Below are 72,089 nucleotides of genomic sequence, written 5' to 3'. Positions count from 1 at the left end.
GCTTCATTGTTTGAAGCATGAAAATTAAATCGAAGTGCATTCTGAATTACAAATCCGAACGGACTTTGTAAAATCACCCCTGCTCCTGATCCCTGAGAATGACTTGACCCATCAACATGCAGAGTCCAATTAGAAGACATTTCACAGGAATCTTTTTCCTCCTCCGGTAGCGAAATACTTTCAGCAACAAAATCAGCCAACACCTGTGCTTTTATCGCAGTTCTGGGTTTATAATCTATATCATGTTCTATTAATTCTACTGCCCATGATACCATTCTCCCCGCCAGATCAGGCTTATGTAATATTTTCTTTAAAGGCCAGTTAGTAAGAACAATAATTGGATGAGCCTGAAAATAAGGTCTAAGCTTCCTAGCTGCCATTATCAAAGCTAAAGCCTGTTTTTCAAATTCCGGATATCTAGATTCTGCATCTAACAATGTATGGCTTACAAAGTAGATAGGATCTTGGACAGTACCTTCTTCTCGAATTAACACCGCGCTTACCGCCGCTTTTGAAGAAGATAAATATATCTGCAAGATCTCTCCTGGCTTTGGTCGAGATAGAACTGGTGGACTGGTCAGTCTCCTCTTTAATTCTTCGAATGACTTTTGACAATCCTCTGTCCAGTTGAATTCATTGAGTGCATTTAGATTTTTCAACGCCTTGAAGAATGGTGCACATTTATCTCCTGATCTCAATATGAACTTGCTTAGTGCCGCTACTCTTCCTGTTAGACTTTGGATCTCCTTTATACTGTTGGGCGCCATCATATTCAAGATAGCCCTGCTTTTTTCTGGATTCGCCTCAATACCCCTCTGCGTAACCATGTAACCAAGAAATTTACCAAATGAAACCCCGAACGCACACTTCTCAGGATTGAGTCTCATTCTATTTCTCCTCAGTACATTAAAGCATTCCCCTAGATCAGCGAGATGATCAGATTTGAATTGACTTTTTACAAGAAGATCATCTACGTAAACCTCCATATTTCTTCCAATCTGATCAGCAAATAGGTTATTCATTGCCCTTTGATATGTTGCACTAGCATTTTTTAACCCGAAAGGCATAACCTTATAACAATAGCTTTCCCAATTCGTCATGAATGCCGTGTGGGGTTGATCCTCCTTTTTCATAAGAATTTGATTATAACCAGAATAAGCATCCATAAAACTCAACATTTGCTGACTTGATGTGGCATTAATTAACTGATCAATCCGCGGCAGAGGATAGCAATCCTTAGGACATGCCTTGTTCAAATCAGTATAGTCTACACACATTCGCCACTTGCCATTATGTTTATTCACCATTACCACATTTGCCAGCCATTTAGGACATTCAATTTGCTCGATAAACTGAGATTCCCTAAGCTTTTGCACCTCAATCTTAATCGCATCATGCTTTTCTGACGAGAAATTCCTCCGCCTTTGTTTTACTGGTTTGATAGAAGAATCTATTCAGAGACAATGTTCTGCTACCTCTCTGCTTAAACTTGGCATATCCTGCGCTGACCAAGCAAAAGCATCTGCATTTCCCTGAAGAAATTCTTTTAACCGGTCCTTGTCCTGATTGTTCTGATCAGCTCCAATCATGGTTCCTTTATCTGGATTTTCAAGACCAAAACAAATTTTCTCTAGCTTTTCTACTGGTTCACCTCTTTGAATTTTTTCTTCATCTCTGTTGTCCATGACCTCCACAGTGAGAGCAAGAGCTTTACCTTGTGCCTTTGAGTCCTTTAAAAAAGTTGTATAGCTTTGCCTTGAAGTTCTCCGGATCGACTTGCACTCTCCAATGCCTCCTTCAGTTGGGAATTTGACCTTTAAATGTCTTGTCGAAACTCAACTCCAATAGCGTTCAACGTTGGTCTTCCCAAAATTATATTGTATGCTGACAAACTCTTTATCAACAAAAATTTAGTAACCGTAGTTACCGTTTGTGGATGTGTTCCCAGTGTTATTGTTAACTCCACAGTTCCTTCTACCGAGGTAGATTCTCCAGAAAATATGAATAGTCTCGTGCCGCAAGGCTTTATCTTGACTGTATCTAGTTTCAATCGCTGAAAAGCTTCATAAGACATTATGTCTACAGAAGACCCCGTATCAACTAGAACCCTGTGAATATCCCTATTTGCCACCTCAATGACTACCACAATGGCATCATCATGTGGTTCTTGAATTCCTTCCATCTCCTCATCTGTGAAGACTATCTCCTTCATCATTTTGATTCTTCTAGGAATAACATGAGATTCGACAGCACTTACATACTTGGCATGTGCCTTAGATTTTGAAATTGAATTCAAATCTAAACTTCCCAAGATGGTCATGACAGGAGACTGCTTTTGTTGAACTTGCTGGTTTTCCTAGTGCTTAGCATTTTCGTCTGGAGAATTATATTGAAAATCTCCCTTCGGTTGATCTTCCCTTGCCGGGGGCTGGTTATTCCATCTTCTTGGCTGATCAAGAACATTTCTCCGGTTATCTCCATTTCTCTTTTGAACAAAGTGATCCAATCTTCCCTGACTGATTAATCGCTCAATCTCATTTTTCAAAATTCTGCAATCATCAGTATCATGACCATGATCCCTATGATATCTACAAAATCTATTCGGATTCCTCTCATCTGCCTTCGCTATCATTGGTAATGGCCACTTCATAATTCCCTGATGTTGTATTCGCATCAGAATTTCCGACCTTCTAGTATTGAGAGGAGTATAATTTTCCTGGAATGGTCTTGGAATATCCCTTCTGAATTGACGATCAGGACCATTTCTCGAAAAATTCATGCTATTCCTCCGATCTCTCTGATCCCTCAGATCAGATCTCATGACTCCGTCCTCCTTCCTTTTGCTTCCACCGCCATCAGTTTCTTTTCTCACCTGAAGGATGTCTTTCATATTAGCATATTGATTACAACGAGTCGTCGGCTCTACAATATTTGCCGGCTTGTTCATGATCAGGAATTCCAATAGATGATCATCCGTCAGACCTCTGAACATAGCATCATATGCTACTGCCTCATTCAAAATTTTAATCTGAATTGATTCTTGATTGAATCTCTTCATGTAACTTCGAACTGATTCTCCTGATTTTTGACGAATTGCTGCCAAATTATCAACAGTTTTGCTACTCTTCATACTACTTTGGAACCTCGACAAGAATATTTTCATCAAATCTTTGAAATCCTTAATAGAATCTGGCAATAAACTGAAGAACCAAGTTGTTGCAGAACCTTTCAAAGAGGATGGAAAGGATCGACATTTTAAAATGTCAGAATTACCTGCCAACATCATCACAAAATTGAACTGAGCCAGATGCTCCATCGGATCTGTGCTTCCATCATACATCGTGAATACCGGGAGTTTAAAATTGCGTGGCAATGGTGCTAACATAATCTCCTTAGCGAATGGATTTTGATTCATCACTTTCTCCACTTTTTCTCCATAATCTTTGTTCGCCAACCGCTGAATTTGATCATCTAGGATACGAAATCTTTTGCTGATTTCCGATCTGTGAACCTCAAATCTGGTAGCTTCTGACCTTCCTGTTTCTCTCTTATCTCTCCGATCTCCAACACTTCTACTCTTTTTGCTCCAAATGTGACTCAATTGATCATCTTTGGATGATCCTCGATCTTCAGTCTCAAGTGGAATATAGTTCGGATCTGCACTCTCTCCTCATCCTTCCTTCATAATTGATCTCCTTTGGCCCTCTCCAGACCTTTGAATCTGACTCGGGACAGAAATTGCCTCAGCTCGAGAAAGAGTTCGTGATCTTCTAGCTGGTGAAGCCAGGACTCTTCCCTCTGGATGAATTCCAATCTGCTTGATGAATGTCCTCATCAGATTTTGTGTCTCCAAGATTTGATGCTGCATGTTCTCAAATCGTTCGGTAATTTGATTTGGATCTAGTTCCGGACGAGATGCCGCCAATTGTTTTTCTTGTCTTTCGAACTAATCAGTAGGATGAGGTGAATGATCTTCTACCATTCTCTGCCTCTGCCGAGTTTGCATCATCAGAATTTGTGGCTTTTAACCATGTGGTCGTGGGTTCGATTCCCACAGACAGCGCCAAAATGTTGGTGCTAATTCTGCCGATCGCCTTGAATCGTGCTTTCACACTGAACTCCCCAGATCTGGCTTGATCTGGCTTGCTCTTCGATCAATCAACCTCTCACTCCTAAAAGAGACAGAATACTAGTAAGAAACAGAGGCGTCTCGTCTCCGACGATCTAGTCAGTGTTATGAACATGATGCTTCAGAGCTCACTGGAGCTTCTAAAGTGTTCTAATGGAGTTTCAATCAAAGTGAGTCTAGAGTTTGGTTGATTTTTAGAGACTTACCTCTTTACGAATCCTCCTTTCCCTTTTATACAAACTTTCCCGCTTATAACACTTTTTCCATCATGACCGTCGGATCGTCGCTTCTCTTTGGACGTCGCTGATCATCTCTTCTTTATTCTGTTAAACGAACCCGGCTAAGATTGGTTAGACCGGTATAAACTGGAAATGGATACTTTAGTCACAACAGATTGCATGAACCAACATTTAATGGGGTTAAGAGACATCAATTGAGGTAGAAAGGAGCATTCAATACTACCCAACATCAACAACCACCACAACATAGCATTCATTGTTTATAGATACCCTAAAAATTGAGAGAAAAAGAAGGGTTTCATGAATGCCTTACCTCTACATGCGTTTATTGCAATGATTCTCGCTTTGATGCTTCACCACATGCAAGGAATCCACCAAACTCCAAGTTTTTCTCCACTCCCAAGATCTTAGCCCCATTCTGACATAAAGAAATGCGTTAATGAGGTTGGAGAGTCATAAAATAAAGTTTTAAACCTGAAATCCCTCAACTGCCCCCAAAATTGCATAGGGGCAGTCAATCAAGGCATGCAACCTCCCCCAATCAACTGGCTATGTTTCTCTTTCGTGTGAAGGCCGATTTCGACAGGCTTTGGAGGGTAGAAGGTCTTTTCAAGGCCTGATCAATGGTATAGTTTACCTTGACATTTGAGTTCTCTAGCATCGGTTTTTGGGCATGTGAAAACCTCATTTTTATGCCTTTTGGACTGACTTTCTTTCTCCTCTTGAACTCCATCAGAGTGATTGGGTCTTCATCGTGGTCATCCACTTCCATAGGTTTGATTTTCAAACGTCTGAGCTCAACTCGTATGGTCCAGAGTTATCGTCTACTTGCACTCTAGGTTCGCGGTTACTTGAAACCAATGGGTTAATGGGTTAGGATTCTAGGGGATTTCACAGGCCCATCGTCCTTGACTCTCAATTTTGTTCCCCTAGTTAGCCCCTCTGCAGATTATCTCCCACATGCAGTTGTGGGACCTCCGGTGCTCCCTACATTGTAACCTTGAGTGATCGAGACTCGATCTTTACTGCTTTCCCTCGTAACAAGTATGATCCCAACTCATTCCTAAATTTTTCTTGGCTTTGTTCTCCCTTCTCTACATTGTGCCAGTGATCCAAGTTTTGAATCAAGGGCAAATGGTTTCAATGGTTGCCTCTGAAGTTCCTTCACCACGATTTCTAAGTCCTTAACCTTGGACTCCATTCAACTCCTGACCCCTAGGATTAATGTCCTCTGATGTCAAGATGATAGAACCTTCTTTCTTCACGTAGATGAATCTTTCAAGCACCAACACAAACACAAACATCCACTGACTCATTCATTCATCAATTCGCTCATTCAAAGAAAAACACTACAGTGACAACTCTAATTAGTTCATTAGATCCAAAACTCAATGCATCAACTCAACTAAAAAAAACCAAAAATCACCTACCTTCCTACACTTAGTCAAGAGTAGAACTCTTCCAAGCAAACACACCTTGCTCTTCCATACTGAATTCTTCGTTCCCTCCTATCCTGCTTCTCCCCTCCAAATATCCCCGTAGTTCTTGTAACTAACTCCCTTTCCACATTGGCCACATTCTCTGAAAAGTACCAGCTCTGTTGTACTTTGCATGGTTAAGGTTGCTCGTCAATGCTTGCTTGCTTGCTACTTGTCCTCTCACTTGCTCTTGTCTCAGTGGGCTCGGCTGGATTTGATCCCTTGTTGCCTCCACTGGTTATAGGTATATACCTTAGTTACTAGTGACTTATCACTTAACCTCGACCATGGTGAAGCATGACATAGTTTCATATTGTTTGCTTACTTTTACCAGTAATAACCGATAGGCTGGTGGCTGGGTTTAATTCGGTTGGCCTAGGTTAAACACTGATGCGTCCAAAATCTGCTCAGCCCTTGGATCTCCACGTGATGTCCTGCAAAACGAAAGCGTCAGATGTGGCCCGACCGCTGGGGTCGAGAGTCCACCTCCGAAGGCTAAGTCAGTTGATGAACTTAATCACAAACGGCTCTGCTAGAAGCACAGAGCTAATGAATGAAGAAACAGGAAAGGTGATCTAGATAGCAGGACGCTGATAGTTTGGATCTATCAGTATGTATCTGAACCTGAGTCTCAGATAGTATTCTTTTTGATCGATTGATCCGTCCCTCACCTTGTATGGTAGTGAGGTTTATATAGAGTGTACCTTCGAATCTCCTTCGTTGGATGCACTCGAGCCTTCTTCGGGTAGTCGTTGGATCTTATCAATGAGATCCGTTGAGCGATAGACTTCTACTAGTTTGGGCTAGTAGAGGACTCCTGAGATAACCATTAGGTTATGCGATAGTTATCCCTTTGATGATGATTATCCGCAGCCGTCAGTTTGAGTCTGCTGTCATCAGGGTGATTACCCTAATCCATAAGTAAGATTAGGGCACGCTTGCAGCCGAATAAGCTTTCTTCTTCAGCAAGCCATCTTCCGGATCCGGTTCGCTCGGGAGCGATTCGGTTTTCTCCGTCTCGACCGGGGTCGAGGGTCGGACCAGGTATGAACCCGGTCAGATCATAAACTCTCCATATCACGAGCCCCCCAGACCAAGCGTTCGGTCGATCCCGAGGGCTTGGTTTTTAATCGGGTTCGTCGTCGGGTGATGATCTCTGCGTGCTTCATTAAATGTCATATCACATTTAATGCGGTGGTCACTTTTCCTCGAGCGTTGTGAGTGTAAGGCCACGTATCTTCGTTGCAGTTGATCTGTCGTGGCTCACGTCATCCAAGCGACGGTTTCCAAACGCCTATTTCGGATTCGTGAGTTCAAACTTTCAAAACGTCTTTCAATCTTGATCGTTGATTTTGAATCAATCTCGATCGTTCGGATTCCCGAACACTCGTGCAGGGAGTTTTAAAAGCGGTTCGTTGTCTTCGTAGGTTTCATTCTTCCTGTCTGGAATTTGAACCTTTGTTGTACGCTTCGCGCCTTCCCGCTCTCAAGCTTCCGTCTCCATTGAATCGGTAAGTTTACCGGTCTTTTCTTTTTGTAGTATCTTGAAACGAGTAATGGAGGACGATAGGGCTTCTTTAGTACCCCATGTTGGTGATAGCAAGTGATGCTTTTGCTTCTCCTGCTCCCGAACAGTCGGATAGTGATAACAAAACCCTAACCGTCCTCTCGGGGGGAGTTCGCTGAAGTTTCTCAAAAGGTTTTGAAAGAAAAACCGAAACTTCTCCTGTCCTTCTCGAGTCTGGATCTTCCAAGATTGTCGAGTCTTCTAGGCAGCCTCAAACCTCCGGGTCCAATGGTGGGCCTAGCTCTGTTCCTTCCATTTATAATGGAGAAACCCTTCTTTCAGCTGTCCAAGATTTTGACCTTCCTTCCTCATATCAGGTTAGGGCTCCCCACCCTGATGAGAGGGTTGATTCATCCCTTTCAGGTGAATTTTCTCTATACATAGATACACTGGAAAGCGGGGTTTGCTTTCCCTTTTTTAATCCTTTATTCTCCGTAGTTTTGAATCACTGGAACATTTGTCCCGGAATGCTCCTCCCCAATAGCTGGCGTCTCATCGTCGGCTTCTTGGGTTTGTGTTTTGAGCTTGGCATTACGCCATCTCTTTCTCTTTTTGTACATTTTCATGTTCTTTCTATCTCCCATCCTCCCGGATGGGTCTTTCTTTCCAAACACAATAAGGCTGAACTTGATTGGAGGGGCAGCATCCTTGTCAAAGGAACTTGCTCTTCTAATCACAAAAGATGGCGCGAACGATACTTTTTCTGTCGAGCGCCTCCATCAGATCTTAACTTCCCGACCACCTGGAGGAGGTTTACTTCTTCGTCTGAAAGTAACCGGGGCCTTCCCTTATCCAAAGAAGACAAGGCGGCCATCAGGAAGATCAAATCCATTCCGTGGTATCAAGAGATACATGGATATGAAATGGAGTATAACTCCATCCTTCAAGATCTTGGGGCTTGGCTCATTGTGAGCTTCTAACCATCATCCTTTGATTTGACTGAAGTGATATGTCTTGAATTCCGATTCTTGTCCTTCTTCTTTGCAGTGCCTCCCGTAACGAACCCTGAAAGCCTGCGGGTGAAGGCCGCTAGAGCCGTTGTGACAGCCGAGCAACGATCGCCCGGGGTCTTGACTGCAGATCAAGAAGCTTCTCTTCCCTCTCCCGACCCCTCTTACGGGGGTATCGGGAATATCGGGCCCGTAGGCGATGCTTCGGGTAAAGGGAAGAAACCAATGGTGGAGAGGGCTAACGTCTCTTCCTCCGTCCGAACCAAGAGGAGGCATGACACAATTGATGCTCCCTTCAATAAAAAATCCAAAGCTTCGACGGATGGTGAGGAGGTCTTCATTCCCCAGTGGACCCCGAAGATGACCGACGGGGTCACTTGGGATCCCGAGAAAGCTGCAGAGTGGAGCTCCCTCGGTCTTGCTCCTTCGATCGCCGGGAGTTTGAAGCCCTGGATGACACCTCCCTTGTTAGTCAATCTACAAGGTATCGGTCTTCTTGCTTACTTATGTTTTCATAATTTCTTATGACTTCTTCGATATCTTCCGTCTTCCCGGGGAATGCTTGTGTTGAGCTTTTATCAACACATGGAAGCATTGAGCCGGGTTGGTCGCACTAGCTCCTTCTTTGCAAACTTGTGAAGAGAAATTGGCCAAGGCCAATTCCGAAATAGACCAGCCTGACCGCAGCCTCTTGTGGAGCTGCAGAAAAAGCATGAGGAAGAAGTGATCTCCCTCAAGGAAGCTCTTGAAGCTTCGAGAATTCGTGTCTCTCGCTGCCGAGCGCGAGGCCGGGAAGCAAAAGGCAGCTGCCACGTTGTTTGGTGACAGCCTTGAAATCAAAAGTAGGGAGCTCGAAGAACATCTGAAGTTGGCAATCCCTAGCAAGCCCGAGCATATAAAGCCGGACCTTCGGAAGGAGTGCATTCGGAAATACCCGAACAGCGTACCTTTCTCCGAATTGCTAGGTTTCTACAACATTCGGGCTTATCGCATGGGGCGGAACGACGTTTGGGAGCAGATCCTTGGAACGATCCCCGACTTCGACACTGCTCCTTTTCGCGAGGTATGCCACCCAGAGGTCTTTGGGAAAGTTGGTATGGATCTCCCAGACTGGGCTCAGGGAGAAGATGATCCTTTTCCAGCTGACCCTCAATATGAGGCATATCTAGATGACGAGCCGGCACTTCCAGAGGAGAAATCACAAGCCGAGTCTCAAGTTGTTGCTGTAGAGGATTCAGCCGATGCCACTCTTGAGGAAGGCTCTTCGCATGGTCCTGAGAAAAGTCATCCCGACCAGGGTCCCTCGGGCAACAATGAAGAAAAGGCTTAGGGAGTTGTTCTTTTGTAAAGATGTACCCTCAATTTAATGAATAGACATTTCTTTTCTCATGTTGGCCTCAAAATTTCCCCGTCTCCTGCCGAAGTCTTGCCTTGAATATCAAAGTATTAATGATAAAACTTATCACTTAACTTTTCATTCCTCGCCGAATAATGATCTTATAGAAATATTGTGAAGATGCGTTTCGGGAAGATGCGTTAATCTTCCCCACTACTTCATTTATTGCAAAGTCCGCACGTTTCCCTTCTGCGAAGTTCAAACGTTTTCTGCTTTTTGTGTACCATTCATTGTTTCCAATGAATCGGAAATACATCCATTATTTTAATGGCAGTGCGACGATTGGAGGTTTCTCTACATCAGGTGCTCGCTTCCACATGTTTCCATGTGGCATCCCTTCGACCGTTGATCTTGCTTTTTGCGGATTTCGAAGCGTCGTTTCGATCTGGGTCGTCGGTTGTCCTTAGCCTTCAACCGTCGTCTTATACCTTGGGCTATTTAAAGCCTTCGTGGGTACTCTCCATCTATCCCGACTTCGCAAGATAGATTTGCTAAAGTGCCAAAGCAACCTTTCGTCCTTCGGCTCGCTTCCGTATTCCTCGTACTCCAACGACGGCTCTATCCATTTCTGAACAAGTGAGTTTTTTGATTTCTCATCTCTTTCCCCACTTCCCCCGAAGTAAACTGCACAGTAGTTATACTTGGGGTTTAGTTTGTTGGTCCGTCGAAGCTTTAGAAAACTAGGGTTTCCCCATTGTTGTTTGTCGTTTATTTCTGTATCGATACGGTTGGTTTTTTTGTTGTTTTGCATAGTGGCTCCCAAGATCAACCCGAACTTTATCAGAGCAAAATCTTGCAAGAAAAGGGTTGTGTCGGTGGTGGTTGGGGCCAGTGCAGTGGTTTCAGCTAGTGAATCCTCCAAGCGTAAGGCGGCTGCTGGCGGTGAATCTTCAAGTCGATTCCCGCAGCTTCGTTGATGCCGTCCCTACGCCTCCTTTGCCCGAAGTGATCGCTCGTCTTTCCCGGGAAGATCTTGATCACTCCGTTGCCGATGGTGCTGCCGGAACTCCCGCTGGTGAGCTTGTTGGTGCACCCCCGAAGAAGACTCTTCGGGCATCCGAGGCAACTATGTTGGCGTCCGATGAAGGTGTGGTCCCAGCAGGTGCTGCTCCTATTTCTAACTCCAGTGCTTGTTTGGCATCCTCCTCCTCTCCTTCCGAGTTGGAGGATTTTGCCACTAGGAAGCGCCGTCGGGTGACAAGTGATGAAGCTCAGCCTTTGCTTGGTGTAGTTCATCCTTCTCATCCTTCGCTGAATTAGTGTCAAACGAGTTTGACAAAGCGTTGGAATGGTGTACCGCTGCTCGAATGACTTCGAGAGAGAGCAGTTCTTTCCAAACTTCCAGATGAAGTCTTTACGAAGTCACTGGTGATGTAAGTCTTTCTTCATTATCCCTCGATTTTGAAAAATTACTTTTCTGCTCCTCGCTAACTCGAAAGTTGTTTGCGGGAGTCTTCTTCGGTAACTTCCACAACCAAGTGGAAGTAGTTACTAGACTCAGAGGTTGAGCAATGAAGTTTCTAGGCTTCGGGAAATCTCTGAAGCTAAAGATGTTGAGATTGCTCGCCTTCGGAATCTAGCTTGGGAGGTGGTAGGAGAAAAGAATTCGATGATTGGTCATCTTCGGTCGGACTTGGATGATGCCGGGGAGAAGATCCGGCGATCTGGAGCGGACAGTTGGAAAGTCGGGAGCTAAAGGATCCGAAACATTACCCGAAAGGCAAGCTGTCGTTCCTTTGCCCGAATCCCTTCCAACCGATGTTCGCAGAGCCTGCGTCTTCAAGTATTTACACAAGTAAGCCTTTTGTTGATATGGTGAATGCTTATAACTTGCAGGCGTACCGGGATGGTGAGAACGAAGTATGGGAATCAATATTAAGGAAAGATCCTCATTTTGATACGACTCCCTACAAGGTCTTGTTTGCCATCCTGAAGTATTTACCGACACGGGTATTCCTCCTCCCGATTGGACCAAGGATAAGATTGATCCTCCACCTTCCGATCCAGATATTATGCAATATCTGGAAGATTCTCCTGTTTATTCTCCGCTGGAAGAAGTCAATTATGACGAGCTTGTACCGAATGCGAGTTTGGTCGAAGACCATTCTTCTCCTGGACAAGCTGGACAAAGAGTATGAAATTGCGGAGGATTTTCTGAATATCGAAATATTTTTGTAATCCTCATTTCTTCTCTTCTTTTCCTTGACTCCCCACCAATGGTTGACTCATATGTTTGTTCTAGCAAAGTCGCGTCGATCTTGTATAACTTGTTAACAATACTGTAATGACTTTCTTCTTTGATCAAAGATTGTATCCAGCTCTTGTAATTGTTTTGATACTGGCCTCTTTGGATCTTCTGAAGAAATAAGAAATTACTTTATCTCGAACTTTGCTAGCCACTTGAATCGTCGTTGCATTAGGTCTTAGTTGTCTGAAACAATGCCTTTACTTAAGGATTTCTGGAGAAATACAATAAGTCTGAGAAGGAACTCACTCGGGTTTTAAACCGATGCCTTATACTTAAGGATAATTCAAAAATTCAATAAGTCTCGAAGGAACTCACTCGGGTATCAAACCGACGCCTTGCAAAAGGAACTCACTCGGATTTTCATCCGATGCCCCGACTTAAGAAAGTTCGAAAAATTTTCCAGAAGCGTTGAAGTGTTGAAGGACCCACACAAATTTTCATCCGATGCCTTATAGTTGGATCTTGTTCTTGAATGTGGTGTATGATGCCCCCCAATCAAAAGATAGTTTGTTGAAAACCAAAAATTGCATTGATTGAGTTGAAAATGATTACATCACGAACAACATCGAAATCATCCTCAAGGATAAAACTTTTTGAGATGCCTAGCATTCCACGAACGATCCAACTCTTTCTGGGAATCTATGTTCTTCAGCCCGTAAGCTCCTGAACCGACCGGTTTCACAACCATATAGGGTCCTTCCCAGGAAGGGTCCAACTTTCTTTGGTGACGCGGGTCGGAAGCTAGGGTGTTTCTCAACACCAAATCTCCGGCTAAGTACCGACGATTCTTCACTCGAGTATTATAATGAGACGCTATCATTCTTTGATAATGTTGAGTTCGTGCTATTGCCTGTGCCCGAACTTCGTCCAACAAATCAAGACTATCAAGCAGTCCTTGTTCATTTGCTATTTCCTCGAACTCACGATCCCGTAACGTCCCCGCCATTATCTCCACAGGTGCCAATGCTTCGGATCCATATGCCAACCTGAATGGAGTTTCTCCCCGTAGGTGTTCGAACCGTAGTTCTATAAGCCCACAATACATTATGTAGTTCTTCGACCCAAGAAGCTTTGTCGCCTTCGAGTCTTCTCTTTATTCCTTCCAGTAGCGTTTGGTTAGTAACCTCTACCTGGCCATTGCTTTGGGGGTATGCCACCGAGGACATACGATGCTCGATCATATATGTTCCACAGAATTGCTCAAATTGTGGACAATCGAACCGAGTACCATGGTCGGTGACAATTATCTTTGGAATCCCAAAGCGATATATGATTGATTCAAGCACAAATTTCTCCACTTTTTCTCAATAATTGTCGCCCGGTAATCGGCTTCTACCCATTTTGTGAAGTAATCAATTGCTACTATCGGATATTCCCGTCCCGCCTGATGCCTTGGTGAATTTGCCCATGATATCAATTCCCCACATTGCAAAGGGAATGGGATTTAGAATTGAAGTCATAATTTCCGCCGGGCGCTTCGATCTTGTAGCATGAATTTGAGCAGTTACTACATCGACGAACGTAGTCCATAGCAGCCTCTTGGATCTTAGGCCAATATAACCCAAGTCTTAGAATTTTGTGGGCTAGGGCTCGCCACCCATGTGAGCGCCACAAATTCCTTCATGAACCTCAGCCAAAGCTGATTTTGCTCCTTCGGGGCCTATACATCTCATAAGGGGTCCAGCATAAGATCTTTTGTATAGTCTCCCATTCTGAATGACAAATCTAGCTGATCAAATCTTGATCAACCTTGCCTCTACTTGGATCCTCGGGTAGCTTGTCATCTCTTAGATATTCGATTATTGGATCCATCCAAGAACGTTCGCTTCAATATAAGAAATTTCTTTCTCATGATAACTTGGGAAAGTTACCTCTTCAATGTAGACCGAAGGGTCTAGATTCTTTTCCTTGGCATTGGCTAGTCGGGATAGCTCATCCGCCACTGAATTTTCATTCCTCGAAATCGAGATATCTTCAAATTCCGAAATTGGTTCTGAAATGCCCGCACTATCTCCCGATATTTTTGCAAGTGTGGTTCTTTAATGCCATACTCCCCCTGGACTTGGTTGACTATAAGGCTGAGAGTCACTATAAATAGTAACATCTGCAATAGCTAATGCCTTTGACAACCGAAGTCCCTGCTATCGGGGCCTCATATTCGCTTCATTATTACTTGCATCAAATGCGAATCTCAAAGCATATCGAATAATAAATCCTGCTGGACTTTTTAATAGAATTCCAGCGCTGCTCCATCTTTATTACTCGAACCATCCACATATACCTCCCAAGTGGTTGGTATAATGGGATCCTCAATGGTGGGTTCCACTGGTGCAGTAGTTTCTACTACAAAGTCGGCTAATGCCTAAGCCTTGATTGCAGTTCTGGGCTTAAAACTCACTTGGAACTCACTTAGCTCAACCGACCAGGATACCATCCTTCCGGACAAATCAGGTTTGTTAAGAACTTTACTAAGAGGAAAAGTTGTAAATACCTCAATTGGATGAGCCCGAAAATATGGCCTTAGCTTCCCGGCGGCCATCATGAGAGCCGAGCATGCTTCTCAATCTGCGAATATCTCGTCTCCGCATCTAGCAACACGTGGCTTACATAGTAAATCGGCCATTGTTTCTTATCTTTCTCCCAAACAAGTACTGCACCGATTGCCGAAAGGGATGTCGCTAGATATAGCTGTAATATTTCCCCCTTCTCCGGTCCGGACAGGATCGGTGGTTGTCCAAGTGCTTCTTTTAATTCCTCGAAAGCTTTCGGCACTCTTCAGTCCACTTTGCTTCCTTACTGCCCTTCAGGTCTTTAAGTGCCTTGAAGAAAGGCAAACATTTTTCTCCGGACTTGGAGATAAATCGATTTAAGGCAGCAACTCTCCCTGTCAAACATTGTACATCCCGAACGGTTTTGGGAGCCTCCATATCAATCAAAGCTTGTATTTTGGCAGGATTTGCCTCAATTCCCCTCTGTGATACCATGAAACCCAAGAATTTTCCCGAGGAGACTCCAAAGGCACATTTTTCGGGGTTCAACTTCATTTGATGTTTCCTCGATCTTGAGAAAACCTCAGTCAAATCTGCAATGTGATTTGCTTTTGTAAAGCTTTTCACCAGCATGTCGTCAACATATGCTTCAACATTCTTTCCTATCAGCTCTTTGAAAATCTTGTTGACGACCCTCTGATATGTTGCTCCTGCATTCTTTAGGCCAAAAGGCATGACCTTGTAATAATAGCTTTCACGATTAGTCATGAAAGCCGTATACTTCTCATCCTCCTTATTCATAAGGATCTGATTATACCTCGAGTAGGCATCCATGAAACTTAAAGTTTCATATCCTGCGCATAGCATCTATCAAGAGGTCAATCCGAGGCAACGGGTAGCAATCTTTTGGGCAAGCTTTATTTAGATCCGTGTAGTCTGTACACATCCTCCACTTCCCATTCGCCTTTTTCACCATCACCACGTTGGCCAACCAAGTTGGGCACTCGATTGGTTCTATGAAACCAGAATTCTTAAGTTTTTCAACTTCGTTCCGAACGGCTTCATACTTTTCAATAGAGAAATTTCTTCTTTTTCGTATCACTTGGTTTCGCCTTAGGGTCTATCCGAGTTTGTGCTCTGCAATGGCCCGATCGATCCCCGGCATGTCCTCGGCGAGACCATGCGAATACATCCTTATTCTCGTTGAAGAAATAACTTCAACTCATCTTTAAACTCTTCCACTGTTCAGACCCGACATAAGTAATCTTTTTCTCATCCTCGGTACACGCCTAGATTTGCTCCAGTTTCTCCACTGGTTCGGGCCTTTGCATCTCTGTCTCTTCCCGATCATCTCGAACTTCTATGGGGAGGGTAGTAACCTTCCTCGGACCCTCCTTGTCTTTTAAATAGGCAACATAACACTACCGAGAGATCTTTCGGTCGGAGGAGACTTGACCGATTCCCATATCGATCCGGAATTTTATCTTCAAGTGCTTTGTTGAAACAATAGCACCTATCTTGGATAAAGATGGTCGCCCAAGAATCATATTATAGGCTGGTAGTTCTCGAACCACCAAAAAATTGATTCGGACAGTTGTTTCTTTAGGAAAACTTCCAATGGAAAGATCCAACTGAACCGATCCTTCCGCTACTGCAGATGACCCCGCAAAGCCATATAGGTGTGTAGATGAAGGTTTCATCAAGTCCCGATCCACCTTCAATTTCGATACACTTCGTAAGAAATTAGGTCAGCCGCAGACTCGTATCAATCAATACTCTATGCACTTCCCGCCGTGCAATCTCTACCTTGATGACTATAGCATCATCATGAGGTAAACAAACATCTCTTTCGTCTTCTTCGCTAAAGGTGATAGAATCTTCACCATTCAGCTTCTTCCGCTTCTGCGCCTCTCCGGCTCCAACAAATTTGGATTTGGTTTTTAAACTCCGGAATGATTCGGGCTCTGGACCCCCGAAGATGGTAAGAATCGGTGACCGAGTAGCAGCTTCAATCACCTCCTTGCCTTTTTTAGACTTCGGGGCCTCCCTCGATCGTTCTGAACTAACCGAACGATTCCTTTTAGGGGCAGCCGCACGTGGCCCACGTGGCTCCTCCCTCCTCCTCGCTAACAAAACCGGACAGATGTCCCCGAGATATCAATCTCTCAATATACGCCTTCGAGATGACGAGATCATTAGTGTAATGACCATAGTCCTTGTGGAATCGGCAATACTTTTCCCGATCCTGCCGCTCTCCGGGTTTCAAAAGAATTTTAGGCGGCCACTTCAAAATATTTTTTCTTTTGAGGATATTCAAAATATCGGCCCAAGGAGCATTCAATGGAGTGTACTCACTTCTACCGGGGGATCTTTGGCGCCAAGGTTGGGATCTTCCAACCCGATCGCGAACATTCTTCTTTGGCTTCGCTTCGCTCAGGAGCCTTTTGTTTCTTATTGGAGACTTTATTATCTCCTTGGCGCGCATCCGGAATCTCCATGACTTCAGCCTGCTTTTGGCATCTCTGTACCAACTCAGCATAAGTCGTGGGTATATCCTGTAGTAATAACTCCAGGAGTTTCCGATTTGTGAGTCTTGTGAATAGAACGGTTCTGGCTACTGTTCATCCAAGTTTTCTATCTCCATCGTCACTTTGTTGAATCTTTTCGAAAACTCTCGATCGATTCGTTCTTTCCTTGTTTGACAAGAAACAAGGTTTCTTCCGTTTTCTTGACCCGTATCCCACTCTGGAATCGCCCTATGAATTGGCGCGCCAATTCGTCAAAGTTTACGATCCTTCCCGAGGGGAGGTTAGAAAAACACTTTTGTGCCGCTCCGATTAGAGATGAACCGAAAACCCCGCATAAAATTTCATCGAATTACCCGAAAGCGCCATGGTCTCGTTGGTAATAGCCGATGTGAGCTGTTGGATCTCCGGAGCCATCGAATGTTGAGAAGGTAGGCAAACGGAAGTTATGGGGAAACCGATATCCCGCAATTGGCTCAAAGAAAGGAGTCTTCCGAATGACCGAGTAAATATCCTCGATTATTCTTCCCTTAGCCAATTGCCCTAACTTCTCATTGATGTTGGCCAATTCTTGACCAATCTGGGTCGGGTGATCTTCAGCAATACGATCACGACCTCGAGTAACACGATCATCACGTGCTACTCGATCATCACGAACAGCCCGTCCTTCACGAACGTTTCTCTCGTCACGAATCGCTCGATCATCACGAACGGTTCTTCCGACGGTGGGTGAGTGAGTTCTTACCCCCGTATCCAACCTTGTATTTGAATGAGTTGTACTCTCTTGCGGTCTGTCGAACCGATCGCCTCGCCTTGGTTGATCATCAATCCTCCGAAGTCCTCGGTCTCCTTCACGGAAATTCGATCAACATTCCGGTCTTCAGCCATTCTTTAGTCACGTGGTATTTGATCACGTGGCAATGCACGTCTCCCTGAATCGTGTTGATCAGGTTCTTGTGGTAAAACCACCCGTCTGGTGAGCATGCGGAGTGCTTGGCTCACCTCCAAGAGTTGAATCTTTACCTGATCCAATTGATCTTGGATTGTATCGGGAGGAAGATTACGTCCTCCCCGGCCATCATCCACCTCGATAGGATTTTGGCTTTCCTGGGGAATATCTGGATTATTCACCCTAGGTATCTGAACACCGGAATTGCGTTGTGCAGCGGCTGCTGCTGTGGCTGCCGATCTAGTCACCATGGCTTTTTCAAGTCTTTCCCACAGACGGCGCCAAATGATGCGTCCAAAATCTGCTCAGCCCTTGGATCTCCACGTGATGTCCTGCAAACGAAAGCGTCGGATGTGGCCCGACCGCTGGGGGTCGGGAGTCCACCTCCGAAGGCTAAGTCGGTTGATGAACTTAATCACAAACGGCTCGCTAGAAGCACGGAGTTAATGAATGAAGAAACGGGAAAGGTGATCTAGATAGCGGACGCCGATAGTTTGGATCTATCAGTATGTATCTGAACCTGAGTCTCAGATAGTATTCTTTTTGATCGATTGATCCGTCCCTCACCTTGTATGGTAGTGAGGTTTATATAGAGTGTACCTTCGAATCTCCTTCGTTGGATGCACTCGAGCCTTCTTCGGGTAGTCGTTGGATCTTATCAATGAGATCCGTTGAGCGATAGACTTCTACTAGTTTGGGCTAGTAGAGGACTCCTGAGATAACCGTTAGGTTATGCGATAGTTATCCCTTTGATGATGATTATCCGCAGCCGTCAGTTTGAGTCTGCTGTCATTAGGGTGATTACCCTAATCCATAAGTAAGATTAGGGCACGCTTGCAGCCGAATAAGCTTTCTTCTTCAGCAAGCCATCTTCCGGATCCGGTTCGCTCGGGAGCGATTCGGTTTTCTCCGTCTCGACCGGGGTCGAGGGTCGGACCCGGTATGAACCCGGTCAGATCATAAACTCTCCATATCAAACACTCAATCTTGACATGACCTTGACCGTAATTGGGCTAGCTATCTTCACTGAACCCTGATCTACTATTACAAGTAAACTTCGAAATTAAACCTTTTAGGGCATGGCATAAGGTGGTGGATTCAGGCTTTCATGGTCAAAATTTGCACCCTTTATCGTACTGCCCTTGGATGATATGTATGAGTTTTGTGAATTATTGTGTTGATATTGATATATTGAAGGTCATCAAGCTCAGGTGTCAAACCTTCCCACAAAAAATGTTCAAGAGTATCACTGGTGGTGCATACCAAAAAAAAGAGTATCACTCATGGTGATTTGCATGAGAGGAAAGATGGGATTGGGATTGGTGGGATTTGATATGAATGAGAGTAGAAGAGATATGGTGATTTAAATGAGAAAGAAGGGATTGATGCTTTGATTTGGATAAGGTGAAAGAGAAAAAAAAGAGAGGGTTTGATTCGGATGAAAAGATAGAAGGGATCTGAATTCCAGAACGAGGGATTGTACGGGAAAAATTCAAAAATTCCGTTGCCGGGACTTGAACCCGGGTCTCTCGGGTGAGAGCCGAGTATCCTAACCAACTAGACTACAACGGATCTATGCTTAAAACCATACTAGTTGATAATTATCTTTTTCGTTTGTATATATACCGAGGTCATGCAATTGGATTAAAATTCCTTCATAAATTTCTAGTTTGCCTTTGGTTTTTGTGTATGTATATATATATATATATGATCTAATGGTCACAAATTTATCTGAAGGAAAAAAAAAAAAAAAAAAAGAAGTGTTCATGTACCTAACTTAAGAAGTAAACATGGATGGAAAAGAGGACAAACTTTTTTATATTCGATTTATTAGGGCCAGGTTGAGGAACATAAACAATCAAGGTGTGATTAGGTTTGGCTTATCTCGTCAAGCTCTAGGGTCAATGATAAGAATTTTAGACCATAATTTAGAGTCTGGGCAAAAATAGGCTTAACTAAGAGCATTCAGGGCTAGGATTGGATTTTGAAAAACCTAACCCAACCTGTCCTTGTTGCAATTGTTGCCCCTGCAATAGGAATCTTTCCGTTCAATTAAGCTATGCCAACGGATAAAAGGTTGCTACCAATTTAGTTTGAAATGAAAAATCAGAGCTTGTATAATAAATATTCTTCATAACAAAAGCCCATCTAGAACTTCATTTATTCCATAATCAGTTAGCATTCCTTGCAAGAAGGGCTTGATTTTGAAGAACAGGATCTCTTAAGCTTAAGAGCCCTTTCTGTTTTGATTTACATATCTTATGAATTCAATGAAGCTTGTACTTTTCAAAATTATCGTCGAAAAAAAAAAATTTGAAGTTTCCCTCTTAATTTCAGAAAGATACTTCTATGAATTTAGAATTTTAAAATGAATTCCAACAAAGTTCATCATAGAGAGGGTTGAAGATTTAAGCAAAATCTATTCCCCAATCTGTGATGAAAGAGACATTTTCAATCCCTGTAACTTTCAAAGAAGTTGTTTTTGTCAAGTTTTAGAAAAGGATTCTTTTAGAAACTCCTAGCTCAATAGGTAATCCAAGCAGACGTTTTGAAGGACCATCTCTATAGGGAATATGAAAGACCCTAGAGAACCATCTCTTGAATTTGGTGTAAACAATGCGGCTAAAAGTAATACAACATTTTCATGACTAATTTCTAGCCCTGAAGCCTTGCAGTAAAGGTCAATACATGCTTTCCGAACCTGTAATTTGTTCAAGCATTTACAAATAGTAGATGAGAGATTTGGTCTCTATGACTTTTAACTCTAATTTCATGAACCTCTCCTTTTTCAGCTGTTGAATTAACAATTGAAGAAAAAAGATGTGCGCAAATAATAAATAAAGTAGGAGAGGGGGGTCTCCTTGCCTTATGCATAGGATGGATAGATGGTGTGAAATCCTCTAGGATCTTAATCCAAAAGCCCATCTTGCAAGTCCGAGAACCTAGAGTGCCAGTAGAAGACAGTTGTGGGCCATCCAAGTTGACGCCATGGAATCGAGAATTAAGCCCATGGGCATAGATGATGAAGATGATGACTTGGACACTCTTAATGACTAGGCAAAAAGTCTCAAGTTAACCCGGACGATTCTGGAAGATGGATTTGGCATACACAAAAATTAACGTTGGAAAGTCCCCATGCTTAGAGAAATGTTATCGTCAAGCTAAGCAAGGTCAAGTAAATTCTCTAACGAACCTCACTGAAAACCCCACATTGATGCACATTTTGAGGGAGCAATCTTTCGGACGAGGTTGGTCTAGTTGACTTGTCGCACCCCACCCAACCGGTTCCAAACATACCCGAATACCTGTGGAGGTGATGCACTACAGGATCTAGGCTTACGGCCAATCCATAACCACACAATACAATATAGCATAATCCAAAGAGCAAATGAATAAAAATGTATCAATTCTTAAAATTATTACAATTATCTGAAATGATAAAACAAAATTATAAATAAAAGTTAAAGGAAAAGTTAATTTCAAATAGCGGAAGTCTCAAAATTATCAAGAAATGTTTAGGAGAATTTAGTTTAATCCTTCGATTTTTCAAAAGAGAGTACACAATCCTAGTCAGGCTCTACCACGTCTCCAAAATAATCAAATGAGAATTAAAAGGATTGAGCCTTGTATGAGCAATCTAAGCATGGACACTTGTCTCCATAGGTCTCCACATCTCTACCTGCCAAGATGTCATATGGCTCGGTTGGCAATGAATATTCCAGAATGATTGAGTTCTCATAACCTGTAAAAGAGTCTAGAGAAAATATATTTTCGAGGAATGAGTTCCACAAAACTCTGTGAGGTTAACAAGATAACATATCATGTATCTAATACATATCCAAGTAAAAAAATATGAATATAAATGGAATGGAATTATATATTTATGCAAATATGCCCCTATACTCTAACAAGTGCTAGTCTCTATGGCGGACATGCATTAAGTCGTAACATCAGCTTCCTCTGGGAAGTCTCATCACTACCCTTACAGATTGGCTATCTCTATTGGGATTCCGTGGTATAGGGATACAGTCACATCACACCATGGCTGGGAGATTAGGCCACCACTCTTTCACCACACCATTGGTATGAGTACCAACACTTGTCAAGGATAAGTCTAGCCCAATGCAAGGTCAACTATTTTTTATGCTACATGTGGTCTTGATACCTTTCCTCACATACTAGATACCTCTATTGGTCCAGTATCATTCCCACCTAGGAATGTTACTCGTTACTGACTAGTTACTTCGTTGGATGAACATTCTTGTAACCCTATAGTCATACACATATGCTTTGGCGGACACTCTCGTGTCTCCTCACTAGCTGATTACCTCTGTTGGACAACCACAAGCCCAAACCCTTCACATATGCAACCTTACCATTGAATGATAATAGTGGGCCTATGTTTTCTCATGGACTGATACATCTGTTGGATGCCCACAAGTCCCAGCCATTGCTATCACGGGTCACTCGGCTTCAATATCCATGCCGAATGAGTAGTGACATATAAAAAGGGTAATGTAGCCATGCATTAGATACCTACATACAATGCACATAAATGACTAGATAAATGTAAAGGCACCAAGGGCAATGGGTGAACCCAAAACCTCAGGTTGATATACATGCAATGCATTATCACCTAATTTTCAACACATCACATTTTTAACCATAATTTGAATGAATTGAATAGTAACATTGTCACACCCCACCCGCCGGGTCCCGGTTACCCGCTCGACAACCCGTGGGTGCGATCCGTCACAGGATCCACAGTTTTAGTCTATCAATAATAATAAATACATGTTGGTGCAACCTAGAGGGGGGGGTGATTAGGTTGTACCTAGTGGTTTATACCAATTTTCTGGTTTAGTTGCAATTTCAAAATGAGTTGACAGTTCAAGATGAAATCTAATGACAAACAACAATCACAAACACAGAATTTATAGTGGTTCGACTCTACGAGTCTACGTCCACTCCTCTCTTAGTCTCAAGAGAGTATTTCCACTAACGGATCTCTTTCAATACAGTGGGTAGAGAAACAAACCCTTACAATCTTCGTTTCGGGGCAAGAGTACCCTTTACAATCTTCGTTCACGGACAAGAGTATCCAATACAATCTTCGTTTACGGACAAGAGTATCCAATACAATGAATTCTAATCAACCTAGACTAGAATTAAAATAACCAATTCACAATACGAAAAGTATTAGATATTACCTATCAAAAGAGAGTAACCCTTTACCCTTTGAGTGCAAGTGATGTAATGAATGAACCAAGAGTCAATATACTTCAGCGGTTTCAATAACTCCAGACTTTGCTTTAGTGAAAGCTTCAACTTTGGAATATCCTTCAAAGTTAACCGGAGTTGGGAGGACAGCAAAAATGCTAAAACACCAAAACTTTGCTTTTTCACTTGTGAGTGAATATGTGCTAGATGGGGGAGAAGGATGATTCTCAAATGGGGATGGTTGGGCTTTTATAGACCCCAAGTTACTGCTTTCCCCATTTCCCCAACGGACATAAAATCTTTGCGAGATTTTGTTCCAGATGGACGTCCGTCTGCCCAGACGGTCATCCGTCTCAAAGGTATCCGTTACAAACAGCTGTAGAAGATATTCTCTTTAAACTAGCCGTTATAGTCAAATCTGGGCCAGACGGACGTCTGTCTTCCCAGACGGTCATCCGTCTGGCCTGGTTTGGCTCAGACGGGCATCCGTCTGCCAGACGGAAATTCCGTCTGGCCTTCTGTTGTTTCTGAGAAACAGAGTTATGAAAACAGACGGACGTCCGTCTGTTCAGACGGTCATCCGTCTGCCCTAGACTGGTTCAGACGGGCATCCGTCTGCCAGACGGAAATTCCGTCTGACCTTCTGTTGTTTCTGAGAAACAGAGTTATGAAAACGGACGGACGTCCGTCTGCTCAGACGAACATCGGTCTGGGCTCTGTTTTTCTAAACAACTTTGGGCTGGGATATGGCTTGGATTTTTAGATCGTTTTGACAATCCTAAGCGCTGTACACCTTACTAACACGTCCTAGGTCACTCTAGTAACATGGATTACATATTATGGATGTATTTACATGTGTGTGTATGCAAAGGTGTCCTAAGCCCTGATTTAGCCTAAGTCTTGATTTTTGACTTGGGCTTTGACTTGATCTTGATCAATGATCTTGATGCTCTCCTCTTGACTTTGGTTCTTTGTCTAAGATGGTTTGATCTTGAGTTTGACTTTCCGGAATTTTCTTTGAACCGGATATTTACATCGAGATTTTCTGCAGTGATGAGCTGGAAAAAAACATTTCTTTATGGAAACATTAGTAGAGTGTTTATCATCATCAAAACTGATTTGAGACTGATGTGGCAAATGCTGACTTGGCATTTTCCAACAATCTCCCCCTTTTTGATGATGACAAACATGCAAGGGATAAAATGATATAAATCGTAAAACATTTCCATTTATGTATTTGGATGATTATATAAGCATGAAGTGTGCTTATTACTCTTAGTAAGCATCATATAACCCATCATATGTATTTCCAATCTTCATTTTATGTAAACCAAATCTTTTAACTAAAAGGGTTTACGAGCTGTATTTCTCCCCCTTTGTCAGAAACAAAAAGGAGGAAAAAGAGCAAAACTCCCCCTAAACAGGAGGATCCCGCTGTTATCACTGGCAAGAAAACAGGAAATAAGAAGAGAGAAGAGACATACAGATGCAGAGAATATTAGAATTAAGGTAAACAACAGTAAACATAATGTGTTAGCAACCGAGAAAGGTTAAAACAGCAGCAAATGTTCATCCAAACAGCAGAAAAAAACAGAAACAAAAACCCAAAAAGAAATTAAACATGGCAGCTAGTCAGTAGCGTCACGGCCGCCCTCATCATCTGCACTCCCATCATCATTCCCACTACCACTGCCACTGCCACTTCCTTCAATGTCGTCAACGTCCTCATTGCTTTCCTTGGCACCGTCCTCATCGTCATTGGCGCCTTCAGATTCGGCGACTCCTGGTGACGGGAGAGGGGGAATCTGAAGGTGAGTCATCATATGGTGTATCATGATTGTTTGATGAGCAATCATGCTGTCACTAGTATCCAAGCGATGGCTGATGGAGTCAAAGCGGGTGTCGAAGTGCTGTTGCATATTAGTGAGGCGTGAATCAAGGGCTTGAAACCGGGAGGCAGTGGAGGAAGAGTAGGAAGATGGCTGTTGTGGTCTAGCTGAAGTGCCCTCGATATCCATGGGTTGAGAGATGCTCTTTCGGCGGGCTTGGGCAGCAGTGCGCTTGCGGGAGGGAACAATGCCTTTGTTGTCTATCCGGGAGGCAGGTGGAGTAGGGTCCTCATTTTTAAAGCTAACGTTGAAGTGTCTGAATATTTTGGTGAGGAGACTACCATAAGGAAGACATTTGTTCCCGATCCACATTGACTGGATCATGTAGGAAAGAGTGGCATATGGGAGGCAGAGAGGAACATGATGAATTATGCAATAGGTAACATATGTTTGAAAGGAAGTAATGTCAGAACGATGTCCCTTTTTAGGGATGATGTTGCGTTGAGTGATCTTGCTTACAACCTTAGCTTGTTCAGTGAACATCGTTTCCTGAATGTCCACATGGTAGCGAGGAGGGGTCTCAGGTGGAAGAAGGCTTTGGTAGACAGTATCTATCTGGACATCCTCAGGAGGGGTATCTTTGTAGGTCCAAAAACGAAGAGCACCCTCCGTGGAGAGCTGACAAATTTGGTAAAAAGAGGGGATAGTGAGAGTGATGTCCACTCCTTTGACGTAGGAGGTGACTGTGAGGTTCTCGTTGGTTCCCGCATGCCGAAGATTTGCATAGAAGTGATTGACCCAGCGAGCATAGGTGATTTCCTCAGCATGAAGCATAGACTCCCAACCTAGGGCTTCAAACATGTCCTTGATGGGAAACTTGGAGAAGGCATCAAGGTCTACAGTGGAGCCTTGTTCTATGCTACGGGCAGCAACTCTAGGGTACATTCGTTGAGCCTTTGCATCACGAAACCATTTGTCGAGCCTAGGTGGGCTCGCAGGAGGTGGGTTTCGGGAAGAGCGAGGAGGATGGGTGCTAGAGGTGGAGGCACCACCGCGGACGGACGAATGCTTACGGCGAGGCATGGGGTATCTGTTGAAAAACAAGAGAACAACAAGTATAAGAAAAAACACACTACACAGAGAATGGGTGAAGTGGGATAAAACAAAAGATGGAGCCCTAAGGGCATGTAATCTTCATAGGTGTGAAGATTGTAGGTTGTTTGTACTCAATTTGAGACTTGTTTTAACCAATAAGTATTCCAAGAATATGGTTTCAACAAGGAGCTCAGAGTAACGAAGTGAACACAAAGATAGACCGAAAGATAGAGGAGGAGAGCCAAAACAGGGGAATTTTAATGCTGGAAAATACCAAAGCTGGAAACGAAAAACAATGCTATAGAAAAAAAAAAAAAAAAAAAAAAGGAAAGAAGGAAAAATGCATAAGAAGGGTCAATAAGAGAGTGCAAGCATACTATGGAGTTGCAGTATGACAGCATGTTAAGGACCCAACAATAAACGAAAAAAAAATTTGAACTCATGGGACAACCATAAAAATAAGAGACAAACAAGCCAGAAATCGAAGAAACATCTCATACGTATAGGGTATGTGAGAGATTAATCGTGAGGAAAATAGAAAGATAAAGAAATTTGAAAACCTACCAACAGAGATGCACACAAGGAGGAAGTCGTGAGTCGCGCAAGAGAGAGAGAGATGGTGCTGCTGGAAGGTGTGTCGTTTGCAGGGTGTTGGAGAGTTTAAGAAGGAAGGTGAAGGAGAGATATGGGGAGAAAAGAGAGAAATTAGGGATTTGAAACCGTTTGAAATCGTGAGGAGTGAGTAGAGGAAGGAGAGAAGTGAGGGATTTGAAAAAAATATCATCGCGGAGAGGGTTTTGTGGGTTTTAAAAAAGCAGACGGATGTCCGGCTGAACCAGACGGGCGTTCGTCTGTTTTACGAGTCTGTGTATTTGTGAACACAAGTGAGCCGGCGGAAATCCGTCTGGACTTTGTAGTCAGACGGACGTCCGTCTTGGCAGACGGACGACCGTCTGAAGTGCTGAACTACCCATTTGAGAAGATGGAGTTTGAGAGCGAATAGAGTGGATTATGCTACTCTGAGAGATCAAGTAACCCCAATTCTCGTCATAGGTCAACAAAGCGGTCTTCACTGAGGGGTTTTGTGAAAATATCGGCTAATTGATGGTTTGTATCAATGAATTCAAAAATGACTTCATTCTTTTGGATACAATCTCTAAGAAAATGATGTCGGATGTCAATATGCTTGGCTCGGGAGTGAAGCACAGGATTTTTGCTTAGATTGATGGCACTAGTGCTATCACACTTTATGGGACATTTGTGGAGTTGAATCTTGTAATCAAGCAAAGTTTGTTTCATCCAAATGACTTGTGCACAGCATTTTCCAGCTGCAATGTACTCTGCCTCTGTTGTTGATAGAGCAACACAGTTTTATTTCTTGCTGAACCATGACACTAGGCAGGGTCCAAGTAGATGACATGTACCGCTTGTGCTTTTCCGATCAACATGACAACCAGCAAAATCAGCATCCGAAAAACTTAATAGGTCAAAACCTTGATTTTTGGGATACCAGAGTCATAAGTTTGATGTGCCTTTCAAATATTTGAATATTCTTTTAACGGCACAAGCATGGGATTGTTTAGGATTAGCCTGATATCGTGCACAAGCACAGACACTAAACATGATATCTGGTCTACTAGCTGTTAAGTATAGAAGACTCCCAATCATACCTCTATATTTGGTGGCATCAAAAAGTTTCCCATCCTCATCTTTTGATAATTTCAAAGATGTGCTCATGGGAGTTCCATTTGCCTTTTGAGAGGTAGCATCAAATTTCTTGAGGAGTTCTTTAATATACTTGATTTGACTGATAAAGATGCCAGTTTCATTTTGTTTGATTTGTAGACCAAGAAAGAAAGATAATTCACCCATCATGCGCATTTCAAACTCATTTCTCATGCAAGAACTAAACTCATGACATAAGGATTCATTTGTAGCACCAAATATGATATCATCTACATATATTTGAACAATTATAATATCATTTTTCTTATGTTTTACAAATAATGTGGTGTCTACTTTACCCATTGAGAATTATTTTTGGACTAGAAATTTACTTAGTCGTTCATACCAAGCACGTGGGGCTTGTTTGAGTCCATAAAGAGCTCTTTTTAGTTTGAAGACATGATTTGGAAATTCGGAGTCTTCAAAACCCGGAGGTTGGGCAACGTAGACTTCCTCCATAATGAATCCATTTAAGAATGCACTTTTCACATCCATTTGATACAGCTTGAAGTTTTTATAGCAAGCAAATGCTAATAACATCCGTATGGATTCTAGTCGGGCTACGGGTGCATAAGTTTCATCAAAATCAATGCCTTCTTGTTGATTATATCCTTGGGCAACTAAGCGTGCCTTATTTCTAATGACTTGACCATTTTCATCGAGTTTATTTCTAAATACCCATTTGGTACCTATGATGGTATGGTCTCGAGGTCTTGGAATGAGTTCCCAAACATCATTTCTTTCGAATTGATTTAGTTCTTCTTGCATGGCCATAATCCAATAATTGTCAGTTAAGGCCTCTTTTGCATTCTTGGGTTCTATAGTTGACATGAATGCAGCATAGTTGCAGAAATTTTGGGTTCTAGATCTAGTTTGGATTCCTTGACCTAAGTTTCCTATGACTTGGTCAAGAGGATGATCTTTCCAAGGAACTACCTCTTTAGGTAATTCTTGAGAGTGAGTTCTATTTTCTTCTGGAATGGTTCGAGATTCCTCTAATTATTGGTCATCCACTTTTTCCCTAATGACCTGTCCAGTCCTTCCATCATCTTCCTCATCAATTAAAGGTTTATATTTATCTTTAGGTGGAGAGACATCACATGTGACATTCATGGATTCTTTCACAACAAGGGTTCTTCGATTTAGTACTCTATATGCTCTCTTTGTTCGAGAATATCCTAGGAAAATTCCTTCATCGACTTTTTCTTCAAATTTTCCTTTAGGATCTCTAGTGTTTAATATAGTGCACTTACAACCAAATATTTGAAAATGATCAACTCTAGGTATTTTATTATGATAGAGTTCATATGGTGTCTTGTTTAGAAATTTTCTAATTATCACATGGTTTAAGACATAGCAAGCAGTACTTGTGGCTTCTGCCCAAAGGTATTTGGGCATTGAGAATTCACTAAGCATGGTTCTGGCCATTTCTTGAAGTGATCTATTCTTTCTCTCTACTACTCCATTTGATTGGGGAGTTCTAGGAGCAGAAAAATTATGAGTTATGCCTTCTTTGTCATAGAATTGTCCAAAGTAGTTGTTGTTATCAAATTCTCTTCCATGGTCACTTTGGATGGTAGTTATAAGGTATCCTTTATGATTTTGAATTTTCTTAACAAGAATACTGAATTCTTCAAAAGCATCATCTTTATGCTTTAGAAACAGAGTCCAAGTATACCTTGAGTAGTCATCAACGATGACAAAAGTATAGTATTTTCCACCAAGGCTAGCTATGGAAATAGGTCCAAATAAGTCCATATGTAATAGTTCTAGTGGTCTACTAGTAGAGACTATATTTTTGGACTTATGGGATACTCTAGTTTGTTTTCCCTTTTGGCATGCATCACAAAAGTAGTTTTTGTCAAATTTCATTTTTGGAAGATTTCTAACTAAATTTTTTGATGCAATGATTTCAATTTGTTTTTTATTTATATGACCTAGTTTTCTATGCCAAATTAGAGTTTCTTCAAGAGACATGAGACAAGTCATACTAAGAGATGATTCATTGAATACACAATTGTAGATGTTGTCTCTCCTAATTCCTTTAATGATTAATTTCTCATTTATATCTTTCACATAGCAAGAAGAGACATCAAAGGTGACTTTATAACCTACTACATAATTGACTTACACTAAGCAAGTTATATGATAGTTTATCAACTAGATATACATTTGAGATAGATGTACCTCCAATATTAACTTGACCAATGCCAACAATCTTTCCTTTACTATTGTCTCCATAGGTAACGCATCATCCATCATATGATCTAAGCTTTGTGAAGAGCTTTGGATTTGACGTCATATGTTTGGAACAGCCACTATCAATGTACCATTCACTTCTTTGAGTATTCATTAAGCAAACCTACAGAGGAAAGGATAGATGTGCATTGGTCCCCACGTCTACATGGGTCCAAATTGGTTAGTTCTTATTGGTTCCATGTTGAACCAACTAGGTTGATATCCTTTTGGTCTTTGAAACCTTGGATCACAAATGTCAAATGGTTCTTGGACTTGAGGTTTTTGTCTTCTTGGTCCATTGAAGTTTTGACTTCTTTGTCCATTTATCTTGTTTGTATTGTTGAAAATATTTTCATTTCTTCTAGGCATATGTGACATATATGAAAGTTGAGGGATATGCTCATAGGGTGCAAAATAGGGATATGGCCAATTATAATTAAACATCATTTGGTTTTGGTTTGGCCAAAATTGATGATGTTGGTTTTGGACATTTTGATAGTTTTTGAATTTTTGCTGCCTATGTTCATAGTTGTTTTGATTTCTATCATTTCTTCTTAAATAATTTTGATTATGATAATTTTGTCCTGATTATTCCTTTGTCCATTCTTCTGATTTTCATTTACTCTTTTACTTTGAATGTAGTGATTTTTCTTTTCATTTTTTCTTCTAATTGTTTGAGGTTGAGTCTTGTTCCCACCTTGAATGTTTCCTTGAGCATTTTTGGATGTGGGTAAAAGGTTCTTACTAGATGTTCCTTTTTCAAAACGAACTTCTTTACCTTTTCTAGGAGTTTCAGTTTCACTATTGAATCCTAGTCCTTCTTTGTCTTGGGGATTCTTTTTGGGGTTACCTAGAAGGCTATCTAAGTTCTTTTGACCATTTGTGAATTTCACAAGAGAGTTGTTTAAATCTGTATTTTCTAGTTCTATTTTCTCAATATGTTCCCGTAATTCAGTTACGGTGTTATTGAGATAATGTACTTCTCCTAGAAGACCATCTAGATCTTCTTCCTCACTTGTGGATTTCACATTATTTTATTTTTCTATTTTTCTAATGTACTCTTGTAAGTTGTTTACTGTTTCATTTAGAGATATTACTTCTCCTTCTAGAATTTTGTTTTTCTTTTCAATTTTCTTGCTGAACTTGTATAAAGTTTCAAAGCCACTAGCCAGATCTTCTTCATCAATATTATCTATATCATTTTCATCAAGCGTAGAGTCAAGACTATCATATATGGAACTTACCTCATGATCTTGTTCTTCAGGTGAGCTGGCCATCAAGGCTAAGTTGATCTTTTCTTCATCGGACTCTTCACTTTCTTCTTCATCATCACTTGTAGTGTAGACTACTTCGGCTTTGTACGCCTTCTTTTTCCCTTTGGTAGGACATTTGTTTTTGAAGTGTCCTGGTTTTCTACACTCAAAACAAATAACATCCTGATTGTTAGTAGATGAAATTTCACCTTTTGATGAGCTTTTACCTTTGAATTCTTTGGATCCTTGTCCTTTGAATGGAAACCGTTCTTTTCTTCCTTTTAGAAATTTCCTGAATTTTCTTGTGATAAGAGCAATATCCTTGTCGGAGTCCTTGTTGTCTTCATCGCTTTCATCGTCTTTGATGGAACTTTTAAGAGCAATGGACTTCTTCTTTTGTTCTTTTGACTGGCTTTCCTCATACTTCTTGTCTTCTTCAAGTTCTGCCTCATGTGCAAGTAGAGATCCCATGAGCTCATCAAGTGTGATATGTTCTAGATTTCCCACTTCTTGAATTGTTGTTTTCTTGGGTCTCCAAGATGGTGGAAGTGCTCGTAGGATTCTTCTTGTCACATCTTCATTTGCAAATTCCTTGCCAAGACTATGCAACTTATTTATAATGTTAGAAAATCTAGTAAACAAAGAAGTTATATCCTCATTATCTAACATCTTGAAATTTTCATATTGAAGCATATAGACATCCAAATTTATCTTTTTTATTTGGTTTGTTCCTTCATATGTAACTATTAATTTTTCATAAACTTCCTTTGCATTCTTGCAAGTACCACACCTATTGTATACTTTTTCACTCAAAGCACATTGTAGGAACATTTTTGCCTTGTAATTTGCTTGGGATTTAATTTTATCAATTCCATCCCATTCAGTCCTTAGTTTTGGAACTTTGTTACCATCTTTATCAAGTTTGGTAATCTCATTTGGTCCATACACAATTATATCCCAAACATCTATATCAATAGTACAAACAAAATCTTCAAATCTATTCTTCCAATAAGCAAACCCTTCTCCATCAAAATATGGAGGTCTAGAGGTATTTAAACCTTCGGGTCTTGAGGAGAATTGGTTAGACAATGATGCCATGATCTTTTACTCTTTTTGAGATTGATTTTAATCTCGATTTGAGCTCCCGCTCTGATACCAATTGTTGGTGCAACCTAGAGGGGGGGTGATTAGGTTGTACCTAGTGGTTTATACCAATTTTCTGGTTTAGTTGCAATTTCAAAATGAGTTGACAGTTCAAGATGAAATCTAATGACAAATAGCAGTCACAAACACAGAATTTATAGTGGTTCGACTCTACGAGTCTACGTCCACTCCTCTCTTAGTCTCAAGAGAGTAATTCCACTAACGGATCTCTTTCAATACAGTGGGTAGAGAAACAAACCCTTACAATCTTCGTTTCGGGGCAAGAGTACCCTTTACAATCTTCGTTCACGGACAAGAGTATCCAATACAATCTTCGTTTACGGACAAGAGTATCCAATACAATGAATTCTAATCAACCTAGACTAGAATTAAAATAACCAATTCACAATACGAAAAGTATTAGATATTACCTATCAAAAGAGAGTAACCCTTTACCCTTTGAGTGCAAGTGATGTAATGAATGAACCAAGAGTCAATATACTTCAGCGGTTTCAATAACTCCAGACTTTGCTTTAGTGAAAGCTTCAACTTTGGAATATCCTTCAAAGTTAACCGGAGTTGGGAGGACAGCAAAAATGCTAAAAACATCAAAACTTTGCTTTTTCACTTGTGAGTGAATATGTGCTAGATGGGGGAGAAGGATGATTCTCAAATGGGGATGGTTGGGCTTTTATAGACCCCAAGTTACTGCTTTCCCCATTTCCCCAATGGACATAAAATCTTTGCGAGATTTTGTTCCAGACGGACGTCCGTCTGCCCAGACGGTCATCCGTCTCAAAGGTATCCGTTACAAACAACTGTAGAAGATATTCTCTTTAAACTAGCCATTATAGTCAAATCTGGGCCAGACGGACGTCTGTCTGCCCAGACGGTCATCCGTCTGGCCTGGTTTGGCTCAGACGGACATCCGTTTGCCAGACGGAAATTCCGTCTGACCTTCTGTTGTTTCTGAGAAACAGAGTTATGAAAACAGACGGACATCCGTCTGCCCTAGACTGGTTCAGATGGGCATCCGTCTGCCAGACGGAAATTCCATCTGACCTTCTGTTGTTTCTGAGAAATAGAGTTATGAAAACAGACGGACGTCCGTCTGCTCAGACGGACATCCGTCTGGGCTCTATTTTTCTAAACAACTTTGGGCTGGGATATGGCTTGGATTTTTAGATCGCTTTGACAATCCTAAACGCTGTACACCTTACTAACACGTCCTAGGTCACTCTAGTAACATGGATTACATATTATGGATGTATTTACATGTGTGTGTATGCAAAGGTGTCCTAAGCCCTGATTTAGCCTAAGTCTTGATTTTTGACTTGGTCTTTGACTTGATCTTGATGCTCTCCTCTTGACTTTGGTTCTTTGTCTAAGATGGTTTGATCTTGAGCTTGACTTTCTGGAATTTTCTTTGAACCAGATATTTACATCGAGATTTTCTGCAGTGATGAGCTGGACAAAAAACATATCTTTATGGAAACATTAGTATAGTGTTTGTCATCATCAAAACTGATTTGAGACTGATGTGGCAAATGCTGACTTAGCATTTTCCAACAATACATATACATGTAATCAAGAGCAAGAATAGTGCAATAATCAATAAAAAGGTTACAAGAGTCCAAAAACTCCAATAAATATCCAAGAACGAACGAAAGAGGGAAAATCAAGAATCAAAAGTAATATCAAGTTCAGCGGAAGCAAAATAAATAACTAAATAATCTTCTTTCTGGTTTTCTTTTCTAAATCTACAAACGGGTTTTCTAAATTAACAAGTAAAGATGTCCTCCAATCTTTCTCCACACGATCATCAAAATCCTGGGAATCTGCCTCCGTCGGCCATCAATGGGTGCTAAAAGTGCACACAAGCATATTCAAGAGGCTCCATGCTCTGCAAGTCCATGTACCACTGTCTGTCTCACATCAGCTTCATACGAGAAGGCTCTTTCATATGAATCATCTCCAACTTCCGACATTGTGCAACCATCTGTACAGTTTATATAATACATACAATGAAAGGAATGAGTTCCAACGAACTCAGTAAGGAACAAGCAATTCTCATATATATGTCAATACAATCCATGAATGCACAGATGAAATGATATGGATGGTATGCAGAAATATGAATGATACTAAGATCTAACTATGCAAGTCTCTAATCAGCTGGCATGCTTTAAGATATACACCAGCCCTCCTTTGGGTAAGTCTCATCACTCTGATCCGGCAAGGACTGGTTACCTCTGTAGGGATCCTGGGCAAAGGGATAAGTCCACACCTGGCTCTCAAACCATGACTATGGGTTAAGTCAACACTCTCTCACCACGACCATTGGCAATGAGTACTGACGCATGTCGGGGTTTCTAATCCAATGCAAGTCATAATGGTAACATACTATATGGAGTCCAGATACATCCCCTATGGCACCAACCAACTCGATTCAGTATCCTTCGCAACCTAGGAGTGAGAACCCTCACGGACTGGCTACCGCTGTTGGACTCCACTCCTTAACCCTATGGTCATCCACATATTATTGGGTCGGATGCTCTCATGGCTCCTCACGACACCCGGTCCATTCCTTGGACGTCCATGAGCCCAACCCTAACATATGCAACCCTACCATTACATGACCAATAGTGGACCACGGAGTCTCCGCACAGACTGGTTACCGCTATAGGATGAAACATAGTCACGTCACCATTGTCACGGGTCACCCGGCTTCAATTCCGCTGCCGAAAGGGTAATAGCATGTGGGGTGCCTAGCCATGCAATTCTAGACACTCCTAAGTATGTCATCCAGTAATCATAATAGTGCTGGAGACATCAGCAGGCATGTGTCCCATTCCACAGCCTTCTGATATCCCAAGCCAAGATATTCCAATGGAATACCCATTCCATCACAACTACACTACATCACTCTTTATCATACCATGAACAGTTGTGCAATATCATAAAAGATGAAGTACATCAAAGAATACCACTAACAGCAAGTATACAATAAGATTCACATGCTTTATACAATTATAGCAAGTTACATGATCAAAGAATAATAAATAGAACAACTGAATCATCATGTATATGTAATTGCATATAAATAAGAATGCATGTCTTTACCTGTAATTATGTAAAATTCCTCTAACTTGAATTCCAGAAACTATTATAAGACTTTTACTTGAAACAGAGAACACCTAGGCATAGGGTTACAAGAATATATAAGAGTCAAGAGTCAAAACAAATCCAAAATCAAACTTACACAGACACTGGAAACCGGCAGTCGCTTGAGCCGGTCGCTTAGGTTGAGCAACCGCCACTAGTGACCGCCCCAAAAACAGAGAGTTTCAAATCCGAAACTCAGGCTTCTGATCATGGCCTAAGTCTCGAATCTAACACTCCTAAAGACAAAAGGTGATAAGAAACCTAATGATAATCATAAATGGATTACCTAGAAACTCTCCCCTTGACTGGATTTATTCATTAACAAATGCAGGGATTCGTTTCTGGAAAGGATCTCGTCAAGAACATTGGGAAGGGAGTACAACAAATCAATTGGGTAACCATTAACAAAAAAGGGGATGGGTTCAAATCAATTAAAGGTTAAAAAGAAGAGAATTGCAGATGGAGATTCATTACCTTAACCAGAATCACCAAGAATAGAAGAGAAAAGGTTCCATATCATTAACAACACTTCAGACCTGAATCCCGCACGTTTCCACAGCCGTCTAATCGCCCAAAATAGCAATCCCGAACATAATAATGCGTTAATAGGGCGAGGGATGCTATTTATAACGAACAGGGGGCAAAATAGGGCAAAACCCCGAAAATAGAACCGGGCGGTCGCTCTAGGCGGTCGCTTGGTTCAATCGACTGCCACTAGCAACCGCCCCCATGTATATTGCTATACAAGGGTGCTTTGCTCATGGGGTTGAAGACCAAGTACAACCTAACCCAAATGAAGACATGGGGGAGATCTTAGTCCGAAAATGAATCTCAATAGGTCAATAATAAAGGGGTTAGGGTTTCATCATACATAACCGATGGCTCTCATGGAAAGGCTAGGGGGAATCAAGATTCACCCTAGGGAAAGAGAAACAAAGAATGCACAATCTAAAAAAGTGTTGGAGAGTTTTCAACAGATAAAAGAACATTAGGGTTTCAGATATGGTTACCTCCCATGAGAGTTGGTTACCTCTCATGAAAGTTACCCATAATTAACTCACACAAAAACAACCCAATATAGATAAAGGAACATCTCATTAGTATTTCAAAATAAAGAATGGAATTGGGAAGGGTCTACCAATGAGAGAAAATAAGGTTCTCAATTAAAGTGAAAGGAAAGAAATTCAAATCATAAAATTAGGGATTTACTAACAAGAATCCGTATATCCCACAGAAAGACTAAGGAGAATGAAGATTCACCCTTAGGGCAAAGAATTTACAATCAAGAAAGGTTTTGGCCTGGGAGGGTCCAATGAATTAACATAAATAAAAGGGTTCCCAATTGGTTACCATCTCATGAGAGTTACCCAAGAATTTCCCTTCAAAATCTCTCCCTTCTTGGTTTCCAATGGTCCAAGGAAAAATTAGGGATCAACTCCTCAATCATGAGGACACAAGGGAAGGTCATGGTAAAAGTATGAGACCTTCCCCACAATCCTAAAGATAGGTAGAAAATTCAAGGAAAGTATCATCAAGATCTTTGGTGGAGTCCAATTCAAGAATCATCGCCATATGGCTTCAAGAACATAGAGTGAATTGGGGGATTCACTCTAGGGCTAAAAGAATTAGACAAGAGGTCATTACAGTAGTGTAATACCCCTCTCATAATCAGAAGATCAGAAGTAAAGAAGAAAGAAAGAATTAAAGAAGAAACGAATTGAATATCAACCTTTTAGAAGAGAAACCGATGAAGAAATCAGAACAGATGCTTGAGGATCTTCCTTGGCTTCGAAGGAGAGGTTCTAGGGCTTTTCCCACGTTCTCCCAAGGCTTAGAACAGATTGAGAGTGAAACACATGGAGTTCCCCCTTTTAAATAGCACAAAGAGTTCAAGAATTACTAGGATTTCACCAAACTGACCAAACTGACCCTGTTGGTTGTTTGGTCGCCAAAGAGGAAGTTCAAAGGTCGATCCCACGCCATCAAGAGGTTTAGAAACATAGTGGGATAGCTTAACACGAATTTAAAAGAAATAAAACTTTTAAAAACCTTCAAAACAGAAAATTACCAAAATGCCACTGCCTGGACAGCTTATTCAAAACAAAGGATTTAATGGGCCTAACTTCAATATTTTTGGATGGGCTTCTTTCAACACATCATACTACTTACTTAGTATGGAGGGATGTCTTCAAACCAGGTCTAACTAGGCTTTAGGTCCATCAACCAAGTTCTTCATCACAAATAAATAGTTCAACTCCAAATCAAAAAAGGTTTCCATAAAGAAACACCATCATCAATATCCATGGGTTTTGGGTCAAACACCATATCTTCTACTAAGATGGCCCACAAATACATCTTCCTCATTTTGGGACATAGGATCAACTCTAAGGGAAAGGTTTGACATGGCTTCCTAAGATTTTCAAAGATAGTAAAACTGAAATCACGGTCAAACTTCAAAGTCAACATTAAACAAATGCCACTTCACCCAAAACAGATCGGGTCTTCGGGCTAGATTTGGGCTGGGTGTTACATTCTCCCCCCCTTAAAAAAAAAATTGTCCTCGAAATTGGGAGAGTACTAGGCTTCCAAAGAGATAGAGATACATTGGTTTTATCTTGACTTCTGTCAAAATCAACGAAAAACAAATAACAATTTTTTTTTTTTGTAAGAAAATCAACGGAGTAAACCTAACATGCTTTGAAATCAAATTGAAAGTATGATCATGGCTTCATGAAGATTTCACAAGGATCATGACGAAGATCAATATGAAGATCATAAAACCATAAGAATGAAAGGAGGTTGTAGAAGAGATGGTTGCAAGGATGCGGCATCTTCTTCATAGCCTCAATCACAAAGAATAAAACATAGCAAGAGTAGATCAATACAACACAAGAGAGATTACTAAACTATGATTGAAGAATAGGATATGAAAAGTTTAAAGTCTTGAAACAATTAGAAGGAATAACAATTCATGAAGATCACACTTGATTTCTCTTCGAAATCATCATGTGGAGAATTCTCAAGGTTATAGAGTGTATGGAGATCCACTCTAGAATAGCAGAGATAGACAGTCATGGGAATGATTTAAGATCACCCTCCTATCAAAGGGAGATAAAAGGCACTAGAAAAAATAGAAGAGAGAATAGGTCAGCTTCGGAGTAAACTTCTACCAAATAAAACTAGGTAACTTCATACGGCAGAGAATAAATCGAACAATGCATATGGTATGTATGCATTTGGCACAACAGCAAGGTTAGGATTAGGTGGGATTTCACAATCATTGGGCTTCCAATAAGATAAGGAAACTTCTTCAGCGGTGTGATTCTTCCACTGAATCTTTATCAAGGGAAAGGAAAGTACAACGAAAAATAGATCTGATAGGTACAGAAAACTAGACTCTTGGCTGACTTCTTCAATGGCAAAGAGGAATTCAAAACAAAGCAGATGATAAGAATGCGAGAGATGTACAGGTGACAAATCGAACGAAGATAGGAACAAGGGCTACGAATAACGAACCTGAAAAAAAGTTTTCTAGGCTTCCCAAAAGGTTCTAGGGTTTCCAAGGTCTTTCACAACACACAACACACAAGCAGAGATTATACGAGAATAAGAAAGCAATAGTCAAAACTTCAGATTAGATTTAGGCTCAAGATGAAGATGGTAATGATGAGGGTATGTAATGATAAGGACGAGCATACTGAGGATGAGAATGAGCACTAGGAGGAGGTTCAAGCTCAGGATGAGACTCAGGATTAGGAGGTTCAGGAAGATGAGGAGGAAACTATTCCAACTCGATAGTTCGAGGTGGGAGGTTCATCAAATTAAACTTTCGAGGCATCGGGTGTGGTTTTTCAGATATAGCTTCCACACAAGAGAGGATAGAGACACACATATGCATTATAGAAGATCAATCAACACGACTGAAAGAGGAGTCTTGAGCTATGAGAGATTAGCTCGATTCTCAGGCACAATTTCTTAAACGGGTAGTACAAGGATTGTCATCGACTCTACGGTTGGAGGCAGAGCTATCAGCTTCACGCGGCTAGGTCAGAGGATGAGGGTGATGAGTAGGATGATGGTGATGATGATGATGATGATGATATGATGGTGATGATGATGATGATGTTTCTATTCAAGGTCAGGATGACATCGAGATTAAGAGAGTTGAGGATCAGGATCAAGGTGAGATTCTAGGACACGAGGAGATTCCTTCCACGCTTAAGAGAATAAAGACTCGACAGAAGAGAATAAAGTCCTCTATGTATACTTTGAGAAAAGATTTGCACGACTGGAGAAGGAATTCAAATCTAGGAGGGACTAGACAGATCATCGGAGTCAATCACCTAGAAAGATAGTACTAGGAGTTTTAGTTTGGGACAAGACTAGGTTACATTAGGTTACATTAGGTTTTAGTTTGGGACAACACTAGGCATCATCAGAATCAAATTCCCCACATTCGAAAAAGGGACCATCTGTCATAGTCGGTTGGATACAAACAACTCACTCCAATTGACTACCCATGACTCTGAACCGAAATGCTCAATTTCGAGCTTGCGAAATCGAATCAAATGGGGAGGGGGGGGGTTGGGACCTTAAAGGGGAGTTGGAATACTCCTTCCATTCCAGCAAAACCCATCAATTTCACCATTCATCAAAATCAATTCAACAATCCATCAAAAATCCCAAAAAAGAGAGCTTAAAAGAGGGGTTTGTAGAGCACCTTACATCCACACGCGATTACCCTTCCAAACGATGATTCGACACCTTCAATTGCTCAAGATCCTCTCCAGGATTCTTCCTCTTCTCCTCCTCAGCGAGCTCAGCCTCCAAACACCCAAATTCTCGTTTGTGAGGCTTAAGAGCAAAGATACAAGGCTTTAAAGGGAGAAATTTCCATTTTACCCTTTTCTGGGGGTATGGCTAGGGGGGGTCGATGGGGGACCAACTGCCCCAACCAACCGGCCTTGTATCTTTTTCATACGAAGGCCAATTTCAATGGGCTTTGGAGGGTAGGATTCTCAAAACATTTTCTAATCAATGATATACTTTCTCTTGGCAATGAAATCCTCTAGCATAGGTTTTCGTGCATGCAAAAACCTCATTTTTAAGCCTTCCGGGCTGATTTTTTCTCTCCTCTTGAAATCAAATATGGTGGCCAGGTCTTTTTCTAGTTCATCCAAATCCAAAGTTTTGCTTTTTTTGAAATTTTGGGCTCAACTCAAATGGTCCAAAGTCGCCTTCATCCTACACTTCAAGTGAGCAGACTTGAAACGTTGGGTTATCAAGTTAGGATTTTAGGGATTTCATATGACTAACTGCCACCTACCAAGAAAAGGGTAAAATTAGGATTTTGCAATGGGAAAGCCTATTTTATAGCTTCTTTACCGCACAAACGAATTTTTTATGTTTCTTGGAGGCCAAGATCTCTAGAAGTCTTGAAGTTGGTGAGATCATTGGGGTTTTGAGCATGCCAAAACTCGAATCTCTCCAGTGAAGGTGTATGAAGGTAAGATATCATCCCTCTTCACTTTCCAACAATTTCTTTGATGCATTTATATATGGTTGGTTGGAGGAATTAATGATGGTAGTTGTGGTGGTTGAATGCAATGATGATATTTTAATGTTCCTCTTATTCCAATCGCCATTGTGCAATAAAGTGTGCTAATCTTTCCATTTTTATCTTTATATTCTATCTTAGAGATTATCTCAAAGAACCCTTATTTCTGATAACTTTGGGAATTAGGGATGAATTGAAAATAGATTTGTTTTAGGCTTAATGTTGCAGCAAGATTGATGTTCTAGTTGAGCCCTAAAACGTCTCAAAGTTGGAGGTTTGAGGTGAGTAATTGGGACTTGGGAAATTTCGCAGCCCATAGGGCAGTTGACAGCCCTTCTCGCATCAGGTCGGGTGATGATGCCCGTTTGCTGCAATTTAATTTTAAACCCTAATTTTAATACACTCTATGTAATTGTAGGGTTTTGGTGATTATTTGGCTTTCTAATTGTGGACATTTTGGTTTCTTTAGAGAACACTAACATCATCGATTGGTAAGGGATACAATCTTATATATTCTTGTATTTCATTCATGTTCTATTTCATGTTATCAGGTGCACTCGTGTATATTTATGTGGGTTGATGTTGTAGGGCATGCATGCATGGGTAGCAACATGAACTTAAGTTAATTATGTAACTTTTTATTTATATCTTCAATTATGATTATGATTATAATATGATGGAAAATGGGAGGTTAATGCATACACCAATATCTTACCCGGGGTTGTGGGTTCGCTCATTGCCCTTGGTACCACTGCACCTCATATAAATATTATGTGCATTTGCTATAAGTGTCTAAATACATGGTTTGGAACCCCTTTACCATGCTATCACCCTTTCGCAAGTGTATTGAAGCCGAGTGACCCATGATAGGTGTGTTGGCTTGTGAGTGTCCAATAGCCTATTATAGTCGGTGAAGGGACACAGATAAGACCACATATAATTCATGGTAGGGTTGTATGTAATAAAAGGCTCATAGGTGCCCAATAGCCTATTAGAGTAGGTGAGGGACATGAGGTAGCCTGCATATTATATGTGGATGATTATAGGGTTAAGAAATGTGTACTTTGAGTTGGTTGGTGCCATAGGATGTGACATTTCCTAGATAGGCAATGGTATCTAATTGAGTTGGTTGGTATCATAGAAAGGATATCTGAACCTAATAAAACATGACTAAGTACTTGACCTCTTGCATAAGGTAAGGAAGTTCCCTAACACGTGTCAATTTCTCATACCAATGGTTGTGGTGAGAGAATGTGGCCTTAATCCCCAACCACGTCTGTTGATTGGACTGTTATCCATATACTTTGGTTGTGGTGAGAGAATGTGACATTAATCCCAACCACATCCATTGATTGGACTGTTATCCATATACCTTGGTTGTGGTGAGAGAATGTGGCTTTAATCCCCAATCACATTCATTGATTGGACTATTATTCATATACCTTAGTTGTGATGCTTAGTTTGGTTGGAGCCATTGGGGTCAATCTAAGACTTCCTAGAGGACAGTGATGTTGTATCTTAATGTATGTTCACCAAGATAGAGACTAACACAGTTAGATTCATGGGACCATACTTGCATTTACATTACACTTTACATTACATATGCCTTTTACAACTCTATACATGTGTTAAATGCATGGTACATGATATTGTCAATCTTGCTGAGTTTGCTAGAACTCATCCCTCAGGGAAGCTTTTTTTTTTTTTAGATTCTTATATAGGTTTTGAGAACCCCGCTATCCCGGAGTATTTGGCACCAACGGAGCCATACGACATACCAATGGGCGAAGACTTGGAGGCAAACAACGACTCGTGCCCATGCATGTATTGTTCATACAGAGTCCAACCCTTCTAAATGTTGTGGGGTTACTTTTAGAGATGTTGTGGCTTAGGCTGGGATCATATACATTTTCCTCGGGATAGTTAGAAAATATAGATAATTACACTTTAAACATTTCATTTGATACTCTCACATTTGACTTCTGTTGACATCTACATTGGACAATTGTAATATCTATTTATACCTTTTAAATCTTGCTCTTTGATTATATTATTATGTGTGATTGATTTTGGGATTGAATTTAGACCTAGATCCTTGTGACTGTGGTTCACATCCACAGGTATTCGGGTAAGACAAATACTGTCTGGTTGGGATGTGATAGATGGTCTTTGTTTCAGAACCATTGATAAGAATACAATAGGACGCAGAACTAATATAACTCATCACAAGGAAAACCCACGATCTAGAGAAGGCGAGCTTCAAGAGAATTCTTGAGTTAATTATTGTATTGTTGTGCCTTAATTTGACCCCTTCGAGTAGACCACAGACTCAAATTCTTTGGCTTGAGATCTATCCACAAAAGAGAAAATGAGTGTGAGTCAACTCTGGTGGTTGTTCATCACCTCCGAAGCTTAAGTCAGATTTAGGGACACCACCACCCTGCGAAGGGCTTTTAGCTACCCAAGCTAAGTAAGTAGAGTGGAAGTAGATGAGCATTAGCATTCAGTATGGTAGATGAAGGTTATTTATAGCTGAACCTAAATCACGATGATCGTTGAATCTTCTTAGCTAGATGTGTGTCCTACCTCAAGTCGACACATCAAGGGGCGTAGGTTTCCATTTTGAACTATCAACACTTGACACTAAAAAAGCTGGAAGGATGATGTGACAACTCCAGTCTTGAACACTCAACAATTCGGCAAAAGCTTCACTCTAGTTAGATATGCTCGAGGCAACGAATCTTCTGACACATACAGAGCTGTCCCTTGTAGACATACGAGGATCTCCTAGTAAGACAAAAGTGGGTCTCCAAGGTGAGGGCTCGTCTATTGATATCTCTCAAGAAGTACAGATCAATCCTCAAGCATGGCATTGCTCCGTGCTCTAACGGCCTGTTTGGTTACATGAGTCTGGAGATTTCAAATCTATAGATTTCAAATCTGTAGAGTCATAATTTATAAAATTAACTGTTCGGTTAACCGAATATGTGGAATAAAATCTGTGAATTCATATGTGATTTTTGTGAATGAGCAAAAGTCTAGTGTTTTTATAGTAGGGATGAAATCTCTGAATTTCACCCTACTCCCATAAATCTACAGATTCACGTTTTTAGTGTAAAAAGATGAATCTCTAGATTTCATGAATCTAGAGATTTTCACAACCAAACGAGTATAAATCTCGCATTCATGAATCTAGAGATTTGAAATCTCTAGATTCATGTAACCAAACAGGCCCTAAGAGATTTTGCTCGACCAAGCTCCCCGACTTCATACTCCATGAAACAACCAGTCTGCTATCTCGTTGAGCCAATGGTTGGTCCAAAGGCCGAGCTGACAAACTTGGTGCCAAATGGCACATCAACGTGCTTTACACATCTCAATTTGGGGGCCACATATTAGTGGCAATAAAAATATTAGCTGCAATATACCTACCCGGAATAAAAGCTGACAGTGATTGATCACGTAATTTGAACTCCCAGAACCAAGTACCCATGATCTGTTTCATGAAATCGTATGGTGGGATGCACACATTGTAAAATCAAGAATGTACTTTATTCCAGGATTATGCAAACAATTCGTTCTTGTTCTTTGTTACAACTGTAACTTGCATACAAAAGATTTAGAGATATTCTTAGAATCGTACCAAACATAACCTCAGATTTGTTTCCTTCAAATTGATTTGGGGCAATTCATGAGATCTTTTGTAAGAGGTGAGTGTTGTTGAGGTTGGTTCATGGAAGTATTCGGAACAAAGGTTAACTAGTTAATTACTTAGATAGTAGAGCACAAAGCTGACAATTGATACATCTAATCTTAAAACATATCAGGTGATTACAATATATACAGCATTCAATAAATAAAGGCCCAATGGTGAATTAAGATCTTCTATGTTTGAATATTTACAAGGTGTCTAGACCTCTTTGAATATATGATGACAAGGCATCTAGGAAGAATTATCGAAGAATCAAACTTGCCTATGGCCCACGATAATCCAAACATACAATAATGAGAGCCAATCCTTTGCTTCAAATCAACACAGGAATTGAATTCTGTTCCGGAATTTATTCAGGAATTGTTTACCAAAAGATGACCATCCTCTCAAAATCATTGAAAAAGAAAAGAAAGAAGAAAAAATATTCCACCTGAAATCAAGGAATTGATCATAGTGAATTTATCATTAATCATGGCCTAGCTAACCTGATAGATATTTGTGGTGGATACCAAGAACCTTTACTTGGTGGGCACTAGGCCTTCCTCAAACCACTGGTCAGATGGAAACAAATGTAGATTTTTCAGGACACTTCATTGATAACCACAATCTCTTTTCCTTGCCCATCTGCGACTGAATTCCACCCTGAAAAGCAGAACTGCCACAAACCCAAAAGACCTCCGACAGAATATCCTACAATCAGACATGTTCTAAGCAGATTTGAATGACATTGGCTGAGATATGGCATCCGATGTCTTTGCAAATGGTATTTACTGTTTATCAGAGCGCCAGTGAATAGCAAATTATAAAGTAGTTAGTGGTCAGTAGTGGATTCTCATAAAAGGAGAGAAAGAAAAAAAAAATCCTGTTTGTTGATTCGTAAGAAGGAACAATCATTAATTTAAAGAGATCAAGCACCCATCAAAGCCTTTTACTCAAAAGGCGAGAAGAAGATCATATATACTCTCAAGCCTCAATGGCATTTCCACAAACATGAAACATGCAATATGGGAATACGGGTGGCTGTGACCTTGTGGGGATCATATTGACTCACTGCCACCTGTAATATATGTTCCACAGGACCACAATCTCTCAATATTCATATATTCATATATTCATATTCATGGCTGTGCCCGCCACCCCAGTTGATTATGTTTTCCATAGAATTCTTGCCACGAGCAAATATTTATATAGTATACATAGAATTAAAAAGGATAAACTCATTTACTGTGCAATCATCCCCCTTTCATGATAGCACATCAAATCACTCTCTTCTTTCTCTGTTTGCTGTGCGTTTCTTTCTTGATAATCCATCAAAGTTAACGCTCACTGATAGGGCCGATATATCTAACCCAAATCTTTCAATCTGATTTACCCTTTATTTGCTTTTGTGAAAAGAAGAGAACCACTTATGGTATAGAGGGTTGAGGGAGAAGAGAGACAAACATGGTTGAATAAGGAGCCAAATCGCCGCATATACAGTTTATCTATATTCAATGAAAGAGGTGAAAAGCGAATTCATCTGCTGCTTTTACTTGTCAAAAGAAGCATCATCCAATACATATGAGCCAACAACGTTCAACCCAGAACCTATAGTAGGTCAAGGGTCTCAATTCCCTAGTATCTTGCTAGCCTGGTATAGGAAACAAAGAAGAAAAGCACCAGGTGGGTGTCTTCATCTGGTAATGAGCATCTCTACCTGGCACATCCATTGATTAAACAGCTGATGGAATCTATGAATTCAATATAGCTGATTGAAAAAAATGAAGAAGAAGATACTTTTCATTTTCAAAGAATATATCCAAGTTGTGTTCTTTTTGGGTAATGGGTATCGGTATCAAGGTTCAGGTAAGTTTTTTTATTTCTTCTTTTGCATGTGGGAATGAGCGCGAGGATTTATCCGTACAAGAAAAAGAAAGATATATTTTCTAACTATTCAAGGGAAAATCTGGAAGGAATAGATCATGACTACAATACATTGAGATAGTTTTGGAAAGAACCAAGACCAGAAGAAAAGAACAAGAACAATAGAGCTAAGCTCTCTTGCACCAAAATGAATCTTTGTACAGTGGCGTTCACTAGGCCGACAAGTTTGTTTTTGGATTCTTCAGTTTTGGTTTTGTATGTAAGCATAAGACTCATGTGACAGTGCTACTGTGCTAGTCACTGAGCCATCTATGCTCTACTAACCAACCCCCCTCTCTCTCTCTCGGAGGGCCTCACTCTTAAGTCTTACCTTATAGACAAAACGTCGAACAGGGGGTATGCATAAAACAAAACAGTGGCAGACCCCACAAGGCCACACCCCACATCGAAAACTGGGTCACACCATGTCCATCGATGCACTGTGATCAACAAACATCGGATCTTTGCTTTCGATTCGCTTTGTACAATATGATCTAAGAGCACTTTGGCAAAACTCTCTCTCTCTATATCTCTCGTTTACGTGGCCATGGACATGCCGAGACGAACGGTGGGACAGGTAATTGTCCTAACCGACGGAAATCAGAACCCAGATTTGAGATTTGATTGTAATATCATATTTCCAATAAAGTGATGCCCAAAGAATCTCGCACATATCTTTTAAAGAGAGAGAGAAGAAAGATATCGAAAAGATTCAGATGGCCCTCTCTCTCTTCTGTGCCATTAAAAAATGAGAAAAGATCTCGAGCCTTACCTTAAATAAACCCCTGCGCGCGTTCTTCATTGAAGGCTGAAGCAGACCCAACTAAGCTAGCCGAAGCTTTCTCTTCTCAGTCATGGCAGACACGAACATACAAGTGAAAGAAGCAGTTTTGGTGACCCCTTCAGAGCGAACACCAACCCATGTTCTCGCTCTCTCTGCTATCGACTCTCAGCTCTTCCTTCGTTTCACCATCGAATACCTTCTTGTCTATCGTTCTCGCTCCGTCATTGATCGTTCCGCAACTAAAGCTCGTCTCAAAGCTGCTCTTTCTCAAGTCCTCGTACCTTACTACCCACTCGCCGGTCGAGTCAGGGCGGCTGGACCAGACGGTTCGAACCTCGAAGTGGTCTGTCGAGCCGAAGGTGCAGTCTTCATTGAAGCCGTCTCCGATATATCAGCAGCTGAGTTGGAACTCGCTCCACGTTACTCAACTCAGTGGCGAAACCTGTTATCGTTCCACGTGCCAGACGTTCTTCGTGGGTCCCCACCTCTTGTTATCCAGCTGACGTGGCTTCCTGATGGTGCTGCTGCCGTTGCCGTTGGCATTAGTCATTGTATCTGCGACGGAATCGGCAGCGGTGAGTTCCTCAACGCATTTGCAGATTTAGCGACTGGTCGGCGAGGGATTTCCGATTTGAAGCCCAAACCCATTTGGAATCGTCACCTTCTCGACCCTCTCATTGGTACAAACCACCAGCAATCTCTCAGCCACCACCCAGAGTTCAACCCAGTCCAAGATATCTCCGGGTTTGTCCACCAATTCTCTCGAGAATCGCTCACTCCAACGTCTTTCATCATTGACCGAAGAGCTTTAATGCAACTCAAGAAGCTCTCTTCGTCAAGGGAACTCTCACATACTTCATTTGAGGTGCTATCAGCGCATGTGTGGAGATGCTGGGCCAGAGCTTTGCAGCTGCCGGCGACACAAACGTTGAAGCTTCTCTTCAGCGTCAACATTCGAAACAGAATCAAGCCAAATCTCCCCCAAGGATACTATGGTAACGGGCTAGTTCTGGGATGCGCTCAGGCCATGGCTAAGGATCTGGTGGAGAATGGGTTGGGTTGGGTTGCAGGGTTGATCAAGAAAGCGAAAGAGAAGATAGATGATGGTTACGTGAGAAGGGTGGTGGAATCGGTGAGCGGGTCGAGGGCGTGTCCTGACTCGGCTGGGGTGTTAATAATATCTCAATGGTCAAGGATGGGATTGGAGAGAGTTGACTTTGGGCTGGGTAAACCAGTTCATGTGGGCCCGGTTTGTTGTGATAGGTATTGTTTGTTCTCGCCGGTTCACGAGCAAAGCGATGCGGTGAAGGTGATGGTTGCACTACCCAATAGCGCCGTGGACAAGTACAAACAATTAATGACGCGAAACTCTTCTGATGATTGGTTTCGTACAAATTGACTTGTATAAATCTTTTAATTTTTTTGACTTTTCAACTATTCTGGAATCTCATAGTGCGCACACCAATTCAGACATCCATTCTACCGTTCTACGCCAGGGGCTCAATGCTAGTCTTATTTTTTTTTAGAATGAATAGCTTTATATTATGTTGTGGAAACTATTACATATAAGATAATAAGAAAATTATAAGTTACACCGGAACATGATGGTCGATCATACTATGGAAAAAGAGTTCTATTCGACCAATTACTGGGGTACAAAGCTCCTTCTGTTGCTAAGATGGTCAAACGTTTGCCTCGTTTATGGGAAAGTGATAGTGCGATCTATATAGTTTGTTATAACAAATCACTGTTAGCTGCTAAGTTCATTTCGGAGGAGCATAGAAACAAAACTCTCTCGTTTGCTCCCTAGTGGCTGGAATCTTGTGTCTTGCATCTCACTTTTACCCCGTTTCCTAACAAGTTCTCTATTGGAGATTTGGCACCCCCTTTGGCACTCCCTTTGGCACTGTGGATACAACTCCATAATGTTCGTGAAGAATGCTACAATGAAAAGCTGTTATCTGATGCGGCTTCAGTTCTTGGAAAAGTGATGGATATTCAACTTGATCTCAAAGCTCTGGGTCTCCCCCCCTGATGCGGCTCGCATCAAGGTCATGTATGACCTCAACATGCCAGTGTAAATGCAAATATTGATCCACAACACCAAGGGAGAAATCTTCCAAGTAAAATGTCTCTTTGAAATCAAGATGTTGTCTTCACGATGTGGTTGTGTCTCTCATGGTGACCACTCCTGCCCTTATAAGAAAGTTCAGGATGGTTTGCCTAATGTAGATATCCCTCTTGTGGGATTTGTTGTGAAGGCAAAAGCTCACCCCATTCTCTTGGGCTCTTCGAAGATCTTCTCTACAAAGTATTTGGAAAAATTCTAGGAACTTAAAACAATCAAACTCTCCAACCTAAAAAATGGTAATTGAAAATCGACTTTTAATTATGTTGTGATCTCTCTGGAACCAAAAGAGTTACTCCCTATGGTGATGGATTGCGATGAAGAACGTCTAACAAAACAAATTGTTGAAGAGAAAGATGCTGATGTCTACTCTGAAGGACAGACCCTATAGGCCCTGTTCACTGAAGACACCACGGCTGGAGACAAATATAAAGCCAAGGGGAAAGCTGTCCAGGAAGATAAAGCTACCATGTGAAACAAAGAAGTGTGGTGCCTTTGTGGAGTGTGATATTGTGGAGGGGGCTCAGACCGTGATTATATATCATGTGTACTGCAGTAATCCGAAGGCTAAAGGGGGCTGCCAGGGTATGAAGGAACATGGCGTGGCTGAAGAGGAAATCTCCAAAACAATTTGGAATTGGAAAGATGAGCCAGGAAACCCCACTCACAAGCGGATGAGGCCTTTTGATAATATAATCCAACCTTTCGACCCCATGGACTCTTTCCAATATTTTGTCACCTCTCTGCTTTCTAACTCTATCAATCTTGACTCTCTCTTGAACTCGATGAAAGATGATATCCTGCCGAGGATCTATGATAGGGCCAACTAGAGTATGCTTCATCCATTCTCCAACACATTTTATCAAGCACCAGCACAAGATCAAACCCTGATGGACAACCAGGTGACCCCTGTCTCCCATCTCTTGTGGCTCCTTGATATCTTAGCTCTCTTTGTTTTTGTTTGCTGCTTGCGCTTATTCAAATTGTTCATAAACTTGCTAAATCATTTTCCTAAATTCTTCGCTTGCGATTTCTAACTTGTGTTGGTTGTTGATTGTGTGTATTCATTCAGGTTTTCAATGGTAGCTTTCATGCATTCTACCCTTAATCTAGTTGTCCTTATTGTCATCTATTTTGTTGTTTAAGGTTCTCTCTTTAGTATTTTGTGGTTTTTGTCTCTTCCATAGCATTGGTTCTGGTTAGTTGGGAAGAAGAGAGAGATTTTAATTACAATGTTATTTCTTAGCTAGAATGTTCGTGGAATTAATGGAAAATTCACGTTAACGAGATTGGAAAATATTTGTAGGAAACACCACCTTGACCTTATTTTCATTTGTGAACCTAAATGCAAAAATCTTATTGCCATTCAACACCGATTCCATGGGACTTTGAAACTCTATCAATCCTTGTAGATGGTTCCAAATACAGAGTCTAGGGGTTACCAAGGGGGATTTTGGGTTCTGTTTAATCTACAACATTCTCTGTCCCTCCTATTCTCGTCGAATCATTTCGCGACATTTCTTTCTTTTTTTTTTTTTTGGGGTACAAAGGGGCTTTATTAAGCCGGAGGATGGGGAGTGAGAGTCGAACCCACGACCTCTTCACTAAGAGGAGTTGGTTTCAACCACTAGACCAGCAATTTTAACGTTAGATGGGTTATCATTTTTATCTACACTCCACCACAATATCCTCTTCATAAACAAGTTTGGATTGATCTTGCCACTCACTTATCATCAATTTATGATCCCTTTATCATTTGTGGTGATCTTAATGAATTATTGTTTCCAGAGGATAAAAGTGGAGGCTCATTCAAACCATCACTAGCACTCCCCTACTTAACCAGCCTCATTTCTGAATTTCAACTCTGAAATCTTGGGGCAGGGGCCTAAATACACTTGGTCAAATCATAAGAAGCCACCCAATCTTATCCTAGAAACTATGGATAGAACTATGGCTACTCATGATTTCCTTGCATGTTTCCCTAATCTCAAATTATCAATTTTGCCAGCCATTGGATCTGATCACCCACCTCTTCTCCTGAACACCAATGGTTCTTTTAAATTTGGTAGGAAATTATTTCATTACCAACTTGCTTGGTAGGGACACCCCAATTTCTTGAATACGGTAGGTGATGCTTGGAAGGGCTTTGGTGATGTGGACCTCACTTCCAAATTGGCTTCTCTCTCGAATTTCCTTCGAGGGTGAAATGCTGTTCATTTTGGTAATGTTAATAACCTTTGTGAAAGAATTGAACTAGAATTGTTTGTGATGGAGCATTGTCTCTATCCTGATTGGGATCTTTACAATCAAAAGTTGAAGTAATTAAGATTGATTTATGATGCTCAAGAAGCATTCTGGTTTCAAAAATCCAGGAACTAGTACATTACTGATGGGGATAAAAATACAAAATTCTACCATCAAGCTGCCAAAGTCCTGAGGAAAAAACGAAAAATTGAGTTTATTAAGATTGGAGATGAATTCATTTATGATCTAGCTAGAATTGCTAATTGTTTTGCTTGTTTTATGCAGGAACTGTATACTTCCAGTAGCCCGAGTTTATCCCCACTTTTAGATATGCTCTTTCCCCCTGTTCCTTCCTTAGTGCATAACTCAACTTTTTCTTCCTGCCCTTCCTTAAAAGAAGTTCATCAATCGGTCTTCTTTATTGGGGCTTCCAAGGCCTCATGTTTTGATGGGTACCAAGCCTACTTTTTTCAACATTTTTGGGATCTACTCAAATCGAATATTGTACATGTTGAAAAATGTCATGTCGGCATTTGCCACATCAGCTTCCATTGGTTTTGATGATAACAAACATGAATTACTAATGACTATATTGAGTTGTGTTGTTTTAATTCAAGATGAGAAACAAGTGTACCAACTCCAAGTCAAAGCCATATGCTCAAGTCAAGTCAAAGCCAAGATAATGCCTAGATGGACATGAAGATAATCCTAAAGAATGTAATACAAGAAGACTCAAGAACTTCAATGATCAAGACTTAGGCTGAATTAGGGCTTAGGACACTCTCGCATACACATATATGTAAATGCATCAATTATATGTAAATCATGCTACTAGAGTGACCTAGGACATGTTAGTGAGGTGTACAATGCTTAGGGTTGACCAAAAAGTCCAAAAACCCAAGCCATGTCCCAGCCCCAAACTTGTTCAGCAAAACAGAGCTCAGACAGTCGACCATCTGAGCAGATGGACGACTGTCTGGTTTGGGTTTCTGATTTTTTCAGAAACAGAAAGCCATACGTAATTTCCGTCTGGGCTAGTCAAGCCAGACGGACGACTGTCTGGCCCTGACTAAGTCATAACGGCTAGTTTTTTTAACGGATCTTTTACAGACGGACGACCGTCTGGGCTGAAAACAAGACAAAAATTATGTCCGTTTTCTATCTGTTGGGGATTGGGTTTAGGCACTCAAAGGTTCTCTATATAAACCCAATTCACCTCATTTGAGAGGGTTGAACCTCACACTTGATCAACTACTCCCCAAGTAATCTCAAGCTCTCAAAATACAAGAAAGCCATTGGGTTTTGCCTCTCACCCGCTCTCCAACCTTGAAGAACATACCAAGGTGTTAAAATAAGCTTGTGGAAGTCAAGCTTGAGGTGATTGGAGGCTTTGGTGGTGCATGCATTTCATATCTTGAGCATACAACTCTTATTGCATCACACACACACAAGAGGTAAAGTGTCACACCTCTTGTTAAGGTAATATCCTTCTCTTGTAACTGTTTTCAATTCTAGTCTAGGTAGATTAGAATTGGTTTTGGGTGCTCTTGCCCGTGAACAAAGATTGGTTGGGTGCTCTTGCCCGTGAACAAAGATTGAAGAGGGTGCTCTTGCCCTAAGATAAACAAAGATTGTAAATGGTGCTCTTGCCCCATAACAAAGATGATTCCTACCCATTGTATTGAAAGAGAATCACTAGTGGAATACTCTCTTGAGGCCAAGAGAGGAGTGGACATAGACTTGCAAAGTCGAACCACTATATAATACTTGTATTATGGTTGATTGTATTGTTTAATTTCATTTGAATTTTCAATTTACCTTGTATTTCCACACAAACCAATAAATTGGGACAATCCACTAGTTGCAACCTAATCACCCCCCTCTAGGTTGCACCAACAAGACAGTTTACATCAAATTTTTTTACTAATGTTGTACTCCCTCCTGGAACCAATCACACTCTCCTGTGCTTCATCACGAAATCTTAGAAGGTTGTCTTAGTATCGGATTTTCAGCCTATTAGCCTTTGCAATGTCTCTTATAAAATTATTGCAAAAATCTTGGCCCTTAGAATTAAGCCTTTCTTACATGATTCATTTCTCCTCTTTAGGGAGCTTTTGTGCCAGGTAGACAAATTACCGACAATATAATGTTAGCTCATGATAGGGCAAAGCAAGGGTTTGTTGCACTCAAGTTGGACATGTCAAAAGCCTATAACAGAGTAGAATGGTGTGTCCTCTTAAAGGTCTTGGAATGTCTAGGTTTTGACTCCAAATTTTGTGACATTGTTAAATGTTTAATATCCTTTACTTCTTTCTCAATCAAACTCAATGGTTCTCCTTACTCATATTTCTCAAGATCTCGAGGTTTGTGACAAGGCTGCCCCTTGAGTCCCTACCTTTTTCTTCTCATTATGGAAATTCTGTCTAGACTTCTTGGGGCTTTTAAGTCTGAAAATGCCTTTAAGGGCATTAAAATAGCCAAGTTTGCTCTTGAAATTACCCATCTCTTTTTCTGATGATACTTTCATTTTTTGTCATGCCTCTTTAGATGACATCGGTGTGATCAAGATTGTGCTAGACATTTTTGGGGCTATGACAGGACAATTGATCAATATAAAGAAGAGTAAAGCTTAGTTCAGCAAGAATACTTCTCCTCCTACAAAGGAAAAATTTTTGAATTTTCTAGGTATGAAGGAGATAAGTAAGTCCTCTTCTTACTTGGGTAGCCCCTTATTCCTTGGAAAAACAAGATCTAATAGTTTGTGTCCAGTTCTGAATAAGATGAATTCTAAACTAGCAAGCTAGAAGGCTCATTCACTCTCCTATCCAGGGAGAACTGTACTGATTCAATTTGTGCTACAAGCGGTGCCTATATATCATATGCAATACGTCTTATTTCCCAAAAAGGTCTGCAAGTCCATGGATTCCCTCTGCCACAGGTTCTGGCTAGGTAAATCTGGTAAAGGGAAAATTTTCTCTCTCATATCTTGGGATAGGTGTTGTTTACCTAAGGCTTTTGGAGGTCTGGGTTTTAAGAAATTAAAACTTATGAACATAGCCCTTCTTGTCAAACAGAGATGGAGACTCTTAACCTAGAAGTCCAATGTTTTGGCGCTGTGCTTTAAAGCAAAGTATTTTCCCCAAACCTCTCTCTTTGACCCTAGAGTGCAAAATAAATCTGGGTCACATGTTTGGAATAGCTTACATTTTGTCTTCTCTTTATTAAGGAACTTGGTGGCTAGGAAGGTGAACAATGGGAATGACACTTTCTTTTGGGTTGACCCTTGGGTGCCAAATACATCTAATAGAGGGGTAGGTGACTTCAATATGCATTTTTCCCCTTGTGAGTCGAAATTAGCAGAGATTGTGAGAAACAGGGATCGATATGCATACAAAATTTCCATTACATTCCACTCTATAACGTCTAATGCTATTAATAATATTGTGTTAACCCCTGAGCTTGATTCTTGGCGATTAAGTTTTTCTTTTGCTCCGCGACTAACTACTAAATTGGCTTATCACCAACTGTTGCTTTCTTCTATTGATTCTTCGCATCTGAACAGGTATCGAAGATGGTGGTTATTCCTATGGAAACTCAATATTCCTTTGAAATTTATTTTTGGCGTCTTTTTCATGTAGGAATCCCAATTAATGCGATTCTCACTAATTGGCTTCCAAATGCAAATCGCTGTGTGCTTTGTGGTGGAAGCAGCGAATCAAGTTGGCATCTCTTTTTCACTTGTGAATGGATGCGAAGAATCTGGGCAGCATGACCTCTAGGGTTATTTACGGATTTGTTGCCGTTTTCCAACATTCAAGATTTTTGTGTGGATTTATTCTATAACTCACATATTGATAGTCCAATGTTAAGGTGGATAATTTCCATAATAATTATAACCGGCTATGGTATTTGGCGCACACATAATTGGTGTTCTTTTCTGGAATGAACAACCCAATCCCATAAAGGTTTTGAACTATATTAACTGTTGACGTTATGCTTTACAGCTTCAACCTCCGAAATACCAGGATTCCCCAAACACTACACCCATGGCTGAAGAAAATATTGATACTCTTTATTTACTTCTTCAACTGAGCTTACAACAAGGACTAACAATACTATTTTGTGCAGGTGAAACACACATGATAACTTAGGAGGTTGGGTGTTGCTAGGGTATAGTCCCTCACGGCAAATTGATTTATTTGCTGGAGTGGCAAACTAAATGGTGGCACCATTATCAAGGCAATTGCCAAAGGACAAGCTCATGGATTGAAAATGGCTCGGCAGTTCTCTCTTCGGATTGATTCCATCTGGGCCAACAAGGAGCAAATTAAGGATCTTGTACCCGTTCCTCAAAAACCATGGCCTTTAGAATCAATTCCAGATCTCCCATACATAGTATCTAATACAAATAATATCCCAATCGAAGTTCCAAAATAATGCAACACCTTAAGTGTATGTAATAACCTTGTCTTACAATCCATAGGAACTAGGCATCCTAAATACTGGGATAATCTGTCATACTTTTCTCAGTTGTAATTTGTTTTCTTTTTGTATCAACAAAAAAAATTTTCCAACTCTGTCCTTTATGAAATAATTAGTGCCCTTTCACCTCAAACGGTGTTAATGTTGTGTTGGTAACGGGTCAAAGAACAGTTTTTGGTGTTTTATCCCATTAGGACCAAAATATATTTGACAAATCGAATATTCTATCATTCTCAGGAAACGAATTAGTCCAATTTCCATACTTAAGAAGACTTTTACAAAATAACTTTGACATGTTTCATCGTTCTCAAAATAAAAAAGCAGCAACCATGAAAATGCATGAATGGAAGAAGAGAAGTGGTTGTAGACAGTAAGAAAAAAAGCGAAGACAAGTTGAGCATAGGGTTTTTCATTCAAATTCTTATTTTTCTGAAACGTTTAACTTGCTTACATTTGCACTTAACTTTGATTTCCAAATAGTAGAGGGTATCACTAATATATTTTTCTTCTATAGGAGGTCTAATTAATAAAATTAATAATTCAAGGGTGATGCTGAAAATTTCTAGAAAAAATTTATTGAAATTTGCAAGTGAGAAAATTAAACCCAGTCTTAGTGCTTCTCTATTTTGTTAGAAGGTGCAGTTTTGAAAGGATTGGTGACTTTGGACTGCCTAACTCGGTAATCCAACCCTTTCATTTGCACTGGTTTGTATTCCTCTAAAGAATTGGTAGCTTTATGTTAGGGGTTGAGGACTATTGCATACACTATGGAGAACTTTGAACTTATGACCTCTTCACTAAGAAGTGCCAATTACCAACTGAATAACCCTTTGATGGTTGAGTTGGCCGATCAAATATGTAGTTTAACCTATGATAAACACTCGCCAGATGTTCCTTATGGCCCAACCCCATCATATGGTCGAACCAATGGGGTCAGTTGAACCCATTTGATCTGGATATATAATAGAATCAAAGGATAGGAAAATAGTACCTGATTCTCGAGTGGGAAGATGGATGCTTCAAGAGTGATTCGTGGATGGAATGACTAAAAGCCCACTTAGAATTTTGACCCTTTTTAGAAGCATTGACATAAATACCTGAGCATCATTTCCGATCCATGACTTGAAAAAATAAATGGAAGCAAAGAATAGATACTTAGATTGATTTCACAGCATTTCAGGAATATTGAACCTTGAGTCAATGGGTAGTCATGCCTTTGTGGTTGACTGTGTTCTCACTGTTTTTTGGTAAGAAGAAATTCAGTGAAGAAATTTATTCATTGCATGCTGATGACATGATCAAGCATAACTCTAATAATCACTTCAGAAGAATATGACAGCTCTTTTTGGCATAGTTTTTATTTTTTATTTTTTATTTTTACTCATTTTTTAAAAACTAGTAAAACAAATAATTTTGTGTCAAAATAAAAAAACTTTTTGTAAAATAGGATTTTTTTCAGTAAAAATACGTTTGGCATATCTTTTTATAAAATAATTTTAGAATGGATGGATTATACTCAACCCCTGGTTTCTTTTTATGGGTAAATTACTCAGCCTCTCAGTTTAATAATCTTGGAATGCAATCGTTTCCCATTTGCAGGAGTGGGCAACTGGGTATAAACTTTGAGGAAAGAATTGAAGGTGAAGGCTCTTTTTGGTATCAATTCTCATTCTCTATTATGTTTATTTAAAATAAATAAGTACAAGAAATCATCATTGGTCAATAATGAAAAATGGAAATTATGAAATGAAAAATAAGTTTAGTATGTCAAAATAAAAAATTATTGAAAAATGATTGTGGCAAGTGAGAAAAAAGAATAAAAAAGCATGATTTTTTATAAAAGAATGTGTATTGACTATTTTACCCTCATCTTAACCATAAAATTTTAAGTAAACCTTTGCATAAATGAAGAGAATTAAATTCTCACCATAATCCATAATTGACAAAAAATCTATTATAAATTTTAGAGGCTTTCTTATTATTTTAAATAAAAACAAAACTTAATAATGGATGTCAAACAATTTAAAATAATGAAAAATTCTCATAATTGAGAATATATTTGATATGAAAAAGAGCCGAAGTCTAGGCTCCACAGAGTTCTTGATGAGGTTTTATATGGGGGTGTTGGGTTTTGAAACAGAATCCAAAACCTTCTTGGCATACTTGAGGTTCCCATGGTTGGAGATGGCGTAGAACCAACAAACCTTTTGGCAGAGTAGGTGTCAGTGATTTGAGAGGATTTAATAAGAAGGGCAAGAATCTGGGTGGCTTCTTGAAGATAGTTGCAGAGGAGCAAAGAGAGAGAGAGAGAGAGAGAGAGAGAGAGAGAGTTAGAGCTGGATTTGGTTTTCTTTGCAAATTTTGTGAACGGAACAGTTGTGAATAGCCAGAATGGTTGCAGACGGGGAAGTCGTTGAAATTAAGAGATAGAGGTGACCGGTCATGTAATCTGATCGCCGTTGCTCGGAGGCGAAGAAGATGAAACAGAGATTGAAACTTATAAAAAGACCTTCAATTTACCATTAACATCACGTATACATGCGTTTTAATAACATCTCCCACAAAAACTGGTTTTCAAAGAAAAATTGAAAATAGGGTTCAACCTGTTTTTCACTTTTGATTTTTTTTTTCCAACCCTTTTTGAATAGAAATAGGCAGTATAAATTATCCCAAACACTATTATTTCTATTTATTTAGATAAAAATAAAAGATAAAAATCATGCCAAAGATTGCCTAAGTAAGACGCGACACTGTGAAAGCATTCCTTGCTAAGAGATCTGCCAGTTCATTAGATCTCTGGATCATACATGGGCTTAAAGCCCAACAACTTTGAAGAGACATATTAAATATCTTGAATATAGCCTATGTATTACGTTTTGCACAATAAAGTGCTGAACAAATTGGGAACTTCTATCCTCGATTGTTACTCTGATGGCTTTTCACCATACGTTCAAAAGGCCAAGGGTTTACTTGTGAACACTGATAAGGTGGACTCTCTCTTTGAATGTATGATACCCAAGAGTAAGAATAGTGGTGGGGAATTAATGGCGTTCACTGGAGCCAAAAACTGGCTTGAAAGATCAAGGAATCCAAGATCATGTTGACCTAGACTAAATCCCTTTCAGAATCCATATGGGTCAGCTACTGACATGGAATTGTAACAATGTCCATGGTGGGCTTCCAATGCTCTCATGTCTAATTCTGGGTGAAGATGTCAATACTGGAAAGCTGTGTGTTGGGTTTTATTGAAAGAGAAAACAGTTGAAAGAGACCCCTCTCAATGTTGGGTGTACAGTCTTTATCACTATCACGAAACAAATAATCATTAAAGTCCTTTAAATGCCATATTCATGACTAAATCCAATTGATCAGTCTAAAGGTATGGCTAGGGTTCCTCCTGGGCATGCTCTGATCTTTGATTGAAGAAATATATCACATGCATTGTGTTAAATGCACTTTCTATAAGAAAGAAAGAAACCCACAAACATAACATTAAAGCTCAAGATTTAAAAGAGTTAAAAGGGTTATCAGGGAAAGATGTAAAGCCTCACAGCAGCCTAGCTAACTTGCTTGATAATTGAAAAAACCCAAGCAAGCCAGCTAGCTAGGCCTTAATAATCAAAATCATTTCCCATCAGGTGTTAAGGGAGTTGGCCTGGTTAGGTTCATTTGTTTGGGTTTCTTTGTCGATAGCAAAAAATCTCAGTTATGAAGAGAAGAAGAAGAATTATCACACACAGAATAATTAGTAGTCATCATTATAATGTTAACTCAACATGTAAGTCAAGTGGGTTTCCATCTTTGACAAGAGAATATGCACACCTAACTCATGCCGGTTGATCCAAATTTGTCCTCAAAGACAAGAGGATCTTTGGCTTTGTATCACAACAACTACTTTGTTGTCTCAGTGCCATATGCACGAGTTTGGGTGATGGAGGTTGACATCTCTCCTACTGGGGCTCTATTGAACAAGGAAGGGGGAAATGGCTACAGGGAGACGACTTATTCAAGTTTGGAACATCTGTAAGTCTTAATAAGCAATTTACAAATCGTGTCTGTTTTCTTTTTGTGAATACCCCTCTTCCCCATATAATTTCTAAATATGGACATGTGGTTGATTCTCATATGCACTTTCGTTTAGGGTTTAGGGTTTAGGGTTTAACTATATGGTTGTCTAAAAGATTACACCTTAAGTATCTAGTTTGGAATATGCAGACCTTCGTTTTCAGTTAGTATTTTAATGACAACACTAGAATTTACAGTTAATAAACTCTTACCACAAAGTCCACTACACCATCTAAGTGAACATAAATTGCATATAACTCAAATACATCAACACTTTCAAGTGTATGTATAGTAGATCTGTATTTGCATCTTTTCAAGATCTTGAACGTTTTGGTTAGAGATCTTGAGAAACATCAATTTGATTTGTTGTTGTGCTCTATGATTATCTGAATCTTTCCGTCAAAAAGCCACATATTACTTAGCTCATTGTTGTAAAACCATTGAAAATATTAGCCTATATATGATGTATTTTAAAGCTGTGAGATTCCATTTCAGAATTTCACACAGTGTAATGCCATCTGTGGAGCTGGGTCCGAGATACTTGAGTTGTCTAAGTTGATGAATTATTGTATAGAGAAAGCGAGAGGTAAAAAGTGAATATGTTGATATAGACAAAACACACACAACACACACACAGAGAGGAGCGAGAGAGAGTCCTCATGACAACAAGAAGAACTGACAGTGGCGAGCTCCCAATAAGGAATCTTTGAAGATCTGCTCTCGTGAGAGACGGAAGGAACAACTGATCATCTCTCTCAAGGAGTTATGAAGAGACCGGCCAGGGCTTGAAGGCTAAAATGAACCTGGACCCTTGGAGGACAGTTTGTCTTATACCTCTCTGGGGTCGACAAAAAGGGATTTACTGGCTGGGTTTTTCGTTAATCCAAACAAGGTATCCCGGACTTCTTTTCTCAAGGCTTTTATACACCACAAATCTGTACATGAAAACAACTTCCAATGTGGGATATGCAGGCTGAGACCATCACAACCTTCAACCTCAGTGACGATTACCTTACAGTCCTCTTCAAACTCCATAGCCATGTTATGCACAAACTTACACAAGGAACGAACCAGGGCACCTGACCTTGGCCCTTGCTGGTGCAACCCATACATGAAGTAGAACCCAAATGAGCGAAACACATCAGGAAATGTTGGTATCCTCAAGCACGGAAACACGCGATCGATCAATCTTGAGGTCTTCGCATATATAAGGCATGATAGTGGTGCTTTTTCCAGCCTCAACTTGAACAAATCTCCACTGTTCCACACACTGAGCATAGCCCAACTTGATGGGAAGAGACCCGAGTTGATATTCCCCCATGACTCGTTTGTTGGGTAAGCAACCCAGGTTCCTAAACTCAGCTTGTTTCTGAGGATTCGACCTATGTCATCTGGGAAGAATTCAGCAGAACCCATGAACCTTCTGTAGAGAAGCTCAGCATCTTCTATCTTCAGCTTTGCGACCTCAACAGTCGATGAGATTCGAATCCTCCTTAGACCTACTGGGTTGACTAGTATGGCCGGGGTCCGAAGCTTGACAAACCCAAGTTTGTCTGTGAATAGCTTCACTGAACTTAGATTATCATTATCAGTGGCCATGTATGCGAAGTCGACATGGTTGGCTACAAACCATTCCTCGAGATGCTTCACTAGGCTCAGACCGATTCCCTTTCGCCTGTGTAAAGGAGCGACTCGGAGGCCTAGTATGTATCCAACTCGGGCTTGATTCTTAACTGTTACTACCTTAATGGAGCCTTGAATGACACCTACCAACTCATGTTGCAACTCGGCCACCTAAATAGAAAGATTATGCTATGTCACACACATATCCACTTTCTATAGCTTTCTCTATATGTATATAAAGAAAGAAATAGAGCTACCTTACCAGCATTTTGTACTGTGGGCTATTACGGATCCTACAAATAGGGTCACCCATGGTGTCTGTGAAGAGCAAGACACTTTCGGCTGATCCTACTTCACATTTCTGCTCGAAATCCTCGATCCGTTCTCTATCGATTTTTGCATCATAGCTTCTTATCTTAAGCTTCTCCAATATCATTATGACTCAAACCACAAAACGGTTTGAAGGTTAAAATAAAGCTGGATCAAAGTGGGAGAAGAAAAGAGAGAAAAAAGAGTCCACTAAGTCTGCACTAAAAGTATGGGCAACTGACTACACAAGATAAAGGCAAAGAAGGGAGAGCTATTTATAAGAGAGAGGGAGCTGGGGAGGGAGCCCTTTACAAGAATGTTCTCTTCATCATCAACTATGGCCCATATTTGGGACAGCAAAATGATATGATCATATTAAAAAGGGAAGACAAAAGGAAAAGTGATTAATAATAGAATATGATTTTGTCTCTACCTCTCTCTTGTTCCTCTTGGCTTTGCTTATATATGCAGCCTAACCACGTTAGGAACACCTCAGCCTCACGCCATGTCTTCCTAACTAAGTTGCTCTTCGGTGGAGATGAGATCTGTTTAGTTTGGGATACTATCAGGGTATTACATTAGCTCCATTGCGTCTTGTGACCTAAAAGATCTAGCTCTTTGTGGAGTTGTTGATATTGATTTCATTGACTTCTCTCTTTAGTTGATAAGCTTTGAACTAACCTATTCTTCTCTGGTCTGATCACACATTTACTTTGCTAGCTTCAACATGGCGAGAAATACCAGGAAACATATGTGGGAATCAAGTACAAGTTAAACCTGCACTAACCCTAAGGGAGGCCATGGAAGCTTAGCAGCATAGCTGACTGCGACAGATTGACCTCCCCTCCTTGGCTTTTGGGCCTTGTCCACTCAGGTGTTTCTTTAATACCAAAAAACCCTAAGAGAGGCAAGAAGAGGAAGGAGAAGTTACTTCCACCTTCCACCACTTAAGATATGACTTGGAAATGGGTGATCTTTTCAGGGATGGGGGACATAAGATACACATGTGGACCAAGGAGTTCATCATGCATTATGCACAAAGTGTTCTACTAAGTAAATAACACTGTCCCCTCATGTTCTTTGTTGGCTTGCACAATGATTTCCTAGAAGGACCCCTTTCTTATTTTCCTTGGATGATCTTTTGGAGCATTCATCTGAGACTATATGCTATACCATAAGAATGTGACGAGTCATAAATGGATTAGGGTCCACTTCACTTACACAAATTGGTCTCACATATGCAAATGTGACAGCAAGATTTGGCCTTTATGGTGGTGGCTGTGGATTGAGACAGGTTTGGATATCTTTCATTTGGAAAGCAGTTATATCCCACCTAATAAGCTAATTAGTACTTTGGGCCATTATAGGCGTGCAAACCCCCAGTTCTTGGTACGATTATTCCAGAAGAGAGTGGTCTTCTCTTTAATGATTTCAAACCATTTAAACCCTATCAGGAACTTTACAAATCTATCATTGCATCTGAAGAACAATTAACATATAAATGATAATTGATTTATGTTGTGACTTAAATTTTTGTACCGAATTTCACGGATGAAATTGTGCTGGACAGTCTGAATGATCTAATTCGTGAAATCTATGATGGAAGCAGAGAGCTTGGGACTATATGTTCTCCTATTAGATCATTATGTGGTTTGAGATTTTTGTCTTAGGGGTTTAAGTGAGGGTTTTGAATGTTCTAGCTATTGGTTGAGACTTGAGAGATCTCTATCATTTTCTTCTTCTATATAATGAAAGTTCTCCTTCGCTTATGAATGTAGTGCATGCATTGGTGTATAAACCACAATTCGTAATTTAACACTTTCCAAAGGAGATGCCAAGCCACTAACCATTCCATTGGTCACCTTTGTCTACCCAAATCCCCATTTGAAAGATCTCTTCTTCGTAGTTGTTTCTAACTGTATGTGGCCCATTTTTATGGCTCTTTAGTTAAAATCATTAGAGAAGAAGCTGGTTTAGAAAAAACAAGAAAAGGTCATGGTGGTTTCAATCATATGATGGAAGTGGTAATCTAAGTGCTTGTGACATCAAGAAAGAAGAGAAACCCCACGAAATGATCAGATATGGGTTCCAACTCCCAACTTCATCAACATCCAATCCTATCAACTTGTTGTGATTTGAATTATGTAAAAGGCACTTTAAAAGGCTTAGTTTATCCGCTTTGCCACCCATTAAAATGCCCACGTTTGTAAAACCCGGCATTGATTTATTCTTTGATGGTGAGGTTTAAAAGACATTATTGTGAAAAAGAAAGGAAAAGACATCATCTTCATAAGCCACTTAGGAGTATATGTAATGGGTTAGAAAACGAAATAAAGACGGAAACCTGCAAGTTACAACCTTGTGGATGGAAACTCAGAATTTAGGGTTATAGGCTTTTTGTAAGGAAACTCAGAATTCGCACTACTTGTGGCTAAAATGGAAACCAGAAATGGAGTTACCTGCAAGCACTTCCATTAAAAAGCCCAAGAAATAACTTCTTTCTCCTCTTCTTCTTCAGGATCCACTGAGTTATGTAAATGATCCGCAACTCCCTTCTCTGAGAGATGGGACTTCTGTAATTAATTTGGAACCAATTTGTTATTTGGTATAGGAAGTCATTCCTACTTTATGAATGTTACAGTACTTTTAGTATTCTACCAGCAAAAAAACCAAAAAAAAACAGTATTTTTTTCATTATCAATGAAGACAGAGTCTAATAAGTATACCATGTGGCACCACAATATTGGCAATACAAGCATAAACCAAATCAAATTATACATGAAAGGACTTTCAAAATGCTACTCCCTGTTGCAGTAGTGGAATGAGATATCCTTATAGAATGACAATATAATTAGTGGAACATGGAATAGCCACCATAGACCAGAAATTCAAAGTAGAAATTTGTATACAAAATCGCAATAATAGTCCCATGGACTCTACTTGTGTGGAAATTTTCAAAATTGAATTTCGTCCTTCATCATAATAATATTGCAGTGCATTCGAAAATAAAGAAATAAAATAAACAAGAAAAAGTGAAAAAAAAAGGGCGACATTAAAGAAGCCTTTTTTTTTTTTTTTTGGGGGGGGGGTGTTACAAAGGTGCCTTTTTATATCATGCGGGGATGGAGATATTCATATGCCTTGGCGAGAAATGAACTCATGATTTTTTCACTAATAGGTGTTGGTCTTACCACTAGAACAACTCTACGTTGGCAAAGAAGCCTTTACTATGCATAGGAGAAGATTATAATAAAGATTTCTCAAAAATATTGAAGAATAGTATTACAAGCTCTTAGCCAAATAACCTAAGTTGAAACTCTAAATCCTTGAGCACCTGCTCCATGTTGCCATCGAGCAAGAAGCCCAAGCTTCTACAATTGTATTCACATAAAACTAGACAATGCTGGCATCTTACCTAGTCGAGTGTATTATGCTTCATGTATGTTAAATCCCCTAAAATCCTAACCCGATAACCCATCATTTTAGGTCAAAGAGCTCAGAGTGCTGGAAGAAGGCAGCTATGGGCCATTTGAGTTAAGACTGTGGATTAGGGAGTCAAAACATTAGACACAGACAATGAAGGAGATGACCTGGTCACTTTAAATGACTTTGGGAGGAGAGATAAAGCCAACCTAGATGGTTTAGGAATGTGATTTAGGCATGCACAAAAATCAAGGTTGGAAGACCCCAATGCCAAGGTAAATGTTACCATTCGAGTCAAGCAAATTTAGGAGAGATTTCCAGCCAAAGCTTGATGAAGCCTCTTTCGGGTGAGAAAGTTATGGGGTTAGACTCCCAAAGGCGATTGGTCAAGTTGACTAACCGCCCCCTACCCAAAAAAGGGCAATTTCGAGATTTTTCTTATGGAAACCCTATTCTAATGTTCTTTTGCCTCACAAACAAATATTTTATATTCTTGAAGGCTGAGAGCTTAGGACAAGTGAAAGCTCGGGATTGAAGGAATCTTTGCAAGTTGGGTGGTGCCAAAGCGCAAATCGCAAGAGTAAAGGCGTATTGAGGTAATGAAACCTTCAATCCCTCTTCTTCAACTATTCCAATTTATGGTGGTTGTTAGCATTGACGATGATGAATGTTATTGATGATAATTTGAGGTTCATCTCTTGTTCCCTGATTATGTTGTTCTCCCCATTTGAGCATGATTTCCCATCTCAAAGATGCTCACGGAAGCTCTCTGTTAACAAATTTGGGGATGAATGCAAGGGGGCTTAGTTGAGTTGAGGAGTGTTTTGAGGTATCATCATTGTTCTATTGCAGCTCCACAACCCCCAAACTTGGGAGTTTGAAATGACAAGAGAGTGACCAACTAATTCACACCTAGGTGGTCAGTTGACCAGGGGTGGTCAACCAACCTTAGTAGACCAACCAACTAGCCCTATCCCAGGTCCAATTGGGTGACTTCATCTGATGTCCGGTCTTTGTTTGATTTGATTCTAATTTGTAATTCAAATGTCTTACTTGAATTTATTAGATATTGGGTGATTATTTGGCTTTCCAATTATATACATTTTGGTCTCTTGGGAAGTGCTAACGCCATGATAGGTGAGGGAGACAATTTTATATAATCATGTATTTAATTCATGTTCTATCTCATGATTATGATGGTTGTTGTATGTTTGTGGGACTGTTGTTATAGGGCACGCATGCATGGCTAGTAACATGAATTTACATTGCATTTAATACCTTATTATTAATTTTAAATTACAATTATGATTATGATATGACGAGAATGGGAGGATAATGCGTACATGTATATTCTACCCAAAGTTATGGGTTCGCCCATGCTATTGGTACCTTGCACTTCATATAAACATTACTTTCATATGCTCTAAGTATTTAGATGCATAGTCAGAAACCCATATCATGCCATCATCCTTTCAGCACGGCTATTAAAGCTAAGTGACCCGTGACAACGGTGTTAGGTTGTGGGCTCCCAATAGCTTATTGGAGTAGGTGAAGGGACATGAGGTAACCTACTTATTATATGTGGATGACCACAAGGGATGTATAGTCCGAGTTAGTTGGTGCCATAGCATGCGACCTTTCCTAGATAGGTAAGGATATCAGACCCCATAGGAAGGATATTCAGCCTAACATGACATGATTAAGGATGCATTTGTTTGCTGAAATAAAGGTGGGGTGGGAAAATTCTTGAAAAAAGTGTAGATTTCTTACTTTTCCCTTAAATCCCAAAATGGTAGATTATTTGGTTGCTTGGGGTGGGAAAGTGAGAGACAAGTTTCCTTGAATCAAGGAAACTTGTCTGCTGATGTGGCAGCCCAACTTTCTCACCCCAAGCCATTTTAAAACCCCACATATTTTGTGGGACTTTGTGGGAAAGTTGGGAAAAGTAAAAAGTGGGACCCACCACTATCACTTTTCCACAAAACCCTTTCATTTTCTTTCCTTCTCCCTCACCCCACTACACATGGGGCCCACATGTTTTTTTCTTCCCACCCCACCTTTGCAAACAAACGCAGCCTAAGTAATTGATCTCTTGCGTCGGGCTAGGAAGTTCCCTAACATGCATTAAATCTCATGCCAATGGTCATGATGAGAGAATGTGGCCCTAATCTACATCCATAGTTGTTGATTGGACTATTATCCCCATATCTCGGTCATGACGCTCAATTCGGTTGGTGCTATTGGGTCTATATGAGACTTCTCAGACGAGGTTGGTGTTGTATCTTAATGCGTGTCTACCTAGATAGAGACTAGCATGGTTAGATTCATAGGAGAATTATTTGCATCTATCTTACACCTTTATATTTCATTTGCACTTTATAATTATATACATGTGATAAATGTGTGGTATGTGATATTGTTGACTTCATTGAGCTTGTTGGAACTCATCTATGTGAATATTTTTTTTCTTGGATTCTTTGACAAGATATAAGGATACCATATGCCTGAAGAGTTCGGCATCAACGGAGCCTTGTGAGGGGCTAGTAGGAGAGGAAGTCGAGGCACATGCAGAATCGTGCCCCTACATGTACTGCTCCCATGGAGTCCAACCATTCTGGGAGCTAGGGAAATTTTGGTTGGGAATGTGGTTGCTTTAGTTGGGATTATTTATATTTTCTAACTGGTTGTTCGGTAGTACTGCTAATCATACACACTTTAAACCTTTTCATTATGATACCTCTTTTAGACTTTTGTTGACTTTTACTTTGACTCTGACTTTTAATTTTGAATTACTGTAATAATATTATATTTGATACATTTAAATGCTTGCTCTTTTGATTATGTTATTGTGTATGATGAGGTTATGGATTGACCATAAACCAAGGCTCTTGTGGTTATGGATCACATTCACAAATATTTGGGTTAGTTTGATAGCGGCTGGGTGGGGTATGACAATGTAAATCCTTGTTTCTCCATAGCCACAAGAAATAAATGGTGCATGCAAACAATTGACCAATTTTCTTGGGCCTTTGACAGACCACCTGAAAAATTGGCGTGAAGCCAATCCTTCAATTAAGAAAGTTCTCTGAATTTCTAACGGCAATAAAGAAAGCCACATCCTTTGCCCAAAAATACAATCCCCAAGGACATGAATTGGGTTTCATTACTTGACAACTAAAAGCTACATGAATGGTGGTCAATAAGTTTTTCAGCTTGCGACGGTTGGAAAGCAACCTATCGTTAGAGGCCAACCAGGTAAAATAGATCACTCTAAGAGAAACTTTTAGGTTCTAGAAAGTGTCAAAGTACCCTTCATCAATTAGATCTTCAGATTCCTCTCCTCCCTCCTTTGCCAAAATAGAATAAGCCGAACTGAGTGAGAACATGCCTTTAGGTGATGGCTAGCTTCCATATAATAAAATTAATTCCTGGATCCATTCAAGGGGGAGGGAGATTCATGATTTTTGTAGTCACTTCCATGGGTAGAAGTTGCTCGAACTTCTCAATGCACCACTGACAGTTATCTCTGATAAACTACCACACCACCACCCTATTCATCTAATGAGATATGGGTGCCAATGAGAGCCTGTCAAGCCGAACGTTGGTATCAAGCCAAGGGTCCTTCCAATTAAATAGAAAGGTGCCTCCGTCACTGAGTGCCAAGTCCCAAATTTCCAACATCGTGGGGGCAAACTTGCAAATGGCTTTCTAGATTGGGGAGTTTGAGAAAAAAAAATTATTTCCACCTACTTCGCCCATATTTGGCCTTCAAAACATCAGCCCAAAGAGAACCCTGTGGCAAGAAACCCCACCCTAGCTTCATTAAAAAGCCATAGTTCACAATAGAGAGTTTCCTCAATCCCAAACCCCCCTTAAGTTTGGTCTTGCATAAAAGATCCCAATGAACCAGGTGTATTTTTTTGTTATTCTTTGTAGCACACCATATAAAGCCCCTGATTAAATTCTCCATTCACCTAGTGTGCTTTTAGGAATGGGACTTGATTGCATGGGAAGGAGAAGATACAGGTTGCCTAATTTTAAAGGGCATTTTTGTCAATTTGAGTTGTTTCTCTTTTTCCTACTAAAATTAGTGGCGATTGCTGATATGCAATCTATACTGGCAGTGCTAATCGTCACGGATGAACGACCATGGTCGACACGTAATTTGGAGCTAAAATGGATGACTTTTGGGTCGCATAAATTTTGAGGGCATTTTGGTCATTTGAGCGGTATTCCTTTTCCTATGTAAGACAATATAGATTCGTTGGTATGGCCGGTTTGATAGGTAGTAATTGTCATGAGCACAAGGCCATAGTTGGAGCCAAACTAAAGCCGAAACTTAAAATTTACGGGTTGCCAAATTTTGAAGGGTATTTTGGTATATCTAAGTAATTTCTCATCATCTTATCTATAATAGAGGAGTTTTACTAATATGTCAATCTTTGTTGGTAGAGGCACTTGTAACAGACACACGGCTACGAATGGCACTAGATCCAAAGCTGAAATGGGGAAATTATCGGTCGCCCAAATTTGGAGGGCATTTATGTCGATTTGAGTTGCTCTCCATTTTCCTACATAAGACAAAGTGATTTTTCAGTATAACAGATCCCATCGTTGGGGCCAATTGGCACAGATACATGGTCGTGAGCAGCACTTGAATCAGAGCTGAGACGAAGAAGTTATGGTGTAGATTCTTTTTTGGGCTATGTGGTTCGTTTGGATCACTATATAGTATACAATTATGCAACCAATGAAAAGTTGAGTGGTTTAGATTTATTTGCATTTTAGATGCCCTTTTGGTGCTAGATCGTTCTTATTATGGTTCGGTGAAGTGGAGAGGTGTGTTTGGGGTCTTGTGTGATCGATGTATTTCATTAAAGTTTAAAGGAAAATTCTAGAGGACTATCGTTTGACTAGCTATGATGTACGGTACAAAGTGTTGGGCTGTTTAAAAAAAATCATATAGATAAACTCAATGTAGAAGAAATGAGGATGCTAAGATGGATGAATGGCAAAACTAGGAATGATAAGATAAGGAATGATTATATTAAAGTTGGTTTAGGAGTTGCTCCCATAAGTGATAAGCTTCGGAAAAGTCATTTGAGGTGGCACGATCATGTTCAACAGAGACCTATAAATGCCCATGTACGTAAAAGAGATATAATTCAAATTGAAGGAACTAGAAGAGCTAGGGGTAGATCTAAGATAACCTTAAGAAAAGTGGTGAGAAATGATATGCATAGCTTAGGCCTTGTATCTAGCATGACCTCAAATAGAACTAATTGGAAGGCAAGAATCCATATAGCCGACCTTAAGTCACATCAATAATCCATGGCTACAGATATAAGTCACCACTCTCCCTCATCACCTTTTGGCATGAAAATTGGCACGTGTCAAGGACTATTCTAGGCCCAATGCACAATCATACGGTCTCATACTACATATGGTACAGGTATCATTCCTCAACGGGAGGCATCTATTGGTCCAATATCATTATCCACCAAGAAATGGGATCCTCAACGGGAGGCATCTGTTGGATTCCATTTCTCAACTCTATGGTCATCCACATATAATAGACACGATGCTCTCCATGTCCTGTCACAGGTTGGTTATGGGTCTTGAATGCCCATAAGCCCTTATCTATTAAATACAACCCTATCATCTCATGATGGCAGTGGGCATGCTTGATGCTCACAGGACCCATCCACTAACATCATGGGTTAACTGGTTTCAATACCCCTACTTGAAGAATAGTAATACTCATGAGGTTATCTAGTCAAACACTTCTAGACACCTAGTATTCATGCACTTATGTCTAAATGCATATTCGTATAAGATCACCAAGGGAATGGACGAATCCACAACCCTAGTTGGTAAATAGATACAAGAGAACTAAGTCTCAAAACCAATCCCATACATTCTCATATCATCATTCACAAGATTTGAAAATAATAAACAAGCATACATTAGCTTACCTTTCACTTGCACAAAGTCACACACAATATATTACAAGATATAAGATATCAAAATAATACAAGAAATAAATTATTGAAAGTTAAATAACACCATCAACCTTTCAAGTTAGTATAGCTCTCCAAAGTCTCACAATACACTCCCAAGAGTAGGTATTAGACCCAAATTAACCCTAGTTGCATAAGGGAAAGAGTAAGTAACAATTGGGAATCAGTTGGGGTTCAAAAGAGGTCCAAAATACACTTTCTA

General features: G+C 40.4%; 2 protein-coding genes and 1 non-coding gene across 3 annotated transcripts; 1 reads left to right on the top strand and 2 right to left on the bottom strand.

The window, feature by feature from the left end:
- Positions 1 to 19,469: 19,469 nt before the first annotated feature.
- Positions 19,470 to 19,542, bottom strand: TRNAE-CUC (transfer RNA glutamic acid (anticodon CUC)). The gene has a single exon. It is a non-coding gene; the product is annotated as a tRNA-Glu (tRNA).
- Positions 19,543 to 47,627: 28,085 nt separating this feature from the next.
- Positions 47,628 to 49,083, top strand: LOC149007741 (alcohol acyltransferase 9-like). The gene has a single exon (XM_089166398.1). It carries the CDS (start codon positions 47,664 to 47,666, stop codon positions 48,990 to 48,992), a length of 1,329 nt encoding a protein of 442 aa, XP_089022524.1. The 5' UTR covers positions 47,628 to 47,663; the 3' UTR covers positions 48,993 to 49,083.
- Positions 49,084 to 61,161: 12,078 nt separating this feature from the next.
- LOC149007740 (putative N-acetyltransferase HLS1-like) lies at positions 61,162 to 62,571 on the bottom strand. Its single transcript, XM_089167396.1, has 2 exons — positions 62,398 to 62,571; positions 61,162 to 62,306 (listed from the first exon to the last, which is right to left on the bottom strand). The coding sequence occupies exons 1-2, from the start codon at positions 62,569 to 62,571 to the stop codon at positions 61,341 to 61,343; spliced, it is 1,140 nt and encodes a 379-aa protein (XP_089023522.1). The 3' UTR covers positions 61,162 to 61,340.
- Positions 62,572 to 72,089: the final 9,518 nt, after the last annotated feature.

Source organism: Hakea prostrata, chromosome 8 (genome assembly GCF_041222555.1).
Source record: "Hakea prostrata isolate BN-2017 chromosome 8, UWA_Hpros_2, whole genome shotgun sequence".
NCBI classification, from domain to species: domain Eukaryota; kingdom Viridiplantae; phylum Streptophyta; class Magnoliopsida; order Proteales; family Proteaceae; genus Hakea; species Hakea prostrata.
The sequence above is the reverse complement of the archived record's forward strand: the minus strand, read 5'-3'. Positions and strand labels throughout refer to the sequence as shown.

Bases quoted from the DNA above. Each gene is read 5' to 3' on its own strand.
- LOC149007740 (XM_089167396.1), bottom strand. From the start codon at position 62,571: ATGATATTGGAGAAGCTTAAGATAAGAAGCTATGATGCAAAAATCGAT. The intron at 62,307-62,397 runs GTAAGGTAGCTC...CTTTCTATTTAG, and splicing joins GCCCACAGTACAAAATGCTG to GTGGCCGAGTTGCAACATGA.
- LOC149007741 (XM_089166398.1), top strand. From the start codon at position 47,664: ATGGCAGACACGAACATACAAGTGAAAGAAGCAGTTTTGGTGACCCCT.